The sequence below is a fragment of the Diabrotica virgifera genome, chromosome 5 (genome assembly GCF_917563875.1).
Source record: "Diabrotica virgifera virgifera chromosome 5, PGI_DIABVI_V3a".
Taxonomy (NCBI): domain Eukaryota; kingdom Metazoa; phylum Arthropoda; class Insecta; order Coleoptera; family Chrysomelidae; genus Diabrotica; species Diabrotica virgifera.
Window position 1 is genome coordinate 186,739,422 of NC_065447.1, and position 72,089 is coordinate 186,811,510.

The window sequence follows — 72,089 nt, forward strand, 5'->3', positions numbered from 1 at the left end:
AGGTTGAAGAAAATGTAACCCTCAAAGTTCAAAATCGGTATACTTTAACAAAATGCATTTTCTCGGCTTCCCATGGAGCAATTTCCTTCATTCTTTTTTTGTTCCCTAATAACTCGAGTAGAGCCATCGAACTAACGCATTATTAAATGTCAAGCGTGCTTTTGTTTTGTTATAATAGATTAATTTATTTATAAGAACAGAAAATTACATATTTTTTCCAGTTGTAGGCTTTTTTTAGATAAACTTACTACAAGTGTACCTTTTAAAGTTAAAAATATAAATATTCTCATTTGAAAGCTGTATAATTATTTAAACAATTTTTATTTAAACAAATTAAAATATTGTGTTATAATAAATAAATTAATCTATTAAAACAAAAGAAAAGCAAGTTTGACATTTAATAATACGTTAGTTCGATGGCTCTACTCGAGTTACTTGGGAACAAAAAAAGAATGAAGGAAATTGCTCCACGGGAAGCCGAGAAAATGCATTTTTTTAACGTATACCGATTTTGAACTTTGAGGGTTACATTTTCTTCAACCTAATTTTTGATTGGAATTTTGCTATTTTTGGCAATTTTCACACGTATTATCGATAGTTTTTATTATAATAATATATGTTATGAGGGTCAAGCTTGCTTTTGTTTTGTTATAATAGATTAATTTATTTATAAGAACAGAAAATTACATATTTTTTCCAGTTGTAGGCTTTTTTTAGATAAACTTACTACAAGTGTACCTTTTAAAGTTAAAAATATAAATATTCTCATTTGAAAGCTGTATAATTATTTAAACAATTTTTATTGAAACAAATTAAAATATTGTGTTATAATAAATAAATTAATCTATTAAAACAAAAGAAAAGCAAGTTTGACATTTAATAATACGTCAGTTCGATGGCTCTACTCGAGTTACTTGGGAACAAAAAAAGAATGAAGGAAATTGCTCCATGGGAAGCCGAGAAAATGCATTTTTTTAACGTATACCGATTTTGAACTTTGAGGGTTACATTTTCTTCAACCTAATTTTTGATTGGAATTTTGCTATTTTTGGCAATTTTCACACGTATTATCGATAGTTTTTATTATAATAATATATGTTATGAGAATTTTAAAGATATAAAAATTGGTGTGGAGAAAGAGAACAAAAATAGAAGGGTAATGGTTTGAAAATTATGATCCTATTGTTTATATCTTTGCCGTAAATTTTGGTCAAATTTGACCGGTTGTATCTCAGGAACTACTCGTCATAATTAAACGTTTTTTCTTTTAGAAGAAGCGCCTGCGGCTGTCTTCTGAATACCGATTTCACAATTTCATTTAGTTTAATACTTCCCGAGATATTCTATTTTTTATAAGCCAAAAAATTGTTTATAATTTTAAAATATTCTTGGGGCCGCTTAAATAGTCCAATTTCAATTTTGTAAAGTACATTAGATAGCTATAGTGTCTTTTTATGAAAAAATCATAGTTATTCTTATGTATCATAATTATTGTGGTTATTATAGCTACCGTAAATTTTTAATTAAGATTTCAATTGTTGCTCAACTGTTCATTCAATTTCCATCGGCTTCTGGAATTATAATACATACGGAAAGAGCTTTTACGTTATCAAGTTATTTAATTATTGATTAACAACTATTTATCTAAAAGTTTAGTTGAAAATTAAAGATTTTGTTGGAAAAACCCGCTTTTTCCGGGGAAAGTTTTCGTCGAAGTAAACCGGAAAAAACACGTCTCTATGCAGAATTTAATTGCGGTGAATTTTTATTTGGGTGTTTTTGGTCTAAAGTTAAAAATTTTGGAGTTATAGAGCAAAAATTGAAAAAACACGATTTTCGGGCGCCATTTTGTTTATAAAACAGTAGCACACTGTCTGCGAACTTTGCATATCTATATTATTAATATATACAATCATAAGATTCGATTCCAGCAATAAAATTGCTGGTAAATAACTTTTCCCAAAAATGGCCTATTCTTCGATAATTAGCCCAGACTAATAGTGCTACCTTTATTTCCTCGAGCGTTGGTAACACTATTTTGAGTTCTGCTAAGTGGTACTCATGTTTCATGTTGTTGACTCATCAGTATTTAACAAATTTTTGATGTACTCTCTCTATTCGCCTCTTTGTCCATCGGCGATGGACAAAGAGGTTAGTGGAATGGAGACCAAGAGAAGACAAGAGAAGCGTCGCGTCGGTCGATCGACCGTCTATAACAGGGGTCACCAATTATGTTCCCTGAGGGTCCGTTTCGAAAACCTATCACACTTCCGGGGTCCGGATTTAATGCTACCTGTGTCTGATTGTTCTGATTCGGTTTCTTTGCGGATTGGTGCCGGGCAAAATTTTTGGCGGAAATTGTTTAACAAATTTTTAACAAATTCAAAACATCATCTTTTTGCCCTCGATAATAAGGTTATCTTAAAAAAATTTGGGTCATCTTAAACAAAAAAGATCTGTAATTTTTAAGCGATTGAAAATCTGAAAAATACGAATATAAGCATTTTTGAAGCTTGAAAACTCATGTGCAAATTATTATTTTTGAAGTTGCCAAGTGCCTAAATGGAAATTTAAACATTTAGTTTCAAGATTCTGATGAGTAATCGGGGCTTATTTCAATTTAGACCGTTGTTTTTAATTGTTAATTATGCGCGTCCACACGACCCTTAAGCCACCGCGGAGGCGCGTTGCACTATATCGTGCATATTGCACTATAAATATGATTGGCGTATTTAATTAGCACATTTGCAATAAATAATTGAATAAATAAATGACTTATTAAAGAAAACTGTATTAATAATATATTACAAAATTTTAATAAATGTCAAGTACTTGTTGGGAATTTTTGGCATAAGTACCTACGTATAATATGTATATATTAGGGATGGGAAAAACCTACCGGTTTAAACCTAAAACCGGTTTTTTACTTCGCAATAACCGGTTTTACCAGTTGTTTTTTGTCCCGGTTATAACCGGTTTTTTCTTTTTAAAGCAAAAACCGGTTATTAGGTTTTTAAGGTGATTAGGATTAGGTTAGGTATTATTTTGGATCCCAATCATAATTGTTATTCTCAAGTAATTATTCCAAACAAAACCGTAATTCAAATTTTATTTTATTTTATAAAATACAGAAGCAAACTGAAAGTGCAATCTCACATCAGCAAGAAACAATAATTATTAAGTTTTATTATAATATTTCCTTGAAAAGGTATTTGTAATCATAAAATTTACATAAGAAGTGATCTGGTTGAATTAGACGCAAACATCTATTTTTCAGACTTAACTCTTGACATTGAAAGTGGGTGAATGACTTTTTCTGATTACCAAAAATAATGCTCTGAATATGAATATCGAATTACTGATTACGAATACGAATCTCCAAGAATTTCGCTACGTTTTCAAAACGATACACTCATACAGGAAGTATTAAATGAGTTAAAATGTACCTATTCTACAAATCTACACATGTGTTAAAAGTAATACATGTTCTTTCTCTTTCGATAGTACTAATTTTGATCATATTGATATCGAGTCGAATGGAGTATCGCAAACTAAAGTGTATTATAAATATAACTTTGTAACCTATTGGATTAAAAAACCGAAAACCGGTTTTTCCAAAAACCGGTTTTTTTGCCGGTTATAACCGCCAGGTTAAACCGTATGCAAAAATAACCGGTATAACCGAAAACCGGTGTTTTGTCAAAAACCGCCATCCCTAGTATATATGCGACAGAGACAGACACACCATAAAGTTAGACGCGCAACGATTCACAATTAAAAAACAAGGGTCTATATTGAAATAAGCCCCGATTATCCGTTAGAATCTTGAAATTTAATGTATAATCTTGTGATTATAATCGTGTGATAATAATTATTTAGGCACTTGACAACCTGAATACTAATAATTTACACATAAGTTTTCAAGCCTCGAAAATGCCAAATTATAACTCGAAAACTATCAACTGTTGAGAAAAATAACGAGAGATATTTTTTGTTTAAAATATCCAAAAAGCTAAAAATATATTTTTCGGGGCAAAATTGTAATTGTGAATTGGTTTAAAAAATTGTTTCCTGTGTAAACAAATGTACAATCTGTTTGAAGTAGTTTGGAATGAGTTTAGTGCAACTGATTCTCATTAGAAAGCTGAGGTATTCATCTTTTGGCTGAGATCTGTCTCGATTTTTAATAAAGTTCATTATGGTAGGGGAGCCCAAGCGGGGATTTTTGCAGTTACTCGAGCGCGTCAGATTATCATATGGGGGGAAACGTGGTTCCCTGCAGATGTACCTCTGCCATATATTGGCTCTTAACACAGGGGAGTTCGTTTAGGGGGGCCCGAAAAAAAAAATCTATCCTTAAAAATACTCGAAATTGTCAGATTAAGATAAGTTAAGTTAAGTACATGCAAAACAGTGTATATTTAAAAAATATGACGATTTGAGCGGGGCGTAAGGGAATTGGTGAGTCACAAAGTTTCACAATAAAAAGGCGAATATTTCGCGAAATGAAAGTCAGATCGAAAAACTAAAAACTACACGTTCAATATTTTTCAAAAATCTATCGATAGATTCCAAACACGACCCCTCGCAGAGAGGGGTGGGGGGTAAATTTTAAATTTTAAATACAAATCCCGCGATATTTAGTAAAATAAACATCAGATCGAAAAACTGCAAAATACACTTATTTAGTATTTTTGAAAAATATATCGAATGTTACCAAACGCGACCCCCCACGGAGGTGGGGTGGGGGGTTACTTTAAAATCTTAAATGGGAGCCCCCATTTTTTATTGCAGATTTGAATTCTCGGCATAAAAATAAGCAACTTTTATTCGAAACATTTTTTCGAATTATGGATAGATGGCGCTATATTCGGAAAAAACGATTAATGGAAATGGAAAATTAAATTAAAAAATGGCAAGCGCCCGCTAAAATGGAAAATTTTACTTAACTTTTTTTGGTTTTAGGACCTAATAATCACAATCCAATAGGTCCCCAAAGCGCTCGAGTGACTGCACATTTAGCATACTTACACATAAAATGAGCTAAACATACTACACAATTTCATGGCTAAACATTTTCAAAATTGTAAAACACTATATTATATTCTGAATTGAATCGCGGTCCGCACAAAACTAGCCTGCGGTCCGGATGCGGACCGCGGTCCGCTAATTGGTGACTCCTGGTCTATAAGATGGACTAACCACTTAAGAAGGCTAAATAAAAACTGAGTCTCTCTATTGTCGGCTTATGTCCGTATTCTCCCTAAGAAGTTGTCCTATCCCATGTTTTATGAATCTCGGACAATTATTTACCTTATTGTATTATAAAAAGCCTACTGCATAGTATATTAGTTACGAATCTAAACAATGTCCAACCAAATGGATTCAATTGTATTCAAAACCATATACATTGCGCGTCGGAGAAAACAGGACACCCACAAAATGGATCATTTTTTGTCTCGAATTTCCTAAACGTGTTACCCGATTTAAGTGATTTTTCTAATATTATTCGGAAACTGATTTAAAGTTGCCTACTCGATACAGTACAAGGATAAGATAAATCAGTTTTTGGTAATTAGTACTTGTACTCAGTACCGCTTAGTAGCGGTATCAAAAGTAACCGTTACTGATTTTGCCCGTCTCTAATTCCAACTATGATCGTCATAATCGATCGTCAAACATCTATTGTTGAGTCGAGTGTATGTGCGGGTCCATCTAACGTCATAAATTGAGCTTGCTTATCGATATTTGTGCAACTTTTCAGTCAAAAGGCAATCGAGCAGGTCTTTTGATTTTTTTGTTGAGCGACTATCGAGTTGACAGTATGCGCACTTATACATATATTTCTACGGACTTATGATACACAACTAAATAGTTGTTCGCCTAAAAGTTGTATGTATGCGGTGGGCCTTTAGAGCCAACCTCTGTTCGGAATCTAGCTCTGACCATTGCCATATCATATCGCTTTTGCTAATGTTAATCGTAGCCACAAACAAAAGTTGAAGGTAAACCCCAAAAAGATTTATAATAAATTGTTTTTAGTTGCTGAAATGTATAGAAGGTTAAATTTTATTACAAATTAACTAATTCCCGCAGAAAATGAGCTAATTGTAAACTATATCTAATTATACCAACGAACCATGAAAAAAAGAAACGAAACAAATACTTTTAGTTACTTTTTTCGAAATAACGCAATGAAAGGGCCAATAACCGTTGTCGTAACTTCAACCATGTCCTTTATTAGACAATTGCGAATTCTTGTCGCTAGGTTCATTCTTCAGGTCCAGCTAAAAAGTAACAGTAAAAAGAGAAGCAGGTCAAATAGACCAAACGGCATTTATTGTAGGACAAGAGTGTAAAAGGTGATTGTCACGTGGGAACCAACCCAAGAATAAGGATTTAACTTTTACCTCCCCGTCAAGCCAAACGCAAGAGAAATGTAGCTTTTATTGTCAGGCACCTGGAACGGGTAATTTTACTGCCGGCTTGTTACCAAAAAGTGACACAATGTAGAGGGTTTCTAACAAAATGTCTTACAAACTATCTGCTTGGATAATTTTTCTTCTTGATAGAAATATGTAATTCAGTAAAAAGCTTAATTTCAATATTTATAAATATTTTAAATTAATACTCTTTTCGTCTTTTATTTACTTCGAATAAGACGTCATACAAAAAAAGAAATAACAAAATTATAGAAACTAAGCATTATTTAGAATTCATTGACAATAATAATTGTCCTTCACAATACATTTCGAACATTTTTGTACTTATGGTAGTGGTATTTTCGGGCCGCTGATCACAAATGTTCACAAAATGCTGATCACAAAAGCGTACAAATGTTCGAAATGTAAGATAGGACAATTATGATTGTCCCTCCTTAACAGGTAAGTCAACCAATCAATTAATGTTTTAATAGTTTTGGATTCTTTTGAAACTTTTTACCAAAACCTTGCAACTTTGTGCTTTGTGCTGAATCATTTTTGTATTGGATGTGTTTGAAATGTCATCATCAACATAAAACAAAATAGAGCAAATCGGAACTAAAATTCGAATTACTTATCCTCTGCTGCGCTTTTAGTGTAGGAAACAGAGGTTGAACCTCGCAAAATGGACACAAGTCTGGTTTTATTTTTTTTCTGGTATATCAAGGGGCTCTTATTATGGGTTATTATGCGACTAAATTTTTCTTAAAAAATTTCCCCCCGGAAACCCCTTTTCATCCCTTTAAAGGGGGGTAATTTGTGGTTTTTGCAAAACGTTTTGCAAAAAGTTTACTTAACAGTAAAATGAAGAGGCCTATATTATCTCCCATTTTTTTTTCTGACAGCATATGTCTATCACCCACCGTTTAGCAGGGGTGCCGCCCCAAAGTTGACAAGTTTTTAAAAAAGATGTTTTTAAAAAATACTTATTTATGAAACAGTTCGTGAAGTATGCTTTTTGCGAATGCACGCGATGTTTACATCGCGTAAGTTGGCAAAAAGTACTTCACGCACAGTTTCATACAATATTTTATCTACGATAAACAAATAAAACAAACTGTAACTCTTCGTCACTGGAATTCATTTCTATTCTACAATTTTTAGAACATTGACATTTAAAAATCCTGACTGCTTTCAAACTACGAAACTGTCAAAACTTTTGTTATAATTTATTGCTCACATGTAATCACCATAACAAAGCGACAGTTAAAGGATATTTGATTATATGAAAGTGTGCCAAAAACAGTGCGAAAAAGTAAATCTTATTTAAAATACATTATTACTTCACGCACACTTTAAATCCTTCACGCACTGCTATCTATAATAACAGTTTTCACAAACTAAAATCTTAGACATAATACGAGATAGAGTAGATAAAAATAGTTTTCCCTAACTATAATGGAAATCAAGAAGAAACCCTACGGCAATTAATCACAAATAAGTGGCTGATTTTATGGTATAGGTTTAATTTAAGGGCAATTGCCCATTTTTTAATTACAGGGTGTTACATTTTAAAAAACCCCTTTTTATACCATTTGAACCGCTTATGCGCTAGAGTAAAAAGACTTTCAGAGATTACCCATGTACAAGTATTATTGACAAAGTATAATGCACCTCCATATTTTCCCAGCACCCTCCACCCAAAAATTGATTTTGGGCCACCACTGTGTAAAGTTATAAAAGTAGTATGGTCTCTGGTACGGCTGTTTCATGCCTGTGCTGATCAATCCGGTTGCCGCAGTCAGTCGATGTAGTACTATGGCGTATAAATACGGTTCGTGCAGTGTATCAATACAGTGTATTCAGGACTGTATTTGCAGTTGTGTAGAAGTAATTGTTAATTTGTTGCTGTTAGATTCTTGAAAATTAATCATTTGCCGACGTTACAGACCTTGTTCAACTTTGTAATTTTGTTTTTGAAGATTTTTCCGACTTTTATTAGGAGTGGCGAAACTGGATATATGTTCTGCAATTTTCGGCCCCTTATTTGCAATCATTTTGATGCTAAATGCTACATGCTACACACACAAAGTCTTGAAAATGCAACCCAAAAATCTCAGATTATTTACTATTTTTCTTATTATGATCATTTATCAAATTACCGGCCATAAAATGCTCTTGTACTTTTTTCAAAGTCAATAACAGGTTTAGCAGCAGCGGTCATTCACACAATTGAATTCTTAAACTAAAATGAAATAAGTTGATAAACACTATCCTACATAAATACGGCGAAAGGGAATCCCAAGATTTTACAAGTAAATCCTCCAGAGTGCGTGCCTGTATAAAAAGGTGCGGGTTTGTACGGCTCCCGAAGTAAAGTATAAAATTTTTGTATTGTATTGTAAATTTTAATATAATATGCCTAACTCTCTTCTATAGGCAACATACAATACGCAAACAATATCTGATTCATACGGTTGCCGCAGCGAATGCCGAAAAAGGTTACGCGTATTTATCCGGTTCCCGTTGTACGGGCACGAAATTATTTTACGTATATGTCTGGTTCCCGCAGTGAAAAGGTTAATGCAGTATGTATAAATTTTGTTTAAATAAAATGCATAGGTAATGAGAAAATCGTAAAAACATGCTCGCCAAGGAATAGGGGTAGTTTCCGCAAGGATGTTGCAATAACCATATATATTTATCAAAAACCTTATTGATGGAGCATATGCCCATATGGGTCAAAAAGCAAAAAAAAATTGTATATTATATAAAAAAATGATATATATGAAGCATTTTAATAAAGGGCATGGTGTGTGAAGAATTCCAAGAAAATAATTTTCAACGAAAACTTTTCGTTTATAAATTTGCAAAAGTCTGTGTGTTATTGCGTTGCCGCTCCTGCAATACTTAGAGGAGATGTATCGATGGATTCTTATGTAGTTTTGTCTTCTGAATCCAAATCTGAAAACGGCATTTCGATATATCTAACCGTCTTCGAGATAATCGACCTCAAAATCTAAAATGTGACGTCACAATCCGGTTACTTCCTACCACGCACTAAACGTCAGCTGAAATCTTTGATTGGGAAGTAGGCTACTTATTTTAATCTGAATGTTTGTTAAGCAAAGCAAATGTTATTATTTACATTTCAGTTTGACACTTCGAGAATGTCAAACTAAATTTTAAATTATTTAGCTATTAATAAAATATAAATGACATTTTATAGTGAATTTAATTATTATATAAAATAATATGTGTAATAAATGTATAAAAATACAATTTGAGTATATTTTGAAAGCAATAATGTATTAATAACTTTCAAAAGGTTTGTACGAGTAAGTATACGGCCTCCCCTTTAATGATAAATAGACTGTTCCATAAGTACTACTACAGTTCATCAGTAAAAAGTATCTTTATGTATTCACAATATTTGAAAATTGTTCTTAAAATGTTGTTTGGAATAAAAAATTATAATATTTGACGAATTTTCTCAAATTATGGGTACCAACATCATTTTCATTTATAAATCTTGTATTTTTAATTTGACGAAGAAAAGTTATTCTTCATAAAAAGCTCTTCTTGGTCTAAGATTTATGATGCAACTATCACGAATCAAATTTTATTAATTTTATACCAGGTATATAAAAAATATGAATTTCGAGTAAAGTATCTTTATACACAGCGCGTCATAGAAAACGGGCACCCCAAAAAATGGGTCATGTTTGATGTCAAGTGTCTCTTAAACCTGTCGTCCGATTTAAGTAACTTTTACAATATCTTATAGCTTTATTCTTTAACAATTTCGCTGTAATAATGTTGTTGCTAAACACGTAAATTTTGATTGTATACCGGGTGTACGAATCAAACTGTGTTTTTTCCTCAAAGTTTGCAACACCCTGTGGCATATTCTAGCATTTATAAAATACTGAAATTAAAATACAACTATAGCCTCAGGTTCCCTTAACATTCTGTTTATTGATACTTTCGCTTATATTGGATAATACAAAAGTTAGGTACTTTAACAGCAAGCCATGTTCTTCATCAGTACAGGCTGTTTCTAAATAAGTACGACAAACTTTAAGGGGTAATTCTGCATGAAAAAATAATGACCATTTGCTTTATAAACATATGTCCGCAAGTGCTTCGCCTCTGAGATACAGGATGTTGAATTTTTTCTTACAAACCGACTATTTACTTATTGCAATAATATTGAGATTTGCAAATGAAATTTGGTAGATTTTAAGAAATAGTTATTGCGCATTTTTTGACATGCAATTAAGAATTTTATATTCACGTATGCACGCCAATGGTGAATATAAAATTTTTAATTGTATGTCAAAAAATGTGCAATAACTACGTCATGAAACCCACCAAATTTTATTTGCATATCTCAACCAATTTTTAAGCAATAAATAAATCGTCAATTTGTAAGAAAAAATTCAACATCCCGTATCTCGGCAACGAAGCATTTGCGGGCATACGATTGTAGAGCAAACTGTCATTTACCCCTTAAAATTTGTCGCACTGGTTCTCGCATTTAGAAACACTCTGTACTGATAAAGACCATGCCTAATAGGGCTTTTCATCGAGTGTCATTTGTTTCGAGCTTCTGTCATATCTTGTATAATGTGTGTATAATATTAATATACACGGATTATACGACTTATGACAGAAGCTCGAAACAAATGACTGTGAATGAAAAGCCCTATTATTAAAGTACCTAATAACTTTTGTACTATCCAACATAAGCGAATGAATCATAAAACAGAATGTTAAGAAAACCTGAGGCTATTGTAGGGCTTTAATTTCAGTGTTTTATAAATACTAGAATATTTCACAGGGTGTTGTAAACTTTAAGGAAAAAACACAGTTTGATTGGTACACCCGGTAGGTATACAATGAAAATTTACCTGTTTAGCAACAACAATATTACTATATACAGCGATATTGTTAAAGAATAAAGCCATAAGATATTGAAAAAATTACTTAAAGCGGACCACAGGTTTACGAGATACGAGACATGAAAAATGACCCATTTTTTGGGGTGACCGTTTTCTATGACGCGCAGTGTAGTTCACAACATTTAAATTAGAATGATATATTTGCACATTAAAACATAATTTTTAATTCTAAACAACTTTTCGTAATAGCAATTTTCCATATTATGAATTTAAATACGTATATAAACAAAGTTTTCGTTATGATAATGCTCGCATTTTCAGCTTGTTTTTTATTAACTCTTCTTTTTTTTGGGTGGTTCCGATAAAAAAATGGGAGTGCATTATTAAAATTTGTAAATAACACCAATACATGGACATTCGCTGAAAGTTTTTTTACTCTAGCATAGACGGTTCAGATGGTACAAAAAGGGGTTTTTTTAAAATGTAACACCCTGTAATTAAGAGGAAACAGTAGTGATCAACAGGTAGCGAAAACGCGTTCTAAGATTGCGGCTGTAATTTTGAATATTTTTTCGAGATATTTGGCACAAGTATTCGTAATATAATAAAGAATAGCGGTACAGAGCCCAATTTGAAAAATATATTAATATGTGGAAATTACTCTGTAATTAAATACAATATTAAAAAAACGAGCCTGTACCGCCATTAAGAAGAGCAAAAAAATACAATTTCTTCAAATAAAATTTTTTATCCGATGCCTAGATTTTGTGTCATTTTGGAACTACTAATGAAATAAAAAAATTTAGTAGTTCCAGAATGACACAAAATCTAGGCATCGGATAAAAAAGTTTATTTGAAGAAAGTGTATTTTTTTTGTTCTTCTTAATGGCGGTACAGACTCGTTTTTTTAATATTGTATTTAATTACAGAGTAATTTCCACATATTAATATATTTTTCAAATTGGGCTCTGTACCGCCATTCTTTATTATATTACGAATACGTGTGCCAAATATCTCGAAAAAATATTCACAATTACAGCCGCAATCTTGGAACGCGTTTTTGCTACCTGTTGATCGCTACTGTATCACCTTAAAAAATGGGCAATTGCCCTTAAATAAAGCCTATACCAAAAAATCAGACCTTTTTTGTGATTAATTGCCGCAGCGTTTCTTTTTGATTTCCGTTACAGTTAGGAAAAAATATATATTTTTTTAAAACGTCTTTTTTAAAAACTTGTCAACTTTGGGGCGCCACCCCTGCTAAACGATGGGTGATAGTCATATGCTGTAGGAAAATAAATAGTAGGAAATTTGAAATATAGTCCTTTTCATTTTCCTATAAAATAATTTTTTTGCAAAACGTACAGGAAGGGCTTACACAGGTGCTCTGATTAAAATAAGTTAAATTCGAAATACATATAAGCACATAATGGAGACCCTGTTCTGTAATCAAATCTGAATCATCTTTAATTTATTTCATCATTAACATTTTGGGTGAATTTAACATTTTCCGCAAACTGCTAATTTCTAATTTCTTGATCTGATCGACACTAGCAATCGACATAAATAATTACATATAATTAATCGATACCCTATTCGCTCCGTGAATGACTGACGCGACACAGCGTAGTCGCCTGCAATTTTTGGCGAACACAATTTGACGTTAAACATATATGATATACATAATTATGACATATACAGTAGGAAAAATGAAAGAATGATTTCGAAACTGGTTTCTTAACTAGTAAACAGTGTTTCCGATTAGCTCTTAGTTTTTATCAAAATTAAGGTGGTTTTACTTGTTAGAAAATTATCAAAGTTGGTATAATAGTGTATTATATAGTGCTTAATCCGATTTTGGGATCAAACTGTAAGTTAGATCATCTTTATTACTATTTTTTAATCAACAAACAGTAAACAACGGTTATAAATACCAGTAACGAGGTAATTAAGTAGCTTAATTACTAATGAACCTGTCCAAGCACAAGGGCCGTATTCAGGCAACATAGGCCCAATATGCAGGAAATTTCAGAGGAGAGATCTTCTGAACTTCAAAATTCTCAAGATGTCATTAATCCATCCAATCAATCAAAATTATATTCAACCGCTCTGACTCAACCTAACAAAAAATTCGCAAGCAAAAACCAAGCCATTTTATTCAATTCACTTCCAAATACAAAAATTGAAGATTATTTAAATGCCATAGCAACTAAAGTCGATCCCAATAAAATTCTCGCCATTTCCAGGATTGTAAATGATCGTATTTGCGTATATTTTACTACTGAAGAAACAGTCACCGAATTTTTAAGAACAGATAATGGAACAATAGTAATCAATCAGGAACGTATCCAAGCCAGGAAGTTAGTCACACCAAGCGAAAAACTGATAATTTCTAATGTCCCCCCATCAATACCTCACAGTATTATAGAGACTCAACTACAAAATTTTGCAATTCATCAAATAACTCCATTGGATTTTCTAAGAATAGGTACAACTAACTCTTTATTTAAGCATATCTTGAGTTTCCGACGCTATACTTACATTTCTCCTAAAAATCTGGAAAATATTCCTGAGTCTATATTAATTAACTATGAACAAATCAATTATCGAATTTATTTTTCACTTGAAAAACAGTCTTGTTACATTTGTAAAGAACAAGGTCATCTAGCCTCTCAGTGCAAAAAAAATACAAACACTCAAACATCTATCGAAAATTCATCACCTATTGCTCAACCAAATTATATCCAAAATTGCCACCCTATCATAACAGATGCTCAGCCAACTATCCATCCTTCACAATCTTCGCAACAATCCACCAGTCCACAATCAAAAGAAACAACCAATACTTCTCTATTTGATTCAAATCCCATTCAAACACCTATCCAGCCAGATAATGTTGAAATGAATAATCACAGCCAAAATCAACCTCCTACACCCTCTGACACTCAATCGTCTAAACGAGCGGTGTCAGAAATAACGTCTCCTTCAACATCAGTAGACCAGAACCCATTTAAAGAACCTCTGCGTAAATCTAAGAAAGCAAAAACTATTCCTGAAGATAATAAGACTTTAGCAGAAGATCTTATTAAATGCACTAGTTCTTTTTTCCAAGATAATTCTGACAACGGATATTTAACCCAGGAAGAACTAATTGATTTCTTTGAAAATGCATACGGCTCTGCAGATCCTCTCAGCATTGCAAAAACGTATACAGAAGATATCGAAGGACTACTCAATTTTTTAACTAAAATCCATCCAGCATTAACTCCCAAGTATCTGAAAAGTCGCTGTACAAGATTAAAAACTAAGATTAATAAACAGCTATTATTATCCGCTTTCTCTACTGATCACAGTGAATACAGCAGCGACGCCTCTGCTGAAATTTAATACAACATTCAACTGTATACTGCAATGGAACCTAAATGGGTATTACACCCATTTAGAAGAACTTAAATTAATTATAGCTAAGTTTAAACCATCTGTAATATGCCTACAAGAAACCCACTTCAAAGAAGATAACTGTCATAATTTAAGAAACTATACTCCGTATTATAAGAACAGAATAACTGCTAGCCATGCTAGTGGGGGAGTAGTAATATATGTCCATAACTCATTTAATACCGAAGTAATACGTTTAAGAACTGAGTTGGAGGCAACAGCAGTATCTATAAAAGGCCCCCACAAAGTCAATATATGTAATATTTATTTTCCTCCGAACTTAGACCCGTCCATAAAAGAAATAACTGAACTCTTCAATCAAATTCCAGAACCGCGTATTATATTAGGCGATTTTAATGCCCACAATATACTTTGGGGAGGTAAAAAAACAGATTCCTTGGGACGTAAAATCGAACAAATTGTTACAGATTCTAATATGAATATCCTTAACGATGGAAGAATCACAAGGTTCAATATTTCCACCGGCAATGGATCCCCAATAGATTTATCCATCTGTGACCCTGTCTTACAACCAACTCTGTCGTGGGATGTGACATCCCATTTGCATGGAAGCGATCATTTTCCTATCCTAATTACGAACAATAACCATATCTCCTCATCAATTCCATCCAATAAATGGTGTCTGAAAAATGCAGATTGGTCTCTATATTCCTCTTTAATTTCACAAAAAATTTCTCAGTTGGTTCAGCCCTTTGATACAGACATTGATATTAACTCCAAAGTACTCCATCTCGTACAGTTTTTAACGTCAATAGCTCACGAGTCCATAGGTTATTCAAAATTTCCAAAAAAATGTGCTCCAGTCCCGTGGTGGAATTCCCACTGCGAAGCAGCAATTAAAGAGTCAAAAAAGGCGTTTTATAAATTAAGAAGGCACCCAACTTTAAATAACCAGCTAGAATTCAAAAGATTAAGGGCGTATTGTAGATACACCTTAAAGAAGAGTAAGAGAGAAGCCTGGAAAAATTATGTATCATCTTTAAATTCATCTACCCCGACTTCTGAGGTTTGGCAAATGATAAGCAGAATGTACGGGAAAAAATCATTTAACACCATTCATTACCTAGAGCATCATAACCATATTTATTCAACTAAGCAAGAAATAGCCTCCGTACTAGCAAACGTATACCAACAACATAGCAGTGACGAAAATCTATCTACAAGTTTCCTAGCCCATAAAAATAAATTTAATAATGCATGTATAAATCTTGATGACCACAATAATTTACCTCTAAATGCCATATTTACGATGGATGAACTGTTAGAAACTTTAAACAAAGTTAAAGACACTAGCCCAGGGCCTGACAACATCCCTACGACATTTTTAAAAGCTATGCCAACGGAAGGAAAACAATATCTTTTGGATCTTTATAATTTCATTTGGACAAATAATGTTTTCCCCATTGATTGGTACGATTCCATTATTGTACCAGTTCTTAAACAGGGCAAGAATAAATCGGACCCAGAGTCTTACCGACCAATCTCCCTAACATCTAATATGTGCAAAGTACTTGAAAAAATGGCAAGCAACCGACTAATGTGGTACCTAGAAGATCGACAGCTACTTAGCCCTATACAAAGTGGATTTAGAAAGTCCAGATCTACATTAGACAACATAGTGGATATTGAATCTGTAATTCATGAGTCATTTGGATGTGGTCAAGAATGTCTGGCTGTATTTTTTGATATAACGCGTGCATATGATACAATCTGGAGATCAGATATCATAAGAATCCTGTCAAGTTGGTCGATTAAAGGAAATATTATCAAGTTTATTAATAATTTTTTATATAGGCGAAACTTCAAAGTTCGAATAGACAACTTTCTTTCAGACTCTAAAATCCAATTAAACGGTATTCCTCAAGGGTCTACTCTTAGTGTTGCACTTTTCCTTATTGCCATCAATGACATCGCTAAGTCACTTAGCCCATTAGTCAAAGCCCGTCTATTTGCTGATGATCTTGTTATATTCTGTCGTGGTAAAAATATATCAACAATGACGACCCATATACAGCAAGCCATTTACAAACTAGAGAATTGGTCGAATACTACTGGCCTAGAATTTTCACCCACTAAAACGAAAGCAATGATCTTCAGTAAAACTCCAAAGAAACAAGTAAATCCACCGAAACTCTTCCTAAAAAATTTACCAATAAAGTATTCAGAATCGATCAACTTCTTGGGAGTAAAACTAGATAGCCGACTATCTTGGCAAGACCACATCCACTCTCTCCGTCTGTCAGTTCAAAACGGCCTTAACTTAATGAAAAGTATCTCTCATAAACAATGGGGTGCCGATTTCCAAACTCTTATGACTGTATACAAAACCCTAATTCGTTCAAAACTGGATTATGCTGCTGTTGCCTACAACTCAGCCAAAGGTTCACTATTGAAAGTGCTAGACACAGTTCATAATTCAGCAATTAGAATTGGACTGGGAGCACACTACACAAGCTCAGTTGAGTGTATGTATGTTGAATCAGGCGAACCATCCCTTCAACTCAGGAGAGAATACCTTAGCCTCATGTATGCCTTAAGAGTATCAACTAACCCACATGTACCTGTTTATAAAAACACATTTACAGATAGATTTCCATCGACATTTAATTGTGGGAAAAGATTGGATCCTCCGTTTTATCATCGAGTGAGAGCAACGTTACAGAGCTTAGACACAATAATTCCACACACTTACAATACTTTTAAAGTCAGCCAACACATATTACCATGGACAATTGCTCTTCCTGCTTGTAATACAAACCTATCTGCATTCAAGAAAGGTGACACACCAGCAAAAATCTTCAATCAGAGATTATTAGAGATATTAGATGGTTTTAATGAGCACATCCATATTTATACCGATGCATCCAGATCTGCAAATGGAGTAGGAGCGGCTTTCACAACAGATAACTATAACAGTTCCTACCAGCTCCCTCCCCAAACCTCCATATTCTCAGCTGAACTCTTTGCTATCCTCCAGTCATTAAAGTTTGTTAACACACATGACATCAAATTCTCAATAATCATTAGCGATTCCCTAAGTGCATTAACGGCCTTGAGGCGGGTATACCCCAAACATCCTATCCTCCTATTAATTAAGGCGGAACTCTTGATATGCCAACAAAATCAAAGATTAGTTCAGTTCCTCTGGATACCATCACATTGCGAGATAAGTGGAAATGATAAAGCTGACACATTAGCAAAAAATGCGAGTGAGAATCCCTTAACAGACATCATAACTACTTGCGTGCATACTGATCTAAAGCAATATTTTAAAAACAAGATCATGACAAAATGGCAAACAAACTGGAACGAATCAAACTCTACATTAAGAACAATCAAACAAAGTATATCACCGTCGAAACATCCTACAAAGAGAAGAGACCAAGTGCTCATGTCCAGATTGCGACTTGGTCATACGAAGATCACCCACGACTTTTTATTAAAGAAGGAAGCCCCTCCGATGTGTTATGTGTGTGATAGTGAACTAACAGTGCAACATATAATAATAGACTGTCCCCTCTACGTTATAGAACGGCAACATCAACAGTTACCAACTACAATTAAAGATTGTTTAAGTGAAAGTAATTCATGTAAGACTCTTAATTTTTTACGTACTATAGGACTCATTAACCAAATTTAATATACCTAAATTTTGTAATTTGATGTAAATACAGTTCATTGCTAATAACCCTTGTGGTTGAAGCAAATTGTAAATAAAAAAAAATGAAAGAATACCCATGAACGAACATATAAAACACGCTGTATTTTCCTGTCACCGTGTCACACAAAAAATTGGCCAGCGCAAGTACATGTAATAATTATTTTTACATGTACTTGCGCTGGGCAATTTTCTTTGCGACACGGTGACAGGAAAATACAGCGTGTTCGTTCATGGGTATTCTTTCATTTTTCCGACTGTATTTGAAGTTAATGTAATATTTATTTACCATTTTTGATAAAATTTATTATACAAACAATAAGTTCGAGTGTCAAATAAACGTCAAATGAAAAAGCGCGTATTTGGAAGTTCTCTTCAGTTTTCTTCGCTTTTTCGTTATTGTTTAGTTGTCGGTGTTAACATTATTTAAGTGTACATCGAAAGCAAATAGACAGTGTGAATTATTAGTAACGGATTTTAACATTCTTCTCTTCTTCTTCTTCTTTTTGTATAGACGTGACTTTGTCTGTTTTTTCAATGTGCCTCTAGTAAGTTGTCGTTCCATCGTTTTATCGATTTTAACATTAGCAGGGTCTATTAAACTATTAATTTTATGGTGTGTGTGTGTGTAACATAAAATAGAAATAGATGACGATGGGAATATACCACCAGATCGGGGAAGGAAAGAAAGTCAGTATGAAAATATAAATATAGATAATAAAAATCAAAACGGCAGTGATAAGGTAAGCGAAATATCTATTGAAAAAAAATTATTATTCAATCATTATTCGCCGCTATATTCAAGTTGTCATATTTTTCCGCTACGGGCGCAGGCATAGTTTCGTGTATCCCCACCATGGCCACACACGGAGCAAATAATATTTTAGAAAGTTGCTAAACAAATAGAGAAAAGACAGAGAAAGTAGGATACGAATTCACAAATGAGAATGTATTACCGGTAATAGCGAGAGAGGAGGTTTTCGAGGTGTTAAATAGGATGAAGAATTGTAAGGCAGTACGATCTGATGAAATACCCCTGAAGATTTGGAAGGCTCTAGAAGAGGAAATGATATATAAGAAAGGATGCTCAATGCATGGTAATAGAATGTGATGGTATCATTGTATAAAGATAAAGGGGATATTCGGGACTGTACGATCTATAAAGCGATAAAGTTTATGTCCCACAAAATAATGAAAGTTTATGACGTGTTTGCTTTAAGTAGATAGAGAAATACAACGAGAAGAAAAGAGAGCTACATTTGGTATTTATAATTCTTGCGAAGGCGTACGACACATTGCCTAGATAAGAGCTATAGAGATAATGAGAGATATGAGAGGGAAATGGGTTCCTGAGCACTACGTAAGGCTTGTGAAGAATATATAATATATGAGGTTTTTACCAAAGTAAAATCTTGTGACGGATTGACCAAAAGTTTTCCAGTGGCTGTTGATTTGCATCAAGGCTCTTCACTGGGTCTCTACATGCTTAATCTTATTGTGGAGATACCGACAGAAAAGATAAGGAAGGAGGCACCTTGGTCAATGTTATTTGCTGATGATATCGTGTTCGTAAAGCAGAGCAAAGAAATGTTGAAAACGTTCGAGGGTTGGATAAGCGCTATATGAAAGCCTTAAGGTTAGCAGGTCAAAGACGGATTATATGTAATTGGGAAGAACAAAAATGGTTGGCGACAAGATTGCTTAGAGTAAAATTACGACGAGTAGAAGAATTTATTACCTTGGCTCCTACATAAAGAAAATTGAATACCAGATCCAGAAATTGCTCACAGGCTAGAGACTGGTTGGTTTGACTGGAAGTGAATGAGCGGTGTACTTTGAGGTCGAAAATCGGGGAAGGGCGGACAGGAAAGATTTACAAGAATGAGGTGAGACCTACGTTGGTGTATCGCAGTGAAGCGTGGCCTATAAAAAAGATTCAGGAAAAGAAGATAAACGTAGCTGAAATGAAAATGATATTGTGGATGCTGGCTAAGACTAGAAGGGACCGGATCAGGTACGAATCGATTAGGGAGAGAGTCATGGTGAATAAAGTTTAAAAAAACATTCAAGAACAAATATTGAAACGATTTAACAACGTAGACGTAGACATGAAAACTATGTGGGATGAAGGATAGAGCTACTAGAAGTCTATAGAAGGGGAGGCAAAGAAAAACGAAGGAGAAGATGGAAGAACTGTGTGGTATGGGACTTGAGGGAGAACTTGAGGGTTCAGGTTAAGAAGACACGGTCGATATAAGTGGGTGGCAAAGAAGAGTAAGGATCATCGACCATTGAAGAGGGAATAAGAAGGATTACCACCATAAAAATTATTTTAGTTAATCAGTCATTCAGGATTGCTCATCATAATACTATTATTACCATTCGCAGAACTAAACGTGCAAATTAATTTATGTTATAGATCATTTAATTTTATACTGTTTTGAAGCTATTTTCTTGTGGCATCTTAATGCAATCATAACACAGGTTTACAAAAAAAAAAAAAAATTGTACTATTTGACGAAACCATATGACTAGGGGATTTTTGGGGTCGCTGAGTACGAATCCGGGGTCTGCTGACCTCTATCACGTCAGATAAAGGTCATTTCAAGGTCAAATCAAGATAATCGACAATCGCTCTGGAAAAGTATATTAGGTGGTTTTTGGGGTCGCTGACCACGAATCCGGGGTCCGCTGACCTCTTTGATGTCTAGCTCAAGGTCATTTCAAGGTCAAATTAAGATAAATCGACACCATCGCTTGTTACAAATATATTTTAAAAATTGTTTTAGAGAGGCAGCATCTTTGTTTTAGCCCTTTATTTGTCAAAGACCCTTCGGTAAGTTTGTTTCCGTGTTTAATTTTCGGGGTGGTGCTGTTATAAAAATGTTTAATTATTTTTATGATGTAAATCATAAAAACTTTATAAGATTTCCCAAATAAAAAAAAATAAGAAGAACATAGTTCTGGGGACCTGGCCTACCTAACAGAGTCATAAGTTCCAATTCACCAATTATGAAATTTTTCAGCATTATGAGCAAGTGCTCCATCTGCATCATCATCATCACGTAGCGCTACAACCCTGGGTGGGTCCTGGCTGACTGTACAACTTTCTTCCAATTTGTTCGGTCTTCCATCAACCTAGGGTCAAATGGAATGTTCATTTGCTGGAGATTTGCTTGGTGCTCCATCTTGTTGAAACAAAATATATCCCTCTCAGCTAAATATTCCTTATTGAAAACGACATTTAAATTCGTCTCCAAGATATTTATATATCTGACAGCAGTTAGTCTATCATCAAAAACATATTAAACTAACTTATTATACTCTATTCTTCATTCTTCATTCTGAAAAATAAAGAAATGAAGAATGGACCAACAACCAAGAGATATGAGCGCGCATAGGAAAGCTAAATCAATCTTGAACCGTATGGGGGCTTTTTACAAATGGCACAACCTTTCTCTTGGTATAAAAGTAAGAATGTTGAGATGCGACGTCTTCTCTGTCCTTTTTTATGGTGTTGAATCATGGACCTTGAACGAAGATATGTGCCGAAAATTGGAATCATTTGAGATGTGGCTATATCAGAGAATTCTTAAAATCCCATGGACTGATCGGGTCACAAATGAGGAAGTCCTTAGAAGAGTGGGGAAGAACCGAGAAGTATTAACCACCATAAAATCTCGAAAGTTGGAATACTTTGCACAGATTATGAGAAATGAATCCAGATGTGCCATCCTACAAGCCATCCTGCAAGGAAAAATATTGGGAAAGCGAGGTCCAGGAAGAAGAAGAATATCCTGGTTAAAGAACCTCAGAACCTGGTTCAATACAACATCTGTGCAGCTTTTCCGCGTTGCAGCAGATAAAGTGAAGATTGCCATGATCGCCAACATTCGTCACGGATATGCACATCAAGAAGAAGAATTATGCTCTATCTCCTCATAGTTTTCGGTATACATATCCTCAAGAAAAAACCAAATTTGGGACACTCGGTACAGAGATGACAGAGAATCCACTAGACGGTATAATATTGAAATGTTGGAGTTAAAAAATAATTATACAAAAAAACCCAGGCAAGTTAGAAACACATGTCGCTTCAAAACCCTACGAAATTTTAACGTTTCTCAATATGGGGAGTATGCATATATGTTTAACGGTTTTATCAAAAGTTTTTATAAAAGCTCGCTGGGAGATGGTTCGGGTAAAGTGTCTTTAAAGAGGCATTACCATAAAATGATCTGCTTACTTCTAAAACAAAGAATACCGCTTAAAATGTTATTTGAATTACATTGGGGTGCAAAAGCTATTTGAGAAGCTTTTTATATTCAACGCAAAATTTCATTGGATAAGTTATTATATATATTATACTTGAAACAATGATTTCAGTCGGCGTTTATTTTATTTTATTTTAGTTTATTTTATTTTGTTTACGAATTTTTATTATTTAAGAAGATTGTGAAGCTATTTTCTTGGGTTAGGTATATTTTGCAGTGACTACTACGTTTTTTTGGAATAAACTAAATGTATATACATAGACCGGTTTAGTTAGACTCAAATATAGTAGAGAGGTTACAATAATTAAAATCAAGCTGAAAATTGCCAGGATTGTTCAAAATACCATCATAAATGAAATGTAAAAAGTCCTCATAAATCCGGCCCGAGCTAAAAAATTTACGCGGGGTCAAAGGTCACCAAATATGGTTCTAAGCCATTTTCAGCGAAACGATAAGTTTTATCATAAAATTAGTTCTAACAAAAAATTAGTAGATTAGATAATTATCTATAAAAATATCTTATTACTTTTTTTCTTAAGAGCCACCGTTTTTGAGATACAACGATTCAAAGTGTTGAAAGAGTTCTAATCGTCATAATAATATGTATTAGTACACCACGTATATATCAATGAAGCTGTAATACAAGTAAACATAATATTATCTTTCAACTTAACTTATATTACACAAAATAATATAAGATATTATAAATATGATGTTTCTACTATACAGCTTGTGGTCTACTGGGGGATGCCATGTATAAGCTGTATTATATTACAAAGCCAACAAAAAAATCTTCACAAAGTGAATGTAACCCAAAAATAATAAGAATTATTAGTTTAATTTTACGGCTTATTCTTAAAAAAGATAGTAAATTGATATGACAAAAAGTATTAACTTTTAACTACACGCGCTGGCGTACTTTGTACGCCAGATATAAGAATTTTACTGGAAATATATTTAAAAATTTAATTTTTGACCTTGCTTACTTTTCTAACCTATCACTGGAATGTGCTTTACAATTTGGTTTTAGTTTCGTTATAATCGGCCTTCTGGAAAGATCGTAATTTACATTTTATTATTTGTTGTTTCCGGTGGTGGACAATATACCCCAGGATTATATTACTATAATTCGTAATATAAGTATATATTTTAATTGTTTTTTAGTCATTATGGCAAAAAATATATTTTTCTTTGTAAACAATACTTTTTCTCCTGTAAAAAATCACATTTAAAAAAAATTTTTATTAGTAATTTTATTTATCATGGAATCCAGTTATTCCATGATTCCAGTTATAAATCCCAATTGGCTTACTGAAAAGGAACTCCAAGTATTCACTGATGCCGAATAAGGTTTACAACAAATAACTAAGTGTATTTTTTCAAAAAAAATTAAACAAATCCGCTGTTTTAAGTGTATTTTCTTGTGGCGTACAAAGTACGCCACGCGTGTAGTTATGTTATAACTTGATGCGCGGGTAGTTAAAGGTTAACTTATAATAATTCTTCTTATTTATGCGTCTTATTCAATTTGTAAAGATGGTTTTGTCGGAATAAACACGTTCTATCAGTACGTCGGCTAATCTAATCAACCTACCTATTATTTTCTCAGAAGGGTTTGAATATAATAATAAAAGCCAACTTTCTAGACAAAATGTTAAAAATATGCTATTGAAAAAAAATACTGCTGAAAATATATCGGTAAATATATCGGTAAATAATGATGCTGACGTAATGATAATTGAAACAACCATAGACCAATTCAATTTAACAAATACAACTATTGTTGTAGGTGAAGATGTAAACTTGCTCGTATTACTCACAGCTCGAACTCCAATCGAAAAAACTATCTTTTTTTTTAACTTGGAAAAGCTCAACACCAATCGTAAATATATTCATCGAAAAGTTTATCTACTTTTGCAAAGTGTCAAAAGCATATACTATTTTTACACGCAATAACTGGCTGTGATACATCTGCATTTTTCATGAGGGGTAAAACGACTGTTTTTAAAATGTTTGAAAAACAAGATTTACTTAAATGTGCGGAAGTTTAAAAAAAACTAATTCAACTCCACAAGAAATTATTTTCAAAGGAATTAGCTTTCTTCTCTCTATGTATGGAGCGCCTAAAAAACTACGTGCTTAGATAAGTTTCGATATGCATGTTTCTTTAAAAATACTCGAAATAAAAAACAAGTGCAGTTATCTTGTCTTCCTCCAACCTCAGCGGCTGCTCATCAACATCTTTCTCGGGTACCGTTATTACCAAGTTCAAGTGTGGCTTGGTTATCAGCTAGATCCAAAGGAGTGGGGATGGAAATTAGTCGATAGTTCATTAAAACCAATTCAAACTTTACTCCCACCTGCGCAGGAAAAACTCCTGAACACAATTTTTTGCAACTGTAAAAAGGGATGTGGCGCTAAATGTGGACTTGTTGGAAAAGTTGAACTGTTTTGTTCGGTAGCATGCACTAATTGTCAAAACCGGTCGTGCTCTAATGTTGAATCACCAACAATGGAGGATTCATTTGATTCTATCGAGGAGCCATATGCGATGTGTCATTGGGGCAATTTACTTGCCTTGCACCCAGGATGAACAAGAAGAATAAGAAAAAAAGAAGAAGAAGCAGAAGAAGAAAAACTAGAAGGCGAAGAAGAAGAAGAACAAAGAGAAGACGAAGCGGAAGTATTAGAAAATTATGAACCAGTGGGATTACCTTTTTTTATTATTTTATAACTTTTATCATTTTTAACCCTTGCCAATATCCATTATTCAATAGCTTTAAATTAAACAGAATTATAAAAGATCCCTGGAATAGGCCTACTGGGGAACCACTGTAAAAAAACGCGCTAAGTACACTACTTCAAAGGTGGTGTGGAAACGTGTGCGCATATTATGACGATTACAACTTTTTGAATCGTTGTATCTCAAAAACGGTGGCCGTTGGGAAAAAAGTAATAAGACATTTTTTGTAGATAATTATCTAGTCTACATTTTTTGTTAGAACTAATTTTATGATAAAACTTACCGTTTCGCTGAAAATCGCTAAAAACTATATTTGGTGACCTTTGACCCCGCGTAAATTTTTTAGCTCGGGTCGGATTTATGAGGACTTTCTAGATTTCATTTATGGTATTTTGAACAATACTGCCAATTTTCAGCTTGATGGTAATTTTTGTACCCTCGGATGTGTAAATTGACCGGAGTAACCGTGATGAGCTCGCTAATAACCGGCAAAATAACGCAAAACATTGAAAACATAATACATTGCGAAACAAAAAGGGATGAAACTAGTGGAGGTGGAAATTACCTTTAAAACGTATATTCCCACGTTTAGACGTCTGTGACAGAAGTATTTTATAAACTTCTACTGTCACAGTGACAGTTGTAATACTCCTCTGATACGTTTAAGGGTGGGAAACTAAGTAATGTAATGTTAATTTATACGTTTACAACGATCATTTCCACCTCCACTAGTTTCATCTATTTTTGTTTCGCAATGTATTGTGTTTTCCATCTTTTGCGTTAGTTTGTCGGTTATTAGCGCGCTCATAACTATATACAAGACCGTTAAAAGAGCTTTTCTTTTCCAATACGAGTTTTTTGTTGAGTAGCTATGAACCCAAGTATGAATACTGCAGCTCAAATAGCATATTCCGCCATTCTTTCTAATGGTGTATCCCTTATTTTAATTTGGGCGTCATTTCGGTAAGATTACTACTGGTCATTATTTTTGTCCGCTTACAATTTATAATCTTTTGGAGCCCCTGCGCTCTATCTGCCAGTAATACTGTATCGTCTGCATATCTAATATTATTTATAAGTTGGTCATCTACGGCAATAGAATCTCTTCTTATTCGTTCAAGGCTTCTCTAAAGATGTTTCCAGAGTACATGTTATATAATGCTGGTGACAGTATACAACCCTGTCTAACTCATTTTCCGACTAAGAAGATCTCGGACAGTTCATTTTATAATCGTATTGTTATTTTTTGTTGGAGATTAAGTTTGAGAGAACAATTTTATATCTCAACCAACGAGTCTTGATGTTTTTAGTATATCGACGAGTTTCTCATGTAGTACTATGTCAAATTCCTTCCCGAAATGAATGAAACACGCGTACACATTGCAGTTGACATCCCTAGCTCTTTGTATTAGAACTTGCACACTGGAAAGTGCTTCCAACGTTTCTAGTCCTCTGAATCCAAATTGAACTATAATTTGGTATTATCCTAATTTGTTATACCGGGTGTCCACTTATATTTTCCGCCTTTTTAACTGACTATAACTTATAAACGGCTTAAGATAGAAATATGCGGTTTTCGATGAAATGTTTTATTTTAGATAAAGTTTTGTCTGAATGGATTGAATTTTTTATATCGCTTTCAAATACGAAAAGAAAAATGGCGGATTTTTGAAAAAAACGTTGTTGACTTTTTTTTAATGGAACACCCTGTATATTTTTTTGTAAATTGAAAGAAAGATCATTCACCTATCCAGCGATGTAAAGTTTTTCAAAATCGGTTGTCAAATCAATGAGTAATTAATTTTTAAAATGAGCGGTGCAACGTGGATATCACATACCTAAATAACATAACTAAGCAAAATGATATTATGTTATGTGATTTCCACATTGCATCTTTCATTTTAAAAATTATTTGCTCAGTCATTTGACAACCGATTTTAAAAAATTTAATATCGCTAGATAGGTAAATGACCGTTTTATCAAGCTACAAAATAATATACTGGGTGTTTCGATAAAAAAAGCCAACAACGTTTTTTTTTTCAAAAATCCGCAATTTTTTATTTAAAAGCGACATAAAAAATGGTCATTTACCTAAAAACTTTAAAGAACTGTCATTTCCCTATCCAACGATATAAATTTTTTTAAAATCGGTGGTCAAATGACTGAGCGATTAATTTTTAAAATGAGAGATGCAATGTGGATATCACATAACATAATATCAATTTGCTTAGTTATGTTATTTAGGTATGTGATATCCACGTTGCACCTCTCATTTTAAAAATTAATTACTCAGTCATTTGACAACCGATTTGGAAAAACTTTATATCGCTGGGTAGGTAAATCACCTTTCTTTCAATTTATAAAAAAATATACTGGGTTGTCCATTAAAAAAAAGTCAACAACGTTTTTTTCAAAAATCCGCCATTTTTTTTTTTCGTATTTGAAAGCGATTTAAAAAATTCAGTCCATTCAGACAAAACTTTTACTAAAATAAACATTTCAGCGAAAACCGCATATTTCTATCTTGAGCCGTTTAGAAGTTATAGGCAATTAAAATGGGGGAAAATATAAGTGGACACCCGGTATATGCGCGAGTGAATAATAACGAGGAGTGCTTTAAGTACATGACATATAATATTTAATGTATGTTCTTCACATTTCCTAGCGTTAGATTTTTTTCGGAAGTGGAATGAATAATGATATTAGCCAGTATTTTGGTAAATAACAAGTCTCAAATAATATGTTGTTGAACAGCTTCGTCAGAGCTGTGATTTTGTGTGCCTCTAATGGCTTTAGAATTTCACCATGCACTTCATCAGGTTCTGGTTATTTTCCATGTTTGAAGTTATACTTCTTTAGGCGCGATTGAGATTGAGGGTGAATTTATATTGATCTGCGCGCATGTGCACAACGACAGTATGGTATTAGTCGTTATACGGGCTCTGATTGTGTGTTGAAATGATCTGTCAATAATAAATAATTGTTCAGTATGAAGGTAAATAAATGTATATTATATTAGTTTTATTGTTGTGAGGACAGAAACAAAAAAGTTTATAATTGTAGTGACATTTAAATAGTATTTAAAAGCAACAGGTACGTAATAATTGTAAATGTATCATAGGTACCTACCTATTTGAACCTACCAAAATACATAATATGTAATACTTTTATTTACATAATTTGATTACCATCAAAATTTCTATCAATGTTCACCTATATATTGTTTTCTTACTCTATGTTTTGTTGTATTTTTTCAATTCTAAATCATTTCAATTCAAAATCAAAATAATTTAATTTAATTCAAAAATGTCAAAAGCTTAATCCATTTAGTTAGTCGATCTTCGCACATAATGGCACATTGCCTCCGTGGCGAAGCGTTTAAAGCGAATGAACCCCAATATACCAACCGCGCTGATAGCTGGTTCGAATCCCAATAAAAACTTTTATTTTTTTATTTTTTTTATACATTTTATGATTGTAAGTATATTTATTATATAATTTTATTTTCAGAAAATAGGTATTTAGTTAAAAAATTTTCCGACAATTAATATTCAGAAATCATTTGTGGAATTTTTAATGTGTTTGTGTGTGTTTTATTCTTTTATTATTTTAATTTTTGGCACTGTTTTAATAAAAATGTTTGAGAAGTAGTAAGTATAAATTAGTTTAATATTTAAATAAAATATAAATAAAAAGTATATTAATTTCGTTTAAATCATATAATAGAAGTATAACTTCTTACGTACCTGCAAAGTACACACACATTCTTTTTTATCCGCTTAATGACCATATGTACTTCTTTGTTTGTTCTTTCTGAGCCGTAGGTATTGTCCATTTCAGTCGAACTTAGTGCTACATGTTCGAACCATGGAATCATTCTTGCATATTCTCATTCCATCTTGTTCATTTATCTTTAATAATTGTAGTCAAAATCTGGCCTACGATGTCTTCAACTAATCCTGTATTGCGTTGTTTTCGGGTGTTTTAAACATCTCCCTCCTAAATGTCTACGTTTCAGAAACTTAAAAGTCTCAGATGCAGAGTTCACCATTATAATGAAATAAATTAAAATGGTAAATAGTTATTTAAATCTGAAACTTTTTTGTTGGAAGATCTTTCTTGTACATCCTTAATCTGCGACTTTTACAATTTATAAGACCGCAGACGATGAAAATAGAAAACAAAAAGGACTCCACTATAATATGCAGTTACATTCCGTTTTCATTCGTCTAGGAAAAAGACAGAAAGAAACTTCCTAGTACTCAAATATAAGAAATGATATAAAAGTAAAATATGATTTTGCTTGTTTTCAATTCAGAGGGATGCACAATCGCTGGACAGCTGTTTCTGCCAATGCAAGCTTCCTCTATTTTTTCGTTTGTCGTCACATTTTTTTGGTGTTCGTGGTTCATTATTGTCACATTTTGCAAATCGAGCTCGAAAGTAGTCTGTCCATGATTCCTTCTGAATGTGTTTTATTTTTATTACTTCGTTTATTTCTTTTCTTTACCCTATGATCATTCTCCATATTTCTTTTTGTGTTCCGTTGAAGTTGTGTTCCAGCGATGTCTAAGGAAGCTCTGTCAGTGTTCCCTTTTTATTTATCGGACCAAAGTATTGGTTTCATTTCTGATTCGTTTATAGTAATTGCCAATAGTCGAGGAAATGAAACTGAACAAATGTCAAAACCTCGCAATTTTTTCGTCCAGCATCGATTTCTACAAAAATTTGGGATTAAGCTCATTAAACCCTCTAGTTCATTTTCTATATTGAGCCGTTGTACGCTTTTGGTTTTTTAAGGGTGAAAACTACCCATAATTGTAAAAAATTATAAAACAGCATTTTAAATTTTAATATTGTCAACATTTGGTTCTTATTAGTTACATAATGATGGTTTTATGCTTAAAGATATACTATCATAATATTTCAACCCTTAAAACCACCCTTGTTGGAGCCATATATAAAAAATTTACTTATCCTAAAAGAATAATTTCGGCTTGCATCGATTTACATAAAAATTTGGGATTAGGAACATCTCACCCTGTACTTCATATTCTATATCATGCTTAACGGGGTTGATTATATTTAGGGGTGTACACTATCCCTTATTGTAAAAAATTATATAAAACCATTGTAAACTTTAATATGGGTAAAATGTGGTTTTGATTAGTCAAATAATGATTGTTTTATGCTATAGGATATAATATCATAATATTTCAAACCTTAAAACCCACCCTTAATAACATTACAATTTTTATAAGTAGATAATTTAATAGATCTATATAGAAAAAGAGTAGAATTAAAGAATTACAAAAACATTTACTTACAAAAATACTAATTTACAAATATATACAAATACAAATACAAATAAAAATACAAATAGTTTTTTAGTGATCTTCCAGTATACGAACCGGTCATGTGGTATTAATTATACATACATTGAAAATGATCCATAAGCGGACTATTCGAATTTTTTGAAAAAAAAATTGTTTTATTAAGATGGCTCCTTCATTTTTGGCGATAAAAAGTTTGTTCAAAAATGATTTTGTAGGATTTTTGAAAAGCTATAAGACTGTGTAAACTAAATTTCGTAAGATCTCTTGTTTAAAGGGCTCGAATAAGGGGGTGTTTGCTCGTAAATAGAGGTTTTAAACAGCTGTATCTCGCTAACAATTCACTGTAATGAAAATCTATGTACAAAATAATTTTAGTTACTAAAAAAAATCTACAATTTAGCAGCCCAACATTTCTTTTCGTATCTCCAGTGTTTTCGGAGATATTTTGAAGTAAATGGTGAAAAATAGGAAATTGCAAAAAATCAATTTTTCAAAATTAGGCCTTTTAAATAGGTCAAACTTCTTGAGTGTATTGATAATACAAATATGAAAGGAATTACATAAAGGAATTCCTGTGTATGAATACTTATTGATTACCTATGTTTGTAATACTTTCGTATATGTATGTCAAGATTATTATTTCAATAATAATATTATACAGAAATGCAATCTTGCACTAATACCTACATGTGTAAGTTTTGTTTACAAGACTACTTAAACATTCGGCATGCTTGATTGTTTACTAATATATTTAAATATATTACAGTGGAATAATTTTAAGATATTTGAAATTATCTGAAATATTGTTAAAATCTAGGACACCACCGTTCCTAAAGAAAAAAAATTACTCTGCAATTTACTGTGCCTTTTCTCTCTTCCTTTTGAAAAAGAGGAATTTTTTTCGTGTCATCATCATCAACTGAATTTACAGAAAAATACAAATTTATACAAAATATACAAATATACAACTTATTACACAATTAAAAAAATAGTCATCAAACATTGTCTATTCTTATTTATTACTTCCTTATATCTCGCGAAAGTACACTGAGAAATTATATTTTATATTTTACTTTAACTTAAAGGTTTAAAAAGAAATTTACAACTTAAACTCTTAAAATTTAAATTACTCTGTTACTAGACATTTACAAGACAAATATTTTGCCTTTCTCAAATTTTTACATATTCTTCTATTAGAAATTCTCTTTTTTTATTCTTCTTGTCTGGTACTTCACAATAATTACATATTTCTTCATTTTCTTTATACTTAGTACTTTCTTCATAGTGTACTATTAAACATAAATCTTCTTCTTCTTCATATTTCTTCATTATTTCATTTTTCATTTACTTTATATTTCATGTACATCTTCTTTCGTATGTATTCATAATATTTCATAATTCTTCATTTGTATATCATTTACTTCATAAATTCTTCTTCTTTAACCCTTAACTACTCGGTGGGTAGTTTTTCCGCAGCTTTAAACCCTTGAATTTGCTTCCGGTCCTTTTGCACGTCCTTAGTCGTGAGAAGGTTTGTTCCAAAAAGACAAAATGGATAGTTGTGCGCTTAAAAATCTTCTTCTACGTCTCGCATCCCTAAATTCCTATTTGAACCTACTGCTCACCCTTAGTTGAGAATAGGATTACTTCAAAACAAAAATTGGGTATGCTAAAATCTTCTGATCTTCATTTTGTACCAGTTTTCTTGACAAGAGTGTGTTTTTTTTGTTTTGTCTAGATTGTCTCATATTAATTATGCTTTTAATATATTAAAAAAATCAGTTACCTCATTAATTAATCATCATAAAACATTTAAAAATCATATTTATATTAGAATTCGACCGATATTAAAAAAAAGTTAAAATCAACGATCTTAATCGTATAAAACGATCCTTATCGGTATCAAAAAACTTCAAGCATTCAATTATGAGAAAAAAAAAATCCGAAAGAAAGTGATAATAAAAATAGACTATATTCTGTTAAAAAAAATCGATTAAAATCTCCTGACCATAAGGAAAAATTTAAATCCTAATTCTAAATCTGTTTCTGGGCCCGGGTACCCACAAAATATTTACATAAAAATTACGAACGAGAAAAACTTACAATAGCTAAAAATAGTTTATCTTTTTTTTGACACTAATTAAATATAAGTTCAGTTTCTTCGCACGAATAGTCACTTTTACGTCATAAAAAATAGTCTCTATTTCTCTAATTGAGATACAGTCTTACATGACTTGTCTTATGTTTTCAATCAAAATATATTTATATTATAAGAATTTAAAGTTATATTATATTATATTATATTATATAAATTTAAAAGTATATTTATATCATACTCAATATATACTGTTTGTAGCAGTATAAAATATTCTCTTTAAATATTCTATTTTTCAGATAACGTATTCTTCATTGTCACTTCATTTTCATTATGACTTGTTTTGTCTTTATTCTTGTATCAGATTAGTTTCCAGGACATATTTCCTTAGCCTGTATCCTCTTTTCGTATAAAAATTCTTCATCGTTAGTCCCTATATATGGGATAGTCCTTGTATATAAAAAATCAAACTTCTCTTCCATATTCATTTTTTATTTTCCCTTTTTAGGATTAATTTCTTTGTAATTATCATATTTATCATAAAAGTTCTTTAAAAATGTTGAGTGCATTATTTTCAACAAAAATTTCCATATTAATTATTTAGACATTTCCGTCTCGTAAGTCCTGTATTTTGTTCCAACGTCTCAAAGTATTTCTTTTCTTATCTTATATTATATAATTCAAATAATAATAATATTTCTTCCATTATATTCTCAAAAATATTCTAATTCATCGTAATTCCATAAAATCTTCCTATTACATAATTTCTTAGTGTACATATAGTACTATAAATAGTCCATTTAAATCGTATATTATGACGTCTCAGCACATTCTTTTGTTTCTGTTCACGGTCAATATCAACATTTGAGAATAGGTAAATATACCTTACCTTACGCAAAATAAAAGTGTTTAAATAGCAAAAAATTGATAATCATAGTTAAAAATATAATCTATTAAGAATTGCAAAAATTCGTATCTTTCCTTAAAAATAAAACTTAATATCGATACTATAGTCAAAAATAGATATCAACTAACTTATTGAATATATTAGATTCTTTATATTATATACTTAAAAATTAATAAAAATTATGAAAACTTCACCTAGTTTGATAATTATTGTATTCAATTAAAAAGTTAATACTTCTCAAAAAGATTACCTATATTTTTACGTTTTATTTACTTAATCAAAAAAAAATTATTCTTTTCTGTGAGATTAATCTGTGAGACTGTATGCAATATAAAAAAATAGCTTATTAAAAGTTACTCACGAATTCACACACAATTATTGTCCACTATGGTCCATTTTCCTTGACGCTGGGTGTGGTCCCATGTCTCCAAAGCTGTTCCTGCCGACGTCTACCATTTCTCGTATGGTTGGCCTCTCCAGCTCCATATTGCAGCTAATAATGCTATTTTATAAGAGGATTTGTACTTTACCCCAAATTTTCTGTCTTTTCTTCCAGTTTTTTGTTGCCATCTTTCTTGTTGCTGTTGCTGGTTCAGAAGTCCAGTTCGTCTCTCAGGTCGCCATATGGTGGTAACGCGTTTTTGCCACCCTAACGATGGGGTGATTAACTGGAAGACACTATATTTCCCATTAATACTTTATTATTATAGGTACATTTAATACTCGTTAATAGTACCCAGTTGACGATGGAATGAACGTCCTTAGTCGAGGTGGTACTCTCTACAGTAACCCCAATATTAGACTGTTAGACTGCCCTAAATATTACTGTGTATGAATACTTATTGATTACCTATGTTTGTAATACTTTCGTATATGTATGTCAAGATTATTATTTCAATAATAATATACAGAAATGCAATCTTGCACTAATACCTACATGTGTAAGTTTTGTTTACAAGACTACTTAAACATTCGGCATGCTTGATTGTTTACTAATATATTTAAATATATTACAGTGGAATAATTTTAAGATATTTGAAATTATCTGAAATATTGTTAAAATCTAGGACATGCGTACGTTACGTAGCAACAAAAACTCCCTATTTCCTCGACTACAAATGCTTATACATACGTAAAATTTAACGTTTCCGTTGCTTGTTGATGAAATTTTGATGATTTTAAAATACAGTACAGTAGGAAAAATGAAAGAATACCCATGAACGAACATATAAAACACGCTGTATTTTCCTGTCACCGTGTCACAAAGAAAATTGTCCAGTACAAGTACATGTAATAATTATTGTTACATGTACTTGCACTGGACAATTTTCTTTGTGACACGGTGACAGGAAAATACAGCGTGTTTTATATGTTCGTTCATGGGTATTCTTTCATTTTTCCGACTGTAGTTAATATTAAATGTACACTGAATAGTTAAACAAATTTTAAAATCATTCCGTTTAAATTGTATGTGTTCCTTCAATCTTCAATATTTCTTTTTACAACATTTTTATTCATTATTATTTCATTGGTTAGTTTATAGATTAAGCGTTGAGTTTGAACACAACTTTCTCTTTTATTAATTTTTCTGTCTGAACAAAGCCATTATCGGCAACCAAATTTAACACGACCAACTGCTAAACAATAACCATTATGGGACTAATCTATTAGTAGAGGCATTAAAACAATATGATTAAATAATTCTGGTATAAACGAGACAGGAGTTATACCCGTTCTGAAATTTGTTGGAACTGCACATAGCGTGCTAAATAAATCACTTTTAAATGAACACACTGCTCGAAAATTGACTTTTATCGTCGGAAAATTAATCATTTACAACCGATTTACACCCGACCAGTAGCTGCGGAGCAGAAACTTTGTTTTATTACGGGCTATTAAAAGGCATATTCTGGAGTATTAAGGGGTGGTATTAATTTTTATGTGATTTATTAATTAAATTAAGGTGAGATGAATTATTTTTACTTCGAAGTCGTTATTTGGTGGCTTTACGCGTTTCGTGTACACTGGAAAAAGTAAACAGTTTAAGTGCTTTAATCCCACTTTTAAAATGCTTTGTGCCAGTATTATGTTACGATAAATATGATATATCGGTGATTAAGGATGATTATCGGTTATTGTATATAATCACCAATAAACTTGAAAAATGTTACACATTCGTCAATATTTATCAAATTCACAGGCGAGTTTCTATAACTCCTAATTCGTAATTGTTAAATGAGTTCAGTTCCCGCAGTCATCACAAAAGAGGGAAAAAAACTCGTAATTGTGAAAGTGATCAATACATTAACCAATTGAGCCAGCAGAATACAGCGTAGCATTCTACAGAAGTATGTTATTCTTAGTAATTTGGTTTTTATAGTTCTTTACAAATATCTGGTTAAGCTTTATTGTCGTGCATTAATTTTTGTAGTTTCGAAACATTCAGTATTTCTTGGATTTTTTGATCAAACTGTTATCTTTCTAAATTGAAGAGTCTCAGATGCAGAATCCACCATTAAAATGGTAAATAGTAATTTAAATCTAAGACATTTCATGTTGAAAGTTCGTTCTGGTACATCCTTAATCTGCGACTTTAACAATTTATAAGACCGCAGACGACGAATATAGAAAACAAAAAGGATTCCTTGCAATCACATTCCGTTTTCATTCGTCTCGGAAAAGGACAGAAGAGGAACTTTCTAGTACTCAAATCTGAGTAAAGATAGAAAAGTAAATGATGGTTTTGCTTGTTTTTGATTCAGACGGATGCACAATCGCCGGACAGCTGTTTCCACCGTTTCACGCTTTTTTAACAACGCTAGCGTGCACTCCTCTGAATCGAAAAACAGCTCAACCATCAATTTAAGGGGAATTTGAAAGAACATTCAAATTCCCATTAGGATGCGATCCAGCGACATCTCTTAACAAATTAAAGAGACTCAAATGCAGAATCCATCGTTAAAATGGTAAATAGTAATTTAAATCTGAGACTTTTCATGTTGAAAGTTCTTTCTGGTACATCCTTAATCTGCGACTTTAACAATTTATAAGACCGCAGACGACGAATATAAAAAAAAAGGATTCCTTGAAATCATATTCCGTTTTCATTCGTCTCGGAAAAGGACAGAAGAGGAACTTCCTAGTACTCAAATCTAATTAAAGATAGAAAAGTAAATGATGGTTTTGCTTGTTTTTGATTCAGACGGATGCACAATCGCCGGACAGCTGTTTCCACCCTTTCACGCTTTTTTAACAACGCTAGCGTGCACTCCTCTGAATCGAAAAACAGCTCAACCATCAATTTAAGGGGAATTTGAAAGAACATTCAAATTCCCATTGGGACGCGATCCAGCGACATCTCTTAACAAATTGAAGAGTCTCAGATGCAGAATCCACCATTAAAATGGTAAATATTAATTTAAATCTGAGACTTTTCATGATGAAAGTTCTTTCTGGTACATCCTTAATCTGCGACTTTAACAATTTTTAAGACCGCAGACGACGAATATAGAAAACAAAAAGGATTCTTTGCATTCACAGATTTGAGTACTAGAAAGTTCCTCTTCTGTCCTTTTCCGAGACGAGTGAAAACGGAATGTGATTGCAAGGAATCCTTTTTGTTTTCTATATTCGTCGTCTGCGGTCTTATAAATTGTTAAAGTCGCAGATTAAGGATGTACCAGAAAGTACTTTCAACATGAAAAGTCTCAGATTTAAATTACTATTTACCATTTTAACGATGGATTCTGCATCCGAGACTCTTCAATTTGTTAAGAGATGTCGCTGGATCGCCTTCCAATGGGAATTTGATTGATCTTTTAAATTCCCCTTAAATTGATGGTTGAGCTATTTTTAGATTCAGAGGAGTGCACGCTAGCGCTGTTGAAAAAGCCTGAAACGGTGGAAACAGCTGTCCGGCGATTGTGCATCACTCTGAATCAAAAACAAGCAAAACCATCATTTACTTTTTTTATCTTTCTATTGGCCATATTCTTACCCCCCACCCCAGACGCTCCCAATAATGAGCAACGAGTCCCTTGTATTGTTCTTGTGTTACGACCAGATTATTATCGCATAAAATAACTTTTTGGCCGTTTCAAGCTCATATTCCTTTTTTAATTTTATTTCTTATTTGTTTTCATTTACACAGTATGCTGTGTGATTTTGTCTGTTTTATACATGCCACATACTACTTTCACTTTTTTTAAAATGCGGTTTTTTATTATTTACCAAATACATCGAGATATTATTGTCTCTATTAGTATTTTAGTTTATAGGCTCTAGTTATTTTAGGTTCTACCCTCTGCGTTCTTTATGAGTCATTTTTATTTTCAGATACTTTTTTTGGAAAGCAATAAGAATTGATGGCTGTGTATAACATCTTCTCAATGGCACGTCTATTATTGATGTATTATCACTTCCTTCGATAAACACGATAGCCACTAATTCTTGTTTATGACAATGAGGAGTAAATTAAGAACAAACTTAAAATTAGGATTAGTCCTAAAAAATGCATAAATATAAAGTTCTTCCGCTCTAACTTTTTCCATGCATGAAATTATTCACGAATTACTTTTTATACTAGGTTTTTTTTTACCCACAGAAACTAGTATGGCAAAATTAAGCCGTCCATAAGAACCACAATAAGTTAAACAAGGAGAAACTATATGGAATGTCGTTGATATAGCATTTCATATAAATTTTGACATTTTTTTTTATGATATTAAGTGACAGTGTCATTAGCGAAGTTGTTGGTTAGTATTTGAATTTTAGTCTGGGCTGATTACCGGAGAATAGGCCATTTTTGGGAAAAGTTATTTACCAGCAATTTTATTGCTGGAATCGAATTATAAGATCCTATATATTAATAATATAGGTATGCAAAGTCCTCAGATAGTGTGCTACTTTTTTTATAAACAAAATGGCGCACGAAAATCGTGTTTTTTCAATTATTGCTCTATAACTCCGAAGATTTCAACTTTACAACAAAAATACTCAAATAAAAATTCACCATGATTGAATTCTCCATAGAGACGCGTTTTTCCCGATCTGCTCCGACGAAAATTTTCCTCGGAAAATGCGGGATTTCCCAACAAAATCTTTAATTTTCAAATAAAGTTTTAGATAAGTAATTATCTACCAATAATTAAATAATTTGGTGTCTTAAAAGCCTTTTTGGTTTAGATTATAGTTACAGAAGCTGATGAAAATTAAACGAATATTTTAGCAACAACTCAATTGTTAATTAATAATTTACGGTCGCAATAATAACCAAAATAATTATGATACACTGATCAAGCTTTGAAATCCTATAAAGATGAGATGTCTATTTAATATTTTGTCGACAAAATATGAATTTTTTATTTTTTTGCATAATCTTTAAATGTTTAAAAAAAATAGTTATAAACAAATTAACGTTTCTCAGAAAGTTTTTATTATATTATAATTTTAAAAAACAACTAAAATGCGCATTTTAAATATCTTTAAAATGAATGCTTTAAAACTTTTTTGCAACCATTTGTAAAAAAGTGATGAAATAGCAAAATAAACATACGATTAGTACTGTGTTTATATATTTTTTTAAATCTTTCAAAGCGTAGAAGTGAGTTTAAAGTACAAGCTAATTATTTACAAAAAAATATCGATCTCAGTTTAATGGTTATATATTAATTAAAGATTATAAATATATTTTTTTGTAATTTACACGCGCGAAAGTAGAGTAACACAGTACTGTAGCTAAAATTTTCACTCTGAGCGACGACCAACCGCGTGATGTACACTTTTAATAAATAATGCATGCTGCGTGTCAGTCGCTTCGAGTGAACATTTTAGCTCCAACTCTGTATCAGGCCTACGTTTGCGCTAAAAATTACAAAAAAAAAGTATTTTTAATCTTTGATTAAAATATAACCATTGCACTAATTTTTGAAATTCTTTGTGAGTAATTAGGTTGTACCATAGACTCACTTTTAAGCTTTGAAACAATTAAAACAAATTATAAACAACGGAGATTTCGTATATTTACTTTGCTGCTTCATAACTTTTTTGCAAATAGTTGGCAATTTTTTTTAAAGCATTCATTTTCAAGACCTATGAAATACGCATTTTAAGTATTTTTTTAAATTAGAATATAATAAACAATTTCTGAGAAATGTTAATTTGTTTATAACAATTTTTTTTAAACATTTAAAGATTATGCAAAAAAATTAAAAATTTATATTTTGTCGACAAAATATTAAATAGGCACCACACCTTTATAATCTTTCTAAGTTTGATCAATGTCTCATGATTATTTTGGTTGTTATTGCGACTGTAAATTGTTAATTAACAATTGAATTCTTGCTAAAATGTTCGTTTCATTTTTACCGGCTTCTGAATTTATAATCTATAACAAGAAAGCTTTTATTTCACCAAGCTATATAATTATTGATAAATAATTACTGGCCCAAAAAATTTATTTGGAAATTCCACACCTGTAATTTTCTACCAATCAAAATACGTTATTTTGACAGATCACCATGGCAACGGAGGTATTTTATCGGAAATTTTTTGCTCGTGGAGTACCCAACAGCTAATTATAGTGGAAATTTTTTGACGTACAATAACAGAACATTTTTGACAGACTGGTTTTTATTTGTTTACATAATTTAGTTTTGATTCATTTTCTATCACTTGTAGTTACTCAAAACTTATGTAAAATTGAAGAATATACTATTTTCTATCTTGAAATGGTATTCCCATGCAACTACAATGAGTAGAAATTACGAATTTGAAAGCCTAAATAATTGCTGACAAAGCTATGGCGCGCTATTAATCTGTTCATGCAGCTTTGGATTTTCAAATGCAAATTTGGTGTGGAATTTTCTTACCGAATACCACGCGAAGTCAAATTAATATCCGGAAATTTTTTTTTGATCATGAATATTTTTAGAAAATTTCCGGAAATAATTTGACCTCTAGTGGTATTACTAGTGAAAATTCGAGATTTTGTTTGGAAAACCCACATTTTCCGAGGAAAATTTTCGTCGGAGCAAATCGGAAAAAACATGCCTCTATGCAGAAATAAATTGGGGTGAATTTTTATTTGAGTGTTTTTGGTGTAAAGTTAAAATCTTCGGAGTTATAGAGCAATAATTGAAAAAAATACGATTTGTCGGCGCCATTTTGTTTATAAAAAAAGTAGCACACTATATGCGGACTTTGCATACCTATATTAATAATATATAGGACCTTATAATTCGATTCCAGCAATAAAATTGCTGGTAAATAACCTTTCTTTGTACTTTACTAATTAGACCAGCGTATTATAACTATTTTTTTTTCAAAATATAAAGATTATGCAAAAAAAAAGAAAAATTTATATTTTGTCAATAAAATATTAAATAAGCATCTCATCCTTATAATCTTTATAAGTTTGATCAATGTATCATGATTATTTTGGTTATTATTGCGATCGTAATTTGTTAATTAACAATTGAATTGTTGCTAAAATATTCATTTAATTTTCACCGGCTTCTGGAATTACAATCTATACCAAGAAAGCTTTGAGGTCACTAAGTTATTTAATTATTGATTAATAATTACTTACCTAAAACTTTATTTGAAAATTAGAGTTTTTGTTAGGAAAACCCGCATTTTCTGAGGAAAATTTTCGTCGGAGCAAATCGTGAAAAACATATCTCTATGCAGAATTTAATTGCGGTGAATTTTTATTAAAGTGTTTTAGTTGTAAAGTTAAAATCTTCGGAGTTATAGAGCAATAATTGAAAAAAATACGATTTTTCGGCGCCATTTTGTTTATTAAAAAAGTAGCACACTATCTGCGGACTTTGCATACCTATATTATTAATATATAGGATCTTATAATTCGATTCCAGCAATAAAATTGCTGGTAAATAACTTTTCCATGAATTTTGCTAATTAGCCCAGAGTATTTATAGTTTACTGGTTTTCAAATTATTTAACTTTTAGTTTTTATTTATTATGTAATTTTAATTTTTATTTTCAAACGTCATACTTTTGTTAGAACAACTAACTGTTGTTTTCTTAATTTGATTACTTCCGGTAACTATTTATTTTTTATGCTAATTAGTATGATACAACTGATCCAAATAATGGCATAACCCAGACATCCAAAGTGAAAGTTATCGTCCAACACCAAATTGTTCTATATGGTCCACATAATGTTCACAAAAAAAGTCACACCATTTTGAGCGTCGGGTTTTGGAGGAGAGGGGAGAAATCGGTAAATTCGTAGTTTTTTAGGTTTTTCGTCAATATTTCTAAAACTATGCGGTTTACCGCATAGTTTTAAAGACTATGCCAAAGTATAAGACCAAAGTCATAGACGTCATTGAAAGAAGCTGTAACTTAAAATGGAAATGGGCTGGACACGTTGCCACAATGAAGGACGGAAGATGGATTCGTAAACTAGTTGAATGGAGACCAAGAGCCGATAAACGTAGCAGAGGAAGACCACCAACACGATGGCAAGATGACTTACGAAGGACAACAAAAAACTGGGTACATCAAACACAAGATAGAACACTTTGGAGACAAAGAGGGGAGGCCTATGTCCAGCAGTGGATTGAGAGAGGCTGATTATGATGATGCGGATTACCTTCTATACAAAAATGTTCTACATTAAATTTGAAATAAGAAAGGCCCTATACATAATCCTTCTAAAATGAACGGTTCCAAAGTTACGGAGGTAGTATAGTATAATTGGTCCAAAAAAAGGCCTAACCCAGACATCCAAAGTGAAAGTTTTTCTCCAACACCAAATTGTTCTATATGGTCCATATATTGTTCAGTAAAAAGTTACACCATTTTGAGCGTCCGGTTTGGGGGGGAGATGGGGGAGAAGTCGGTAAATTAGTCGTTTTTTTTACGTTTTTCGTCAATATTTCTAAAACTATGCTTTAGCGAAGACAATGTTCTATAGAAAAATGTGTTCTACATAAAATTTATAACAAAAAAGGTCCTACACATATAGGCTATTGATTATATACTATAGAAAGGAACTACAACGTTAACGGGGTTTTATTATTTCATATGGTCAATGAATCTCTATATATGAAAAAACCGCGGAGTGCTACCATTTAAAGAAGTGCGTTTTTGAGAAATGGGTAAATTAGTCCCTGGGCACAGGTTACATTAGGGTGAGTTCTATGCACTTTTTGTACAAACACGTCTACATAAAAATTGTTCCTGGTTAAATTTCCTATCTAAATATAACTTTTTAAAGTCAAAGATTCTTTTTTTTACAAAAATATGTTCAAAAGAAAAAGCACAAAGAAACCCAAAAAAAAAGAAATTTTGTTTTTTGTCCCATAACTTTTGTCCGCGGGGATACAGGTATAGACATTGCTTTACAAAAAAAATCGTCCATATTTTTTCTTTAAAATTATGTCCGGTAGAGGTCATTAGGATTTACAGTTTTCGAAATATGATTTTTCAAAGTTCGCCACTCACAGCAATTTTGGTCAATTTTCCTTGTTATTTCGCAAATATTCTCTGTAACTTTTTTCTACGTAACTTTAGGCATATGCAATGGTACATGTAAGAGGAATAGAAATCCATTACCTTTAAAATGTTCTACTGTATAATGTTGTACGACTTCTTTTAAAGAGCTTATCTATTTCAAGACTTTATACTTTTAACGAGTTTTTGTATTTTTTACGATTATTTTTAAATTTCCCATTATAACTTTTTTTTACATTTAGGTATATATTATATAATGAAAAAGAAAGCTTATTCTGTTTACTTTAAAATGGTGTATTACAAAAAATTCTAGGATTATTTTTGAATAAGATATGCTTTTTCAAAATGTAATAAGTACTTGCAACGATTTTTGATTTTAGGATTATTTTTTAAATTCCTCATTATAACTTTTTTATGTGATTGTGTGTTATGATTGAATCTTATTTTTTATAGATAATACTTTGGATCCGCTTGACTTGGCCGGGCAAACTTCAAAATATGGATTAATTCCAATATTTACTGTCATAGCTCCTGCACCACAAGTTTTGCTTGAAAAAATGGCATGTAAATGTACCAAAGGATGTACAAAAAACTGCGGTTGTAGGAAGATAGGAAGTAGTTGTTCAATATTCTGCAAAGGGTGCATGTGCATGGGTACTAATTATGGGAACTCTAAGATAACTGAGGTGTCAGAGGAAGATATTGAAGCCAACGCTAACGAAGAGATGGACTTTAATTTTGAAAATTTTTTAAATGTCAACGTTTAAATAATTTTAACTAAAGTTTTGTTTTCTAAGACAAATGTTTATGTAATTTTTGTAAAAGAAATAATCTTAAATAAAACAGGTAAAAAAATATCAAAGAATCACTCGGTTTGCATTACATATTTAAATTTAGATGATACACTATTTTAAAGAACAGAAAGTAAACCCTCTATATTGAGCAATATATAGTATATTCATGTACAAGAAAAAAAAGTTATAATGAGAAATTTCAAAAATAATCGTAAAAAATGTAAAAAATAATATTTTTTTTATATTAGGTATTATATAATTATATATAATATATAATAATAATATATAATAATATTATATTATATATACTATATATAATATATAATATATTATATAATAATATTATTTAATTTTTATATTACATTATAAAAAACCGTTAAATTATAAAACCTTGAAAAACCATAATCTCTTTAAAAAAAAGTCGTACAACGATATAAAGTAGACCGTTTTAAAGGTAATTGATTTCTATTCCTATTACGTGTACCATTGCGTATACCTAAAGTTACGTAGAAAAAAGTTAGAGAACAATATTTGCGAAATAACAAGGAAAATTGCCCAAAATTGCTGTGAGTGGCGAAATTTGAAAAATCATATTTCGAAAACTGTAAATCCTAATTACCTCTACTAAACAACATTTTAAAGAAGAAATATGTAGGTTCTTTTTCTGTAAAGCAATGTCTATACCTATATCCTCGTGGACAAAAGTTATGGGACAAAAAACAAAATTTCTTTCTTTTGGGTTTCTTTGTGCTTTTTCTTTTGAATATATTTTTGTAAAAGAAAGTATCATTAACTTTAAAAAGTAATATTTAGATCGGAAATTTAACCAGGAACAATTTTTATGCAGATATGTTTGTACCAAAACTGCATAGAACTCACCCTAATGTAACCTGTGCACAGGGACTAATTCACCCATATCTCAAAAACGCACCCCTTTAAATGGTAGCACTCCGCGGTTTTTTCATATATAGATGTCCACTGACAATATGAAATAATAAAACCCCGTTAACGTTGTAGTTCCTTTTAGCTATCTTATTTTGAATATAATCAATAGCCTAATAATTGTTATAAAATCAACTGTTCTGGAGTTACCGAGGGTGAAATGGAGGTTTTCGATACTTTTTATATTTTTGGGCAATTGATGATGATTTTGGGTGGTTAGGTTGACGTTTCTTCAACGGCTTATTACTAACATACCATCGACCACTGAAATAGCAAATTTTATTTACAAAACACAATCTTGTTAAAAAAATTGCTTTCATCAATAATAATATAAATTGCCCAGACAATATAAAAAGTATCGAAAACCTCCACTTTTCACCCTCAGTAACTCTGGAACTGTTGATTTTATAATAATTATGTATAGGACTTTTTATTAAATTATATGTAGAATATTTTTGTCTAGAACATTGTTTACGCTAAAGCATAGTTTTAGAAATATTGACGAAAAACTTAAAAAAAACTACTAATTTATCGATTTTTCCCCCATCTCCCCGCCCCCCCAAACGGGACGCTCAAAATGGTGTAACTTTTTATATATATCAATCGGTTTTAAAACGTCTTGGGACGTTGTCCGATGCCTAATTTCCATGACACTCTATCATCCCATTGGCCCTCTCTAAGATCTCTTGCGCTCATCGCCTTCGTTACTCCCTCTCTCCAAGATTTCTTGGGTCTTCCTCTCTTTCTGCGGTAACTTTTTACTGAACAATATGTGGATCATATAGAAAAATTTGGTGTTGGAGGAAAACTTTTACTTTGGATGTCTGGGTTAGGCCTATTTTTGGACCAATTATAGTATACTACCTCTGTAACTTTGGAAATGTTCATTTTAGAAGGATAATGCATAGGGCCTTTTTTATTTCAAATTTAATGGAGAACTTTTTTTTATAGAAGTGTGTTCATGCTAAACCACATAGTTAGAAATATTGACGAAAAACATAAAAACTACGAATTGACCGATTTCTTCCCCCTTCCCCCCCCCCCCAAACCCGACGCTCAAAATGGTGTGACTTTTTTCTGAACATTACGTGTACCATATAGAAAAATTTGGTGTTGGAGGATAACTTTCACTTTGGATGTCTGGGTTTGAGTCTAGTTACACCACACTAAATGTGATAAATAATATTTTTAACCTACAAATTGTCATTATACTAGATGAGTGAGGCTATAGTTCAGTCGAACGGAAACTTAAACTTAACTGTATATTATCGAGATTACTGTTGAATATTTTGTTTTTTTTTCAACTTATTTATTACCGTTCTATATTCTACTTCCGGCAGTATACTTGTTTATTCTTTGGAAAATGACAAGTAATATTTATGAGTGTGGCTATTGTTCTGTCGAATAGAAACTTATTTGTTTATTTTTGAGATTACCGTTTAACTTTTGTTTTTTTTTAATTTATTTATTACCATTCTAAATTTATCTCTACACTACTAATACTCGGTATGATGTTCAAGCTGTTTTTTGTTGAGTAGATCAATCTCCTCAATAGTGGAAAAATATTAAACACTTCAATAAAATAGCTTCATGAAATAGGTCCACGGGATAATAGCCATTTCCTAATTATTACAATAATTGACACTACGTATCAATGATACTACACATCGACATAGGTTTCAAGCACGAAAAATTTCAACCGTCAATGTTATTTAAAGTCATTAATGTAAATTCTCTTATAATTGTAATATTTTAAAGGGTTTTTACCCTAATATTTTTTAATTTTGGTGACAGCGTGTTTGCAGCCTGTTCAATATTGATGATGATATTTTCAGATCGAAAATGTTCTGCTTTTGTGATGTAGCCCTTTAAAGGACTTTAATTTAAAAAAATTATGTACCTTTTACAAAGGATTTTACTAAATACAGGGTGTCCAGAAATTCTACCGACAAATGAAAACAGAAGTTTCCTCGGATAGTTTTAAGACAATTTAGCTCAATTCACCTAGTCCGAAAATGTTCCCTAAGAGATCTAGAACTCTTTGGAGATGGCGACTTGTAATTAGTTTTTTTTAATAACTCCACAACGCTTCTATTGAGAAAAACGAAAATTGGTACACATATTTATCTTCCAAAGATAAATCGACTACATTCATGGTGAATTTCTAGTACCGGTCATAGGCGTCCGTTTTGGGTAGGGCAACAGTTATTTTTTCGCATAGCTTTTTTATATTTAATTTTTAAGCATTTCTGACTCTGCATTATTGAATTGTGAAGTATTCTACAACTAAAAGGTACTCTTGTTTAAGTCGATAGGTTACACCATTTTCTAGAAAAATCAATTTGATTTTTTTTTAATTTCCAAAGAAAACTTCAAAAAACCGAAAATATTTAGAAATCCCAAAACTGGTAAGTTTATTTATATTTCAGAGATGATTCGATTTCATTAATTGCTAATTTCTAGTACGGGTCATATGCGTCAGTTTTGGGTAGGTCAACGGATATTTTATCGCATAGCATTTTTGTCTTTAATTTATAAGTATTTTTGCCTCTAGATTATTAAGTTATAAGGTATTCTAGTACTAAAAGTTACTCTTGCTTTAAGTTGGCAAAATACACCGCTTTTTTTTTGTTTTCAATTTTTATTCAAATTCAAAAAACGAAAAATGTCCAAATCCATTTTTCTAGAAAACCGTGTGTCCTACCGACTTAAATTAATAGTAACTTTTAGTACTAGAATACCCCACGATCTAATAATCCAGTGTTAAAAATGCTTAAAACTTAAAGACAAAAAAGTTATGTGATAAAGTAACCGTTGCCCTACCCAAAACGGACGCCTATGATATGTATTAAAAATTGAAAATAGATGAAATCGATTTGTTTCTGAAAAACAAATAAACGTACCGATTTTTGTTTTTCTAAATGGAAGAGTTCTGTAAGTATTTAAGAAAAACTAATTACTAGACGCCATTTTCAAAGAGCTCTAGCTCCCTTAGGAAGCATTTTCGGACTAGGTGAATTGAGCTAAATTGTCTTAAAATTATCTGAAGAATCTCCTGTCTTCGTTTGTCGGTAGAGTTTCTGGACACCTTGTATAATTCAAATAAAGATTACTGCATTGAATAATATTAATATTCCCTACAGTATCCCTGTAATGACTTTGATATTCCCTTTTTTTAATATTTTGTAATATGCACGTGGTAACGATAAAGGTAGTGATAAAGGTTTATATGTTACTAGGACACGTTGTCATATTCTTAACCAAACCGTAATACTCCTACCTATTAGAATTAATTTGGCTTTCAATGTGTTTACACAGTCCCTGTAAGGAAATTTGTGCGCTCTATTCCATTTGGTATATTATACCATATCTTTTACAACGACAAATTTAATCAGGTAGGTATTACAAAATATTATGAATGGTTAATGAATTTTAAAGGTACAACTAAAATATGATGGTAGTTTTATAGATAATGGTAACTAAAATATAATGGCCGGTATATAAGACAAGGGTGTATCGAAAAGACGAAACTTTTCTTGAACTCGAAATTATTGTTGCTCAATAAATATGTCTTCTCCTTTCTCCTTCTTCTTCTTTCTCATAATTCTTAGTGCTCTTTAAGGCGTCGGATGTCTAGTTCCACCTCTTATCAATTCCTTCCATGCCCTTCTTTCGGTAACCAGATTGTTCATATATCTCTTATATTCATATCTCTCCTTTTACCTACATTCTGCATCTAATCCATCCATGTCTCTTTCGGTCTTACTTTTATTCATTTGTTTCACATTTTGGCTTAATATACCTTCTTTGTTAGTCTCTTTTGCTCCATTCGTTTTGTAATCCAATTGTATTATTTAAAGAGTAATACACGTTAGTAGCCTTATTCAGTTTATTACTTATTGCCATGTCTACTTTCCCATCACTGTTATTATATTTTCCAACTATTGAAATGTAGATACTAGTTCTATTACTTGTTCCCATACTATTAATAATGGTATTCCTTTCTTTTTTCTCATCTTCATTTATTAGCTTAAGTTTTGTTTTATTTAGATTCATTTCCATTTTTAAATTCTGTACATTCTCTCTACAGTGTCTGTTGTTAAAACTCATCAGCGTATTGAAGGGAGTTGATCTTTATTGCAAGGTACATACAAAAATCTAATGGTAGCTATATAAAAAAAGGATCTATCGAAAAGACGAAATTTTTCTTAAACTTTTTGTTCTTGTTGCTCAATAAATATGTTTTTTTTCTTTTTTTCTCATGATTTACATGCGCTTCTTTCGGTAGCCAGATTTTTCATATCTCTTATATTCATGCCTCTTCTTTCACCTATATCCTGGATCTGGTCCATCCATGTCTTCCTCAGTCTTCATTTTCTTCCCACTTTGGCTTAATGTAATTTCTTTGTTATTATTTGTTGCTTTATCCATTCCTTTTCTAATATAATTAGTTGTATTATTTAAAGAGCAATACACGTTAGTAGCCTTCTTCCGTTTATTACTTATTATCATGTCTGCTTTCCCATCATATTGTTATTATATTTCCCAAATATTCAAAAGTAGATACTATACTAAATTTACAATCAAGATTCCGTAGAAATAAACAAACCAAGACACGTTAAATGATATTAGGAGCACTCCCAAATCATAATTTACAATGTATTGTTATGATCTGCTTTCTCCTACTTTTATAATAATTAGTATTTATTTAATTAATTAGTCAATTGTCGCAAATCATACATAAAAATTAAGAAAAATCTCAGGGTGCCTTTTTATTATACAAAAAAAAAATAACTAAATTATCTTAGGTTATACTTATCCTTTATCGTGGTTTCAGTATCTCTTAGTTGATCCTTATCGGGATAAAATAAGAAAAGGAAATAAATAGAAATACCATAAATAAGCACATACAAATATCTTTTATTATCAAAAGCAATACTCTGAAAATTTATCAATTAAATCCTGTGGGCATAACTATCCCAATGAAATTCTTACCACATAAATTAATTTTAATTCAACAAATATTTATTGGTTTGTTCCTGATAACATTGGTAAAACAAACTAAACAAACAAATTTAGGTATTCGCAAAACTACTTATACTTCCTATTAAATTTTTGAAATATTGGAATCTTAGCTCATATGCTTTTACTCAAAAAAAATTAACTTCTGAACATAAAGAAAATCTATCACATAAATTATTGACTGACCTTTTGATTTACACAAAATGATGTCTCCTCTTGACCCAAACAGCTCTTCCTTGTTGATTATGTTAGGCTACCCATCAAAGCCCTCTCCGTTCTTAGCATCAATCCAGCAGCATACCAGCAACTAATTCTCCAAAACACGAGCCAGGCCTCTTTTATTCAGTACTCGTTAAAAAAACTCCAAAATTCTCTCCTCTCTTTCTCACAACAATATTCTCTCCCTTGGACTTTACAGAATCAAAGAGGTATTTCTTCTCAATTTGATCTGTCTCTCGTTCCACTTTTCAGCTACACTCTTCACTATCTAACAACCACTGGTACTTGCTTCTGAACTGTTCACGAAAATTTTGGCTGCTCTTCTCCGATGCCGGTCACATAATAATCTCCTTTTCCAAACTATCTGAAGATTCAACCTTCTCTCCTCCCCATTCCAAATCGCTAAACCAATCAGAAATATTTCTCTCTCCCCATTCCTCTTTTTTCATTCGAAAAACCCATGCATCCTTCAAAACAAATACTTCTACTCATGATAATTACTTTTCGGGAAATCTACAAATTTACTTGGGGCTTAAACAAAGAGACTTAAAATTCCAACTTTCTCTACCTTACTTTTCTAAATATAATAATTACCTGTGGCTTTTGGCCTCGCCCGTAACAAAGCAACCGTTTTAAAAATTATAATCCCGAAACAAATTGTCTATTCACATCACTTTATTTACTAATGTCTTTAATTCTTCAGGGAAAAACCCATTAAAGATAACCCACTGCTTAAAAACTAACTTATGATAAATAGTTACAAATCAATATACAGGGTGTATCAAATTTATGTGCCCGCGTTAAATTAAAAAAAAATAAAGTTTTTATTCTATCTTTGATTGACAAAATGATACACAATAGTATATACACTCTAAATCCCAAATCATGATTTCCAAAGTTTATACATTGTACATTATGATTCGAGAGTTCTCCTAGTCAGTGGCGCAGCTAGTTAAAATCAACGAAAATCCGATAAACGTATGATTTGAATAATGAAAAAAATTAAGAATCATAGTTAAAAAAACGATTTTATTTAGCCTTGTTTGTGCCACTGCTGCTCGCAAGTAATTCTTGATTAATTTTAGCTTACTAAGACTTCCCTTACATGAAGCAACCTATACACAAATGGTCATAAACTATTTTAATGCGACCATTAAGTTTGGGAGGGATCCCATGAAATCCCATTCGACAATGAATGTATTAAAAATCTACAGCTAACCATTCTGATTCTGATACCTCGCCATGGTAAAAGTCATAAAATGTTGAAACAGCTAATTTCAACTCTTCACTGCTCGTGAAAAGCAAAATGTGCGTCTGCACAACCTCGAACAATGAAGCCACATTATCAATGGACTTTGATCTGGTTTCAAGTTCAACATTGAATAGGTCAAAATATCCTTTTGAAGTTCGGCTCGAAGTGCGATTCCTGAATCCGTTTTTCGATGGGAATGTCGTCGTCCTCATATTCTTTCGTGGCAATAGTATCTATTGCAGTATCTATTGCTTCAGCTATAATATGACCACGTTTTTCTTCAATATAAAGTTTACTAATTTTGGTCACTAATTGGTCAACGGTTATGCCTTTATTTTGCAATTCAATCTGACAAAAATTTATTTCTCTCAGTTCGTCATTCCAAAAGAAAATATAACAAAAAATGTTAAATTACACAAAGCGGGCATATGGTTATGTGCAGCTCCTCTGGTGTCTAAATTTTCTTATTGATGATATAATTCTTCTATTGCGGCAACCAAACTATCAAAATATTCTGCCAATACTTTAACTGCAGCATAGTTAGCACTTCGACGCGTTGTGGAAAATCGTGGAAAATTGTGGAAATCTTGCTTTGCTGTGTTTAAGTGTGGTAGCAGAAAAAAATTAAAAATTGCTCCTACATTTCCGAAAAATGTTACACAAGATGTGTTTTGTGCAAGAGTGCTGGCTACATAAATTAACTAAATGATCAATAAATCCAACGAAAATGGTCTTTTTGTTTGTTGCTTTAATAATAGCTTGTATTCATTCATGTACCCCGCTCACAACAGGAACAGCTACATTATCGTATCCCTGTAAACGGAACTTTATAATAATCTAAACCATCAATTTCAAGCTTCTTGAGAATTTCGTTATTTAGACCAGCAGCTTTTTTCCTTTTAACGGAAAACATCCAATAAATGCCTCTTTGACCTCGAATTTTCTCGGTTTCTTGTGTTCACAAAATAAAACCGAATTGTATTTTGATTGTAAAATGAGTAAAGTCACAAATTAACGATTCATTCTTTTGTGATCGGGTGTCTCGGGTGTCACCCCTAAATGGGTGACACCCGGGGCGGCCGCCTCCTCCTTCCCACCCTAGCTACGCCACTACCTAGTAGCATTTAACGTGTCTAGTTTCGTTTACGTCTACTGCGTCTTGATTGTAAATTTAGTATAGTTCTATTACTTGTTCCTTTACTATCGATATTGATATTCCTTTCTTTTTTCTCATCTTCATTTATTATAACAAGTTATGTTTTATTTAGATTAATTTCCATTTTAAAATTCTGTATCTCTTTTTGCCAAATATCTATTAGCACACCACGTCGAAAGAAAAAAGCAACAGTCTGAAGTTAGTTGCTAAATCTTTCAAAAGTTACCTATCAGTGCCTGCAAATAGACAGTGGGCATAAATAAAAAATATATATTTATTTTTATTGTTAGTGGTAAAACACCTAATAATCCACAAAATTGGCTTCTTCTTAATTCAGATAGTATATTGATATTATAAAGTTTTAATGTGTAAAATTAAAATAATAATTGTTTTGATTTATGCGTTTTATTCAATTTGTACAGTTGAGTCCCTGAACCTTTACCCTTCTTCTTCTTAAAGTTCCCTCTCCTATCGGAGGTTGGATATCATAATGGCTATGGTCACTTTGTTGGCTGCTGCTCTGAATAGTTGTAGTGAACTACAGATAACCATTCTCTAAGGTTTCTCAGTCAGGAGATGCGTCTTCTTCCTGTGCTTCTTCTTCCTTGGATCCTTCCTTGCATAATAATTCTCAGCAATTCATATTTTTCTCCTCTGATAATGTGACCCAAATATTCCAGTTTTCTAGTTTTTATACTTTTCATAATTTCTAACTCCTTATTTAAACGTCGTAGCACTTCAACATTGGTAATCCTTTGAACCCACTGAATTTTCAATATTCTTCTGTAACACCACATTTCGAACGTTTCTATTCTTCTTATGTGTTGTCTCTTCAATGTCCAAGCTTCAATGTCCAAGCTGTGGAAGCTTGAATCTTTACCCGTGCGTCATCATTTAAAGCATACGAAATAAGTCAATGATAAGGCGGAAATTGAAATTTACTAAACGCAACAAAAAGTCACTTACTGTCACTGGCTGTGGCGTTTAGTAAATTTCAATTTCCGACTTATCACCGACTTATCATCGACACAAATATCCTTGGTCAACATATTTGAATCGTATGGTCTAACAATGCACGTTGATTCTCCTACAAGGATTACAAAATTTTCATCTACCATAATTGATTATACAGTCTCAGATTTCCCACCCCTTGATGTCCACTCTACAATTATTAATGCTGGATTATCTGATCATGAAGCAGTTTATACGAAGTTTAATTTCTCCAGCAAAACCCTCCTCGAAAACCCAACGTTTAGAAAGGATTTTTTCCACCCGGAACTTTCGTAAATTCCAAAATTTATGCTTAACCTCTGAGTGGCGCTTTCCTGCCATGGACGTGGATAATAATTTCAGTGAATTCTTAGATAAGCTTATCTGTATCTTCAATGAAGCATTTCCTTTAATTGCAATTATGCCAAAACATCACAAACCTTGGACTACTAAAGGTATCCGAATATCTTCCAAGAATATGCGTTCTCTTCTCTATAACAAGAAATTTACTACCAACGTCTCTATCAATGAATATATCACCAAGTACAGGGCAACCTATCTTAAACTTATAAACTTATAAAATCAGCTAAAAAAGTCTACTACCAGAACCGTCTGGGAAGCTCCAAAAGTGTTGCAAAAGAAACAGTCCATAATAAACGATCTTCGAAATAAAACCCACACTGCTCAAACATTTTCCCTTCCAGACCCTGAAAATCTAAATGAATACTTTGTTAATGTAAGTAAAAATATTACATCAACTATTTTGCCACAACAAGATCCAATTTTCTATCTCTCTAATTTAAGAAAGGTCTCGAATTCATTATTAATAAAACCATTCGATAAATCTGAACAGATCTAAACAATCAATAGTATCAAAAGAAAATCTTCCTGTAGTACTGATGGTCTATCGATAAAAATTTGTTCTAATCTTCCAGAAAATGTGTTAGAAGTCCTCATCTCACTAACTAATGATTCTTTTGAGAAATGTAAATTTCCAGAGTGCCTGAAGACAGCCATCATTATTCCTCTTCATAAGGGTGGTGAAATATCTAATACTTGCAATTATAAACCTATTGCACTACTACCGGTACTCTCCAAAATTATTGAGAGACTCATAAAAGCCCGACTTATGTCCTTTCTAGTTGAAAACAACATTTTATCACAAAATCAGTTCGGCTTTTTAAATAATAAATGCACCACTGATGCCATGTTTTCTGTACTACATGAGATTTATCAAGCACTGAATAATAATCTTCACACTGCCACCGTTTTTTGTGACTACGCCAAAGCTTTTGATTGTGTAAATCGCAACATTTTGACAAAAAAACTAAATTTCTACGGAATTCGAGGCATTTCTTTAGATTGGTTCCAATCTTACTTGGATGATAGGAAACAACTGGTTAGAGCAAATTATATAGACTCTAGTCTCAAAAACATTGTATGTGGGGTACCTCAAGGTTCAGTATTGGGTCCTCTACTTTTTCTTATCTTTATTAGTGACATCACTAATTTAAAAATCGATGGAAAAATCTTTCTTTTTGCTGATGATACCAGTATCACTTGGAGCAACTCAAATATTGCAACTCTTCATGCTACTATAACTTCTGATCTACTTACAATAAAAACCTGGTCTGACTCAAATTTACTCTCGTTTATCGTAGATAAAACAGTAGCATTGTCTTATAAAGGAGCTCTTCAACCCTTACCCCTTAATAACAGCCAGATCAGTACCGTTGATTCTGTAAAAATTCTTGGTATTTTTTTAGACAGCAACCTTAAATGGTCCCTCCATATCGATTTGTTACGCAAGAAACCCTCTTCAGCTTGCTATGCTATAAGATATGTTTCGAATGAACCCAATTTAGCATCTTCCAATATCACATATTTTTCTTTGTTCGAGTCACATCTTCGTTATGGTCTTCCTTTTTGGGGTTCTGGTACAGCTGCCCAATTAGATGTTATTTTCAAATTACAAAAAAGAGCAATAAGATATCTGTTTGGCCTCAGAAGAACAACACATTGCAGAAGTTATTTCAAAGATCACGGAATTTTAACCCTTCCATCTTTGTATATTTTAGAAACTGTTTGCTTAATTCGTAAACATCTACATGTCTTTCCACCAAGACCTAATCATGACTACTTCACGAGAAATTCTACGTTTGACGTCTATTTGCCGACCCCGTCCTCGGAGTTAGTAAAGAAATCGATATTATATTCCGCAAAAAAAATGTACAACCATCTCCCCCTACAACTAAAATCTGCACCATCTTTCCACCAATTCCGTAAACTGACAAAAGCCTACCTGTCTGAAAGACCATATTATTCAGTAGAAGATTTTTTTAGTCAATAGCTAAGAAATTACAGTACCCATAGCACAAGTAGTATTTTTATTATTTTTTTATCTATATTTGGGTGTCATATGCAGCAGCTTAACTTTTTAACTTTTAAACCTTTTTTTATTAATTATTAGGTACACTATGCATTTGCAATTTATTTAAATTTTTGCAATTGATTATTTCTGTTTTAACTTCATTATTATTATTATTATTTAAATATATTGACGATTTATCGACTCGTCCAACGAAGTTTTGAGTTACACTCCTGAAAAATTAGATAACCGTGATGCCTTTCAACGAACAAAGTTCTAAGTTAATTCTTTCACGTTTACCAACCAACCAACCAATTTTGCACTTCGATATTGTACTAACTTGTATATCTTTACATTATCCAACGAAAACTATCCTATCTCAAATTTAGTATAGGCTTAATCGGCATTCCGAACGGAAGCGTCGTTGTCTCGTTAGTACAAATTTCGCATTTTAAGGTTAAGTAAAGTACGCCTACATGAACAACATTGTTTACGTTATAAAAGTTGTACAGCGTATAAATTTCTATTAAAAATAATACATGTGAATAGAAGGTGCATTTTATAAGTATAAATAAGTATCCAGGATGTACTATCCAGGATTTTCCCGATTTTTTCCAGCGAATACTGTACTAACTCATTCAAAAACCATATAGAGAAAAAACATTGACATGTTCAAAAGCACAAGTGGAACAATACGGTAAACATAATGGATAAATATAAAAACAATTTAGTAAATAAGAACCCCTGATTTTTTGCATTAATCAAAACTTTATCTTGCTTTATTCGAAATCTTAAAAAAATGAGTTAGTACAGTCTTCGCTGGATGAGTCGTTATGTAATTTTAGTAAATTGGATTGTTACTGTTTTGTTTTTTAACTATTTATAAGCTCTGTCGATAAAATTGTAAAATTTTTCATGACAATAAAGCATATTTCTATTCTATTCTATTCTATTCTTATTTCGTATGCTTTAAATGATGACGCACGGGTAAAGATTCAGGGACTCAAATGTAAAGATTTTCAATATTTTGTGCAAACGCTTGAGAGAAAAGATTATCTTGTTGTTTAGTAGCACAGGTATATAAATAGTGCCGACAAAAAAAATTTACAAAGTAAGTAAGTCAGAACAATATTATTATAATTTGCCACATTAATACTTTTTCATCAATCAAATTACTATTTCAGCTGGGAATAAGCCACAAAATTGGTTTCTTAGTTTTACTTTACTTTCTAATACCCGGAGTCAAACCCGGAAAACCAAAAAAGCACATAATATAGCTCCCGCGGGGACTTCAAGTGTCAAAAATTATATTATTGTTGTTGGAATTTAATACTCAACTATAAATTATTATTTTTGTTAGCGTTAGAATAAACACATGCAGTTTTCAAGGGGCGGGCCACTTCTCCAAATGCATAAAAGTCAATTCGATATACCTCTTGCGTAGAATTGCGAGAAAGTGCCAGGTTACATATGAATGTGAGAGCTGTCTTAGTTCTGTGTTTGATATTTAGTCTACTAGAATAGATGGTAGAGGAAATATCTCTTTTAATTTCTTTGTATTATATTGTAATAATTAGGTTCGCTTAAAATAAAAAGAGTTTTTATCTTTTATTTGTACCTTTTATTATCTTATATTTTTAATAATTGTAGCAAGAAAAATGTTTTTAGGTTTTTTTTACCAAAATATTAATATCAATTTAGTACTACTTTGTTAAATTTTGAATATAAATTTTTTTATTAATAATAGACCAATGTTAATATATTTTTTTTTTAATTTGGGGTAGCATATAAAACTAATAACATCTGCATGACCCTTTCTGCAATAAATATTCATCAAGTTAACTTAAGGCCATCGGTACATAATTCTCAAATATTTTACGAGTATCCCTATTTTTTCTGTCTTTACACGGCAAATTACGTGTAGTAAAATTCACACTGGTATGGATATGTAAACATTACTAGAATGTCATTCTACTTGAAAATTTCATCATTAATTTAAAGAGATGGCTTTTGAATGTTCTTGGGTAACTATTATTTTTATAATTGCAAATTATTAATTCATTTAATAAATGTGATAATTTTTTCACTAACTATGTATTCAGTGATTGTAATAATTTATATGTACAACAAAAACTAATACTCAATCGAGAAAAGAGGAAAAGTGTTTAAGTGATTTTTTAAATATATTGTTACTATGGAACGCTTACAATTTTGAACATCTTTAACAACAAAATACTTGGATCACAGAATATATCATTCTGATGTATTCTCTGCTTGGATCTTCCAAAAATAATACACAATAAATAACTTTTTATTAAGTTCACGTCTTAAATCAATTATTTATCAAATACACTATATATCAATATTATTTAATCAACAACTCAAAATATTCCCGATGCCATTTCAAATATTTTAAATTGTCACTGATTGTCACTGTCTGACTGACAGTATGCTGACAATATTCTATTCGACTGAGTGCGTTGTATGACAAAGATAGATTTCTAAATATTACCACGGACATTGTGTTCATTTTTTTCGAATCCTGAAAAAAAACAATAAATATTTTTGAAAAATTTAAACGCAGAATTAAAGACAAGATTAATGCTGAGAGCGGAAAGTCCCTTAGAATAAACAAAAAAATTATTTTGAATAAGATATTTTAAATTAAATATCGCACTAAATTTTCTCTTAGTTTTTCACTCCTGTAACTTATTAAAATAAACATTATAGAATTTCTCAGGGACTTTCGGCCCTCGCCAATAACGTAATCTTTTATTCTGCGTTTAAATTTTTCAAAAATACTTATTAGTTTTCTCAGCATTCGAAAAAAATGATTTCCCATTTGAATAGCATTGCAGCCGAAAATACGTACCCATCCTCTAACGTGAAGTAAAAACTTCCTGGTGGTAACGTGAAGTAAAAGCAAGTAATCCCACTTAATAAAATTGAAAAAGTGTGTAATTTTTACTGTTAAAATTGAAAAATGTGGTTAAGTTACTCACTCCATGTCTTTGCAAAATAGCCTCAATTCCAAACACTGGTTAGACTAAATGTTCAAACTGCATTGTAAATACAAGGAAGAAATAAAGCGACTTAAAGTCGATGACAATGGATTGCCTCCACAAACATGTGAGTACTCTACTTTTACTTTTACATAATTTTTATTTTTGCTTTAGACCACGTTAGTCTGCCAAATGTTGTCTGCCGTTTTAAGCATGCTTAAAACATTTGGCAGACTAACGTGCTACAAAGCAGACGTAAAAACTATGTAAAAGTAGAGTATTCACATGTTTCTGGAGGCAATCCATTGCCATCACGGCCACTGAAGGCGTGCAAAAGAATATGATCTGCAGCTATGTTTTATCTATGATACTTTCAGTGGAATATACTTGTTGAGAAATCTTTCTTTTTCTGGTTTGAGAAAGTACACGTTTGATCGCATACATAGAGCTATGAAAAGAATCAGAAGATCTATATTTTCGCCGACTATTACGGAATCGAATACTGTTGAAACATTTATTGCGGTATTGATGATTAGTGTATCCGCATCCTTCGTGGCTTGTGAGAACATAAAATTCTCCGATTCAAATTTTGTCTTCAACATTTTAATGAGGCATTTCTTGTTCGCATCATTCCAGGAATTTATCTTATAACAGAGTTGGAATCATTATCTGGTCAAAAAGTATATACAGGGTGGTTCATCTTACTCGCCTCGGTGTCTGTACGGAAAACCACTTGATATTTTAAAAAAATTTCTTCACAGTAATATACAGGGCCATTAATACTACAATCTAAAAATAATGTGAATTATACAGGGTGCTCCAAAAAAGAGTGGTATATCAAAGTTATACTTTTTCTTATGGAATGCCCTATATATGATGCCATTATTGAATTGACCTTTAAAAATAAGCTAAACTTTCATAAGGGTTCCCTATACCTAAATACAGGTTGTTTTGATTTATTTCGATTTTTATAAAAATGTAAGGTTTTAGAAAAAAATAAATATCTACGAATCTAAGAATCAGTAACAAATTCTTTCTTGGATCTTAATAACTGACTATTTAGCATACTTAAGCAGATGCTTATTGCAACAAAGTTTCTTACAGGGTGGTCAAAATATGAGATTGTTCTATTAACAAATTCAAGCTGTAATAACTTACTTAATTTAAATGGAACACCCTATATCTTACTAGCCTATCGCGTAGAAAATATACTTAGCTTTCAATTTATATTAGGGTTTCCTATACCTATCTTTTACAGGGTGGTCAAAATATTAGATTGTTCTATTAACAAATTCAAACTGTAATAACTTACTTATTTTAAATAGAACACCCTGTATCTTACTAGCCTATCGCGGAGAAAATTTATTTAGCTTTTAATTCTTGTTAGGGTTTCCTATACCTATCTCCCTTCATTTGTTAAATATTTAAAGATTTAATAATATGCAAGCTTTAAAAATTAGAATTAAGTAAATATGTCGTGGTTACATATGTACAACACATCACCAACACCGGCAATATACTTAGACATGATACTGTCATTAATAAAATTTTCATTGTTATCATGTAATCACACAGAGTGTTGTATTATTTTAGTTGATTTTGGCCTACATGTGACATTGAATAATATGTTTATATTAAACTGCATATCCTATATTAGATGCCGTATTCTGGAAGATATTTAAATTATATTTCATTCCGTATAAGTATTTTCCATACCTTAAACCAACGGTTATTAAGTAAATTTAAGAACACCACTTTTTGTTTGAATCTTTGAATCGCAATTACAAACTATTAAATGCAATGGCTACTATGACGAAAACGAGCCTATTGTACAAAAATATGTAAAAATGGGTATTTACCGAATAACATGGGAATTTATATTTACAGAATAACATGTGTATTGAGAATGTTTACATGGAATTGAAGAGATTTTAAATATCTTCCATTATAAAGAATAGAATATCGACTGTCATTTAAAATAAGAACACTTTGTGTGATTAAATGATAAAAATTTGAATTTTATTAACGAAAGTATCTTGACTAAGATATTTAAGTATATTGCCGGTGTTGGTGATGTGTTGTACATAACCACGACATAGGTACTTAATTCTAATTTTTAAAGCTTACAAATAAGGAAATCTTTAAATATTTAAAAAATGAAGGGAGATAGGTATAGTAAACCCTAATAAGAATTGAAAGCAAAGTAAATTTTCTACGCGATAGATTGGTAAGGTAGAGGGTGTTCCAGATAAAATAAGTAAGTTATTACAGCTTGATTTTTTAATAGAACAATCTAATATTTTGACCACCCTGTAAAAGATAGGTATAGGAAACTCTAATATAAATTGAAAAGCGAAGTATATTTTATACGCGATAGACTAGTAAGATACAGGGTGTTCTATTTAAAATAAGTCAGTTATTACAGCTTGAATTTATTAATAGAAAAATCTCATATTTTGACCACCCTGTAAGAAATTTTGTTACAGTAATCATCTGTTTAAGTATGCTAAATAGTCTATTATTAATATCCAATAAAGAATTTGTTACTGATTCTTAGATTCGTAGATATTTATTTTTTTCTAAAACCTTACATTTTCATAAAAATCGAAATAAATCAAAACACCCTGTATTTAGGTATAGGGAAACCTTATGGAAGTATAGCTTATTTTTTAAGGTCAATTCAGTACTGTCATCGGATATAGGGCATTCCATAAGAAAAAATATAACTTTGATATACCACTCTTTTTTGGAGCACCCTGTATAATTATTAATTCGTATTATTTTTAGATTGTAGTATTAAAGGCCCTGTATATTTCTGTGAAGAATGTTTTTAAAATATCAAGTGGTTTTCCGTACAGACACCGAGGCGAATAAGATGAACCACCCTGTATAGATTTCTTCGCTGTACGGATTTAATAACAATAAAGACAACAAGCAACCCTGTCTAACACCTCTTTTGATTTCTGTAGTTTCTGTTTAAAAATTTTCGATTCTAACTTTTGCTTTTTGGTTCCAGTACAGATTGACAATAACCCGTATATCTTGACTGTCCACATTGTTTTTTTTTTTAAGTTCTACGAGTTTCTGATGTCGTACACTCTATCAAAAGAGTACGAAATCCGAAATTAGAGATGATCAAAATGAGATCATATGACTGGAAAGAATTAATACCGGCGGTAATACAAAGAATAATTTGGAAAAATATACGAAAAACACGTGGTGGTGTCGATGAATAATAATTTCTGACGCTGGTATGCGAATACGATTGATTTTACAGAAAAAATTATAAATACCTAAATGGTAGGAAGTTATTTCTTGTTTAATTTTGTTTATTAATGTTTTTCGTAAAACGCGTCAGAAATCAAATATTTCCAAAAAACTGAAATTAAGCGCCATTTTTTCAACATGGCGGCGCGAGCGGCGGAAATACGAGGTAGCAAAGTTGAAATTCAAAAAGAGCATACGGAAATCCATAAAATAACCAATTTTTGAAATCTCCCTGAAAACTTTCCAGGTAACCCCCTTTTGTTCGACCAAATGACTGAACTATGAGGTTAAAGTCTAAATTATTTGAATTTTTTGTAATAGGGGAGCGAAGTATGCTATGATAAATGTGCAGTCACTCGAGCGCTTTGGGGACCTATTGGGTTGTGAAGAGTAAGTCTTAAACCAAAAAAGTTAAGTAAAGTTTTCCATTTTAGTGGGGACTTTCCATTTTTAATTTAATTTTCCATTTCCAACAATCGTTTTTTTAGCGCCATTTATCCATAATTTGAAAAAATATTTCGTATAAAAGATACTTATTTTTACTTAAAGAATCCAAATCTGGAATAAAAATTTGGGGCTCCTATTTAAGATTTTAAAGTAACCCCCCACCCCACCTCCGTGGGGGTTGGTGTTTGTTACCATTTGATAGATTTTTCAAAAATATTGATTAAGTGTATTTTGCAGTTTTTCGATCTAATGTTTATTTTGCGAAATATCGAGGGATTTGTATTTAAAATTTTAAATTTACCCCCACCTCTCTCCGTGTGGGGTAATGTTTGGTATAATTCGATAGATTTTTGAAAAATATTGAACACGTATTTTTTAATTTTTCGATCTAACGTTCATTTTGCGAATTATTCGCTTTATTTTTGTGAAATTTCTAACTCGCCCATTTCCTTACGCCCGGGCGCGCCCCGCTCAAATCGTCAGATTTTTTAAATATACACTGTTTTGCATGTAGTTAACTTACCTTATCTTAATCTGACAATTTCGAGTTTTTCTAAGGATAGAATTATTTTCCGACTCCCGTTAACGAACTCCGAACTCCTCTGTATTAAGATCCTATACAGTGATGAGCGTGCTAATAACCGGCAAAATAGCGCAGAAGATGGAGAACATATTAAATTGTGAGATAGAAAGAAATAAAACTAGTAGAGGTGTTAAATTTAGCGATAGTAACATATCAGTTAACATTATATTGATTGTTTCCCAACTTTAGACGTATCAGAGAAGTGTGTCAACTAAAACTGTCACTATGACAGTGGCATTTCTCAAACTCGTCCGATACGTCTAAAGGTGGGAAATAATCAATTTAATGTAAGTTTAAAGTTACTATCGCTAAATTTAACACCTCTTCTAGGTTCATCTATTTTTATCTCAGAACTTAATATGTTTTCCATTTTTGCGTTATTTTGCCGGTTATTAGTGCGCGCATCATTGTACATATATGGTAGAGGTATATTTACAAGATACAAGGTTTCCCCCGTGTAATAATCTGACGCGCTCGAGTAACTACAAAAATCCTCGCTTGGGTTCCTCGATCATAATGATGATGTATAAGGCAAAACCTTGTAAATGGATATTGGTTTTATCTTTCTGGGTACACAAATTCTCAGAATTGGAGAAACTTGGAGTTTGGGCTGCTATAAGCAAGCGGCATATTGTAGTATGGTTTGTTCAACAGTAAATGGTTAAATATAATTACTGCGGTCGTAATCATTATTAAATTTATCTGACCTGGCCCATTGTTAAGACCCACCAGGAGCGATAAGCAACCGAGGTAGACAGAGTTGGTCTTTTGACAATTACAATAATTACGACTACAAAAACCAAAAAAAATTTGATGTAAAATATTTTGCTTTGCCTTGTATACCCGAATAGAAATTAATGATTTCAAATGAGTTTTAAAATAAATTAAATCTATTTTAATTGCTAAGATTATAGAAAAAGAAACATTCAAACATTAATAATAATTTGTGGTTCTGAAAAGAACCGTTTTTTTAATAGTAACATTTGTAGATTTGATGAAAGTATCACTCCACACATAGTTCCGTTTCGCTATCGCTATCCTCATCTAAATTAATTATGATCGGTCCAATTATATTATGATATATACGAACATATGAATTTTCTTTACCTATTACGTGTCGGACTGAATTTCTCCAACTATTTGGAAGAATATCATCGACACATTTTCTTATTAACTCTACAACAGTACTACTTAACGTTGGAGAAATATTTTGTGACCTCACGTTAGACTTCAATTCGTGCCACATATGTTCTATGGGATTAAACATACAATAATAGGGTGGAAGCCTTATCTTAATCTGACAATTTCGAGTATTTTTAAGGATAGATTTTTTTTTCGGTTCCCCCTTAACGAACTCCCCTGTGTTAAGAGCGAATATATGGTAGAAGTACATCTGCAGGGCACGAGATTTCTCCTCAATATGATAATCTAACCCGCTTGAGTAACTGCAAAAATCTCCGCTTGGGCTCCCCTACCATTGCTTTAATTGACTTCAAATTAGTGAACCATTAAACATCCCGATAAGAGTTTTCATTATCTACTTCTTATAATTAGTACCTCTTTAGTTTATAACCAATCAGGAACTCGATTACAGTGACAAATTACTCAATTTATCAAAGCGAGTGAAATTCGCCTCAATTTTATACGAATTTCAAGCCTACGCCTACGAATTGCTACGAGGATAGAATACGTCTGCTCTTCTGTATTCAATAAAATTGGTTGGTCAGCAAACTGAAAGCCAGCGCAGAATACATCGGTTGATATTGCTTTTCTGAAAAGGGTTATGTTTTATGAAGTGGTTGGAATTATTATCTTTATAAAAGAAAACAATTTTTATATAGAAATGAAATAATTCAACCCATTCAACATTTAATACAGGAAATGATGAAAAAGTAGGGCAGTATGGAAATGACAAAGAATTAAAATAATTATTGGACAAGAAAAGGAATAAAATAAATGGGAAAATCAAGTAAAAGACAGACGTACTCGCTCACGTACTCGTACTTCATTCAAAATGAACTCGCATATGCCACCCATTCAACATTTAAATGGGGAAAGTTGCTTTATGCAATTTTGTTAAAAAAATTTAACGTCGAAGTAAAAAACTACTGTTGTAATTATTCTGTGGGTGGTTTACGGAAACAATTAAATGAAATTAAAGTAAGTGTAAACACAACAAACTGTCAATAAAATATTTATTTGTGTCGGTAAAATAGCGTGAATATTTCCCGAGAGAGGGTTTGTTATTCTTTGCGAGTGTGGTGGTGTGACTGCCCCGGGTGCCCGCTGTGACTATACTGAACGAGATCACAAATACTTTACTCTGTCTGGTGTTCTACCATATGGCCAGATACAGTAGCGTACTGATAGATCCGCGGGCCCTGGTTCCAGTTATGATGCGGGCCCCAGCCCAATAATGCGCCCCCACCCCAATTATGCGGGCCCCCCGCCCAATAAAAACACACATTGTATATTAAAAGTTTTTAATACACATTAACTATAAATTATCATATATTTTTTATAAAAACTCAGCTAATTTAAAACAGTAAATTAATATTAATCCTATCGTTTTTAATACCAACTGAAGTTCTGATACGTACTTGTTAGTTCACGTGTGCTTACTTTTGTTTTAGACCAGGGCGCATCTCTAGAAATATTAGTACATTTGGACGTTGAGAGGTGACTCAATTTTTTTGCAGAAATTGCTTAAAAGTAGCTTAAATAATAATATTTGAGTTATCCTCCCACTCAAAAAGGTCCGGATCATTGTTTAAATAATCAAAATGTCAAAAATTAAGGAAAAACTCGGTTTTTTCTTCATTTTTTGATTATTACTTTAAACATATTCATTTCCGAGAAAAGTTGTACTGACCTAAAAGTTGCGGAATTAAATTTCCTATAATATAGGATTGGTTAAAATTTTAAAAAATTGTCACCTTTATTGCAAAATAGCTATAATAGCGAAAAAAAACTATAAAAAAACAAGTATTTGCATTTCACGTTTTTCAACCATCTTATGCTACACTTCATACCTTCATATTTTACCTAAAAAACTTTATGATATAATAAAATAATTCTCTGAATTTCAGTAAGACCGGATCAATAGATTTTGCAAAATAAATTTTGCAATTCAGCTTCTGCAAAAAATTTTTATTTTTTCAAAATGCTACAGGACCGAAAATAAAGTAAACAGCAAGTTGAATTTTTTACTACTTATACTTTACCTATATAATAATAATAATAATAATAAGTCTAAAAAAAAAAAAAAAAAAAAAAAGCTAGGTCTGAATGAACATCTTTATAAGACCATGCAGAAAACTGTACTACTCGCGACGGCCAGATGCGTACGAAAATTTCTGGGAGATACACCTGCATTCCAAGTCACCTAGGGCTCGATAACACGGAAAGAGTCCCACCAGAGCTCAATCCTTTTGATACTGTAGGTATCTGGGATGAGTCAATTTTCCCCTTGGAGGGAGTGTGAGCCGTATGGCTAAATCTGGATAATAATAATAATAATAAGAGATACACCTGCATTCCAAGTCACCTAGGGCTCGATAACACGGAAAGAGTCCCACCAGAGCTCAATCCTTTTGATACCGTAGGTATCTGGGATGAGTCAATTTTCCCCTTAGAGGGAGTGTGAGCCGTAAGGCTAAATCTGGATAATAATAAGCTCACACTCCCTTAGAGGGAGTGTGAGCCGTATGGCTAAATCTGGATAATAATAATAACTCTAACACAGTATCTACCAACACTGTGCTCTAAACAATATCATAGAGCCTCAACAGAAAGGATGCGTTAAGGGTTCTATGGGTTGCAAAGAACAACTGATCATCGACTCAGTCCTTTCTAACCAGGCATTCACCAAAAAAAGGAACCTCTTTACTGCCTTTATTGACTACAAAAAGGCCTTTGATTCAGTGGCGCATGAATGGCTTATAGATATATTGAGAATATACAAAGTCGATGATAACATAGTGACTTTTTTAAGGCATATAATGAAAAGTTGGAAGGCTAAAATTCACTTCCAAATACCTGGTGAAAACAATATCGAAACGGAAAATATCGCAATCAACCGGGGCCTGCTTCAAGGAGACTCGGTGAGTCCATTGTGGTTCTGTTTGGCTATGAACCCTCTATCACAGCTATTAAATTCCACTGACTCAGGTTTTAGCATTAAAAACAACAATACTGTAGTAGCGAAGCTTAATCATCTGTTGTATATGGATGATTTGAAATTAATGGCTTCTACTCGAGACAATCTAGAAGAAATGCAAAAAACAGTAGAAACATTCTCTAATGATATTAATATGCACTTTGGACTAGACAAGTGCCGCGTTTTAAATACAGTCAGGGGAAAGATACAGCCCGGTGGATTCGATATGCAAAATGGCCAGAACATCGAGGCCATGGGTGAAAACGATATATACAAATATCTTGGAGTAAAGCAAGCGCGGAAAATTGACCATAAGCAAATGAAAACTGAGATAACTACTGAGTTTATACGAAGGATAAAACAGCTGCTTCGTTCACAGCTTAACAGTAAAAATTTGTTTAAAGCACTAAACACCTACGCTTGTTCCGCGCTTAGCTATTCATTTGGTATTGTTAAGTGGACAAAAACAGATATAGAAAATCTTCAGCGAAAAGTACGAACACACCTCACAAAGGCACAAAAACACCATCCTAAAAGTGCAGTAGAAAGAACGACATTACCACGGAATCTAGGAGGAAGAGGGCTTATGGATATAGGTGAGCAATTAGATAAACAAATTGCTAATTTAAGATCTTATTTTCAGATGCAATCTGAGACATCTACTCTACATCGCGCTATTTGCGCAGTAGATGACACAACACCGATCAAACTGAGGGAACCAGAAATGCGCATAAACCACCTCACTAAAGACGAAAAAATGCGCACCTGGATGGGTAAACCTCTTCACGGGCGACATCCTAATGAGGTCAGCCAAGACTATGTCGACAATACAGCGTCGAACTATTGGTTGACATCAGGAAAGATGTTCCCTGGAACGGAAGGTTCATTACTGGCCATTCAGGATCAGGTTATACCAACCAGAAATTACCTGAAATATATCATCAAAGACCCTCAGGTTCAAAACGACAGATGCCGATATGGATGTCAAGCCCAAGAAACCATCCAACATCTTACAGGGGGCTGCCAGGCATTTACTGCAACTGAATACAAGGAACGGCATGACGCAGTGGGAAAAATCCTTCATCAAGAGAGCTATCAAGCTGGGACTTCTCCAAACGGACCATCTCCCGTATTATCAATACGTCCCCGAGAGTATGCTTGAGGATGGTAACTACAAGCTATACTGGGACCGCACTGTGCTCACAGACCAAACAGTGGCACATAATAGACCAGATCTCGTACTAGATAATAAATTAACAAGACAAACAACACTAATTGATGTGGCGATACAATCTAAGTAGTAAATTTACTGAAAAGATCGCCAAGTACAGAGATCTGTAAATTCAAATACGAAGGCAATGGAGAATGCAAAGTACCCAGACGATACCGATTATTATGTCTACTACTGGAGTCATTCCGAAGACCCTCCTCGAAAGCATAAAAAAGCTGGGCCTAAATGAACACCTTTATAAGACCATGCAGAAAGCTGTACTACTCGCGACGGCCAGATGCGTTCGAAAATTTCTGGGAGAAACTCCAGCATACCAAGTCACCTAGGGCTCGATAACACGGAAAGAGTCCCACCAGAGCTCAATCCTTTTGATACCGTAGGTATCTGGGATGAGTCAATTTTCCCCTTAGAGGGAGTTTGAGCCGTATGGCTAAGTCTGGATAATAATAATACTTTACCTTTCATCTGCAATTTGCAAAATTAAAATCGGGTAACTATCACGGCGTCAGGAATTTTTTAAATAAAAAATAATTTTTGGTACTACGCGCAGGACAGCGGATAGTTTGCTCTGATTGGGCATTCCAATGACCTTTGATAATTTTTGATACATTTTAATTTTTAGTACATTTCGATATAAATAAATAAATTTGTTTATTGCAATATAAAAACACACTCTGTCTTTTGAAATACACTTTTTTTACCAATTTTTTAGCTTTTTTTCTTTGTTCAAATATTTTAACTTAGAGAATAAAAGTTTATTATTTTTAAACATATGCAAGTGTTTAAACAATATTTAACAAACAATAATCAAATTAGTTTGGTTTTTGTGGAATTAAGATATTAAAATTCAACAAACTATAGAGGAACAAAATATAGAGGAAGAAAATAATATAATAGATAAAGATTGGAAGAAATTTTGGTGGAAATCAACTTGTGTGAATCGAACACCGCTGTCCTGCGCGTAGCACCAAAAATTAATGTTTATTCAAAGAAATTCCTGACGCCGTGGTAGTTAATCGATTTTAATTTTGCAAATTGCAAATGAAAGGTACAGTACTCTTCTATATGATACTCTTGATATTTTGAGAGATAGATCTGTCTTTCCAAACTTTATTTAGGCGACTCATCGCATTTTTTGCCATACCAATACGTCTCCGAACTTCTGCTTCACAGTTACCATCGTTAGTTATACTAGACTCGAGATAGACAAAGGTGTTTACTATCTGGTATTCCTGTAATATGTTAGTCAGTTGAATAGTGTCAAATCTGTCGACCACCATTATTTTTGTCTTAGCTTTATTGATTTTCAGACCAACTTTATTGCTTTCGTACTCAACTCTTCGCAGAAGATCAAACATTTCTTGCTCATTTGCTGCTATAAGTGTAGTGTCATCAGCAAATCTTAAATTGGAGATTTTCCTACCAGCTACTGTTACTCCACCGGCCCATCCTTCTAAAACCATCCTCATGACATGTTCACCATAAATGTTAAATAAGTCAGGTGACAACACGCATCCTTGTCTAACACCTCTCTCAGTCTTGAATTAGGTTTGAGAACTTCTGATCTATTCGTACTGTCGCTATATTAGACTGGTACAGATTTTTAATAAGTGTCACCAGGTGCAATGGTGCGCCCATTTCTATTAAAATTGACCACAGATTTATCCAGCTTACACAATCAAATGCCTTTTGGTAGTCAACGAAGCATATAATCATGGGTACTTGAAATTCTCTAGACTTTTCAATGAGTTGTCTCAGTTTCAGGATTTGTTCCCTTGTACCTTTACCCTTTACAAACCCCGCTTGTTCCTGAGGTATTTGGTAATGTAGATAGGTTTTTAATCTGTTTTTGATGATATGCAACAAGATTTTACTAGCATGTGTTATTAGTGACAGTGTGCGGTAGTTTTCACATCTGGTAGTAGTTCCTCTTTTTTGTAGTGGGATATAAATTGAAGTACACCAATCAGATGGCCATTTTCCTGAATTCCAAACAGCGACACAGATAGAATGGATGATATGTAATCCTTTGTCACCTAGTAACTGTAGGATTTCACATGGTATTGAATCAATGCCTGGGGCTTTATTTCTCTTTAGTGATTTAATTGCATCTTTGACTTCAGCGGTTGCTTTCCTTTGACTTTGACTTTGACTTTGAATTTGACTGCAACAGTTTTCCTTGTGTCTATTATTAATTTTGTTTTCAAATTTTGTGATAAATAGGTATTCTTCGTTTTTATGTATAAATAACTACACAAAAATAAAAATTTAATAAGAAGTTACATTTTCTATTGTGTACTTGTGTAGTGCAAAATGTCCCTATCACATTAGAAAAAAAAAGCAAAAAGCGCGCTAGAGCGGGCCCCTGCGGGGCCCGGGCCCTGGTTCCGCGGAACCAGCGGAACCATGCTCAGTACGCCACTGGCCAGATAGGCGACAATAATTTATTAGATTTGGCGTTTTAAAAGCTGAAAATATTTCTGTGGTTTTTAAGAAAATGACATAAAGAGGCTGGCCCTTTATCTGGTACCGCAATATATGAATTTGTGTTTCCCATGAGAAAGCCATTGATTTTATACATTCTGGTTTTGTATTTAGGAGCGAAACACCTTTGAATTTTAAATGACCCATATTATTTTCGTTTAGAAAAAAAAGTTAATATTTAAAATTATCAATTAAAAAAATAGTTACAATAATAATTGAAATGTGTCGCCACATAATTATTGGTACAAGGAATTAATTAAAAATTAAAGAAAAAACCAAATAAATTACAATAGTTGTTCAGAATGAACGTTTTCGGACTTATCAGTGCATCTTCAGTGAACTTGGGAGTATTTGCGCTAATAACCGCAAAATAGAACAGTCTTTGAGTGTGTGTACATTATTGAATAGATACTTAAAAATATTGAATTAGCTGACTTGATTTAGATGAAGATAGATAAAAATTATTCAGGAACTGCATGTGTCCTTGGCCAAACTAGCAAATTACATTTGTGTTGGACCCTTGTTGGTTTGGAATCCCATAGATAGGATTTTTCCAATTTTTACCCTTTTCGTAGAATACATTAATTTGTTTCGTTGTTCGTACTAAACACATGTTTATATTTGTTTATTCCAATGCTTCCCATAGTTTGTTTTATAGGATAATCTCATAATATGCCTTTCTTAAGTCTACAGTCTAGAGGCAGTGAAAGTATTTCCTGGTCAATGGCAACTTTCTATTTAATAATCTGCGCAAGGCAGAATAAATAGTCAATAATTGATCTACTACCCTATATATTCCTGTCGATAGGGGGGGGTACAACGGCCTCCTTTATTCAGATGGACTTACCCAAGTTTTTTTATGTATTTTGACCCGCAGAACACGAATAATTTT